The 72,089-nt window shown below is 39.9% G+C and overlaps 3 protein-coding genes across 3 annotated transcripts in view; 2 read left to right on the top strand and 1 right to left on the bottom strand.

The window, feature by feature from the left end:
* The window catches only part of tent4b (terminal nucleotidyltransferase 4B), a 25,975-nt gene extending 18,740 nt beyond the window's left edge, over positions 1-7,235 (top strand). The window contains exons 4-12 of the mRNA XM_083900439.1: positions 1-91; positions 989-1,096; positions 1,195-1,323; positions 1,538-1,751; positions 1,836-1,962; positions 2,526-2,629; positions 3,209-3,420; positions 4,260-4,406; positions 5,027-7,235. The exon at positions 1-91 is cut by the window's left edge and continues 30 nt beyond it. Of these exons, the coding sequence (XP_083756565.1) occupies positions 1-91; positions 989-1,096; positions 1,195-1,323; positions 1,538-1,751; positions 1,836-1,962; positions 2,526-2,629; positions 3,209-3,420; positions 4,260-4,406; positions 5,027-5,185 (1,291 nt within the window). The 3' untranslated portion in view covers positions 5,186-7,235. The remainder of the gene's footprint in view (positions 92-988; positions 1,097-1,194; positions 1,324-1,537; positions 1,752-1,835; positions 1,963-2,525; positions 2,630-3,208; positions 3,421-4,259; positions 4,407-5,026) is intronic.
* Positions 7,236-33,311: 26,076 nt separating this feature from the next.
* On the top strand, positions 33,312-61,859 carry adcy7 (adenylate cyclase 7). The gene is made up of 25 exons (XM_083901081.1): positions 33,312-33,881; positions 39,496-39,693; positions 40,350-40,514; positions 40,704-40,853; positions 42,736-42,896; positions 44,340-44,451; positions 44,600-44,727; positions 45,418-45,576; positions 45,688-45,820; positions 46,368-46,556; positions 47,220-47,263; positions 50,983-51,060; positions 51,815-51,884; positions 52,125-52,222; positions 52,396-52,480; positions 53,688-53,825; positions 53,964-54,050; positions 55,519-55,715; positions 55,829-55,940; positions 56,140-56,298; positions 56,825-56,971; positions 57,083-57,190; positions 58,865-58,979; positions 59,637-59,761; positions 60,747-61,859. Exons 1-25 carry the CDS (start codon positions 33,717-33,719, stop codon positions 60,891-60,893), a joined length of 3,270 nt encoding a protein of 1,089 aa, XP_083757207.1. The 5' UTR covers positions 33,312-33,716; the 3' UTR covers positions 60,894-61,859.
* Positions 61,860-62,016: 157 nt separating this feature from the next.
* Positions 62,017-70,763, bottom strand: brd7 (bromodomain containing 7). Its single transcript, XM_083900901.1, has 17 exons — positions 70,682-70,763; positions 69,815-70,008; positions 69,623-69,716; positions 69,484-69,541; positions 69,226-69,370; positions 68,947-69,057; positions 68,362-68,528; positions 67,440-67,554; positions 67,098-67,173; positions 66,872-66,979; positions 66,643-66,778; positions 65,573-65,684; positions 65,433-65,477; positions 64,664-64,754; positions 63,959-64,102; positions 62,658-62,798; positions 62,017-62,140 (listed from the first exon to the last, which is right to left on the bottom strand). The coding sequence occupies exons 1-17, from the start codon at positions 70,728-70,730 to the stop codon at positions 62,073-62,075; spliced, it is 1,854 nt and encodes a 617-aa protein (XP_083757027.1). The 5' UTR covers positions 70,731-70,763; the 3' UTR covers positions 62,017-62,072.
* Between the last annotated feature and the right edge of the window lie 1,326 nt (positions 70,764-72,089).

Here is a 72,089-nt window from a genome sequence, read left to right as displayed (position 1 = left end):
GGAGATGCTGCCGTTGTGGACTTTGGAAGAAGCTCTGCGGAAAAGAAATATTGCAGATGAGAACTCCATTAAAGTTTTGGACAAAGCAACGGTAAGACTGTTCTCACCTGTTTGTCCTGTGTTGCAAATATGTCATTAAACAAGCTGAAATACAAAAATATTAATACATTTCTATGGGGTGACGTAGAAATGCCACTGCTATGAACACATAATCATTTAATTGTCAGATTAAGTGTATATTCATACCCGTAGTTGAGTTATTTTGTTTGGCAATGATTCAGTGCAATGCCGTGTGAATTTCTAGATTTCTGAGGTATAGCCTTGTGCCCGACCTGCAAAAACATGCCCTTAATATAAGACACACACCCAACCTGACAGGTTTTCCTGTTTCTTAACGTGATTTTCTCCTCTTTTTGACAACAGTAGTACTATTAAATTAAAAGTTGGCTCTGTTTTTGTAGCTTATTTCTAACATGGTGCTTCACAACAGGCTGTGCTATCAATCAACTATATTTACCACCCACATTATGTGCATTGGTATTAAAGTATGCCACCTATTCTTATGTAGACATTGAATTTCTTTGCTCTTTGCTTTGGATCTTGTATGTCTCGCTGCTCATGTTTTATATCTATTCACACCGTCAGTGGCTGTTTAAAATCTTTTCAAATGTTCTTTCGAGACTGAAAAGATCTGAACAAAGCTTTATGTTTGTGCTGCGAGTTTTGTATTTGTTATGGATTTTGCATTAGGTTTTTATTCAAGGATCATATAGTGGAATTATGAGATCAGTGAACATGGGGTTGTAAAATGTAGAAATACATTGTAGAAATAGAAATGTTGTTTTTTATTCATTTATTATTAAATAAATAATTATTATTCTTTTACAAATACTTTTTCGCATGGTGTCAGGAGTTTTGAGTGGGCAGTGTGGTCATTACTTGTTTTTCTCTGACAGTGTGATGTGTGTGTGTGTGTGTTCTCTCCAAGGTTCCCATCATTAAACTGACTGACTCTTTCACTGAGGTCAAAGTTGACATCAGCTTCAATGTGAAGAGTGGAGTTAAAGCCGCCCGCCTCATCAAGGAGTTCAAAGAGGTACGGTTCTAAATACAGACTCATTATTGCTGTAGTTTCAAGAGCATGTGCAACTTCACTTATATTAAACTTATATGAAATTGTGTTTCATCTTGCAGAAATACCCCGTGCTGCCTTACCTGGTCCTGGTGCTGAAGCACTTCCTTCTGCAGAGGGACCTCAATGAGGTTTTTACCGGTGGAATTGGCTCCTACAGCCTTTTTCTCATGGCTGTCAGCTTCCTGCAGGTCAGATTCTGCCTCTTAACTCGATAACAACGGACATGTTTCCCTAGCAGAAAATTCCCTTACGGTTTTGTTCTGGTTGAGATTATTTTTTAAAAGACGTGTGATGTAATAATTCATGAAAATATCCACGCTGCTGTATATAAAAATCTGTTGGAGAGACGCAGTGTAAATCACGTTTGTATTGATGCACTACAATGCTCAATCTCTTTTCCAGCTTCACTACAGGGAAGACGTCTCCAGCCCCAACATCAACATCGGTGTCCTGCTTATCGAATTCTTTGAGCTCTATGGTCGCCACTTCAACTACCTGAAGACGGGCATCAGGATAAAAGACGGGGGTTGCTATGTTGCCAAAGACGAGGTTCAGAAGAGCATGATGGATGGTTATAGGCCCTCCATGCTCTACATTGAGGATCCGCTGCAGCCAGGTAGGAACAGTGAATACAGTCTGCAAACGTTTGGAAGTTTTAATACAGGTCCTCATATTTACACACTTGTCTTCTGTTCAACAGACAACGACGTTGGTCGGAGTTCATATGGTGTCATGCAGGTGAAGCAGGGATTCGACTACGCCTATGTGGTGCTCAGTCATGCTGTGTCACCCATCGCCAAGTACTACCCCAACAATGATACTGAGAGGTGAGCAGCTGTCTCATCAGTGAGGAGAGATTTACTTTAGTGCTGTGCAATACGTTAACGCACGACACGTTTCCTTGACGACTGACCGGAAAAAGATGCGCATGACGTCATGTTTACGTGCCACGACACCGGAGTCCAGGCACCGTTTACCAGTTAGCTCCGTTAGCGTCATTAGCTCCTTTTAGCGCCGTTAGCGCGCCTACAGTCAAACTGGACCGGTCTGTTTATTAAACGAAAAGAGCAGCGCTACAAATAACCTGCGTACCTGTGTACTGCGTATGTGTGCCTCTGTTTTTAAAGTTAAGAGTTACTTTAAAGACTCATTTTAACAATGCGGCGTCATGTAAACACGACGTCACGCACGTCTTTTTCCAGTCAGTCGTCATAGAAACGCGACCCACGTTAACATGCTTTAACGTTGACGCCGCTATACGCCGTTGACGCGTTAACGTTTGACAGAACTAATTTACGTGTATGGTCCTTCTTGGACATTCTTTCATTTTGTTGCTGCTGTATAAACACAAATGTAATAGGTTAACCTGTGTTTGTATGTCATCTCACAGCATACTTGGCAGAATAATCCGGGTGACACAGGAAGTGGATGAATATAGGGAATGGATCCGAAAGAACTGGGGCAGCCAACCGCAGAATGATTTACCACTGAACAGTGAGTTCAAACACCTGCAGTGCTGTGCCAAAGTCTCAGGTCACCTCCGGCTTTGTTGTTTCTGTGTCTGTCCAATTCTGTGATCATTGGCATTTGGATTAGAGTGATGTGACGGAAAGTTGGTCTTTTCTGTCAATGTGTACGTAATGCTACCTTTTTTTTGGCATAATAGACCCTTTTCACAGCAGATATTTGTCAACAATAGTAGAACAAACACATGCTTTACCAATAGGGTTCTACTCCAAGAAAGCCAGAGTCGTCAGGTGCATGGTCACTCACGCTAGGGTTAGAGTTAGGTATGCTAACCCTAACCTTACCGCTTGACAGTTAAACCTGTAGAAACAGTAGCATCACTATAGCATTGCTAATACAACAAATCCAATTGTGGCCGAAGACTTTTGCACTGTACTGTACATGTTTTTTTTTCTTTTGATTGTTGAAATTTTACTAAAAGAAACAAAGGTGAGATAAAAATCAGCAGTACTGGGTCGTCTCAATCTGACCTCGTGTTGGCTGGATGCTAGCAGAGCTCGAAAAGCTGACCTGACCTTTACGTCTGTGTTTGTTCTTCGTCTATAGGGAACGACGTCACGCTGTTTGAGACCCAGCAGCTGGACGAGTGCAACAACAACGTTCCAGATGACGACGAATACGGCGTGGTTCTACCGTTGACTTCCCACAGCAAAACCTCATCAACCTCCTCTTCTCCATTCCCTTCGCTGCGCTCTTCTCCTTCCTCCTCTCTGCTGTCGCCCTCTTCGACGACGACGACCTCCAGCTCTAGCGATGCGGTCTGTATCACATGCACACATTTGAAATGTTGCTTCTCTAGCATGTTGTCATTATTATTTGTACATTGATTCAAGGCACTTTACGGCAGGGATCTTATAATCGGGGCTGCTCCACTGCTCCAACTGTCAACAAGCTGCAATGCTTCAGTTTTAAAGCCAATTCAATTATTAATAATAATAATTTAAATTATCACTTAATTGTTTCAGTCCTATTTATACTATAACAGTTCACAGAATGAGCAAGCAAGGTACAACAATTACTCTATTAATCGATTACAAAATGAATAGTCAACTATTTTGATAATCAGTTTGAGGTTGTTTTCATTATTAATACAAGTTTTCCGTTTTTTTTTTTAGCATCTTAAATGTAAATATGCTCTGGTTTCTTTGCTCCATACAAAAAAAGAAACGGAATAATTTTGGTTTGTGGACAAAACAAGACATTTGAGAACATCGTAGTTTACATTTTCTAAACCTCAGATGAATTGATTATGAAATAATCATTATTGCAACTGTACAAATAGCCAGAATAGCAGATTAATTCTAGAGAATGTGTACTAGCACATTGACAAGTATGCCATATGTTGTTTAACTGAAATCGGAAAGAAGTAACCAGCACAGATTATTAGACTATTATTGCACATATTTGTTAACTGTATATTTCACAGAACCAACGTACTGTACCTTATCGTCGTGTTTGGCTGAGGCGATATCAGAGTTCAGCAGGTTTATGCCACTTGGGAGATAACTATTCATGAAGCTAGACAAGAAAAAAAATGTTGCTGACAAATTGCTTTTCAAAGACTGATTAGTCCTTCTTTGTCTTTGTTGTTTTCCAGGACTCTGATGGCACACCATGTAAGACAGCCAAGCAGCAGTCAGGCCGGGGCTCCGGCGTCCACCGGGAGAAGACAGCTGCTGTTAGCAATCACCGAACACAGAGCCACACTACCTGCACTCCATCTGGAAGCAACAAGGGAGGAAAGGTGCCCTCAGCCTTACTTTGTACATAATGCATGTAACACAAAAACTTGCTAATCTCAGTCAAAAACAAGATATGGTCTACACTACCGGTCAAAAGTTTAAAAGGTCAATTTTTGTGTTTTCCATTAAAAGTCACACTTTTATCCATCAAAAGAGTTGCAAGATGAATAGAAAATATAGTCGACACGTTGACAAGATTAGAAATAATGATTCTTATTCCAAATAATAATTTTGCCCTTCAAACTCTGCCTTCGTCAAAGAACCAGCAAAACTGTTTTCAGCTGTGCGAACATCATTGCACACCAGTTTTCAAGGGTTTTTCAATCATCCAATAGCCTTTTAACGCGATTAGCAAACATAAAAGGGGCCTCTACACCTATGTACAGTGTATTTCTGATTCATTTAATGTTATATTCATTGGAAAAATTGGTTTTTCCTTCAGAAATAAGGATGTTTCTAAGTGAGCCAAAACTTTTTACCGGTAGTGTATACAACAAATCTCCATGAATCATCATTCTTGAAGATCTGGAGATAAAATATGAACATTTCTCACTCCAACCAACACAATATTCTAAGACACTGATCTTGTATTTTTGCTCTGACCACCCCCCCCCCCCCCCAGGCCAGGATGTCTCGTTCCCATCAAAAGAGTGGACACCACGGGCAGCAGAGCTCCTCATCCAGCACCAAAAATCACCCGGGCAACAAGCCACACCACCAGGTCAACAGCAAGAAGAGGAAAAATGTACGGGACTCTACACAAGAGGATCTCTGCAGATAGGGGTGACCTCATCTGCCCTACCAAGTCCCCCCGTCCTTGTCTGCAACTGACTGCCTGTCACGTCCCACTTCTGCTGCCAGACTCCAGCCTCAGGAGGTTGTTAGTAGTATGAAAACACCTGCAGTGTCCGTCTCTTCGTCAAGCTTCTTGGGATGACAAGCAACTATTTCGAGCAGGACAAGTAATTAAAGGTTATAGGAAATGGGGATTAATTTCTTGGACCTACACTGAAATCACAAAGGATGAATGCTCATTTGCTTCTTAACAGCTTCTACAAAGGGAGCAGTTTCCTTACCACAGCCAGCACCGACACAACATGCCTCTTGCGCCTCCTGCTGTTCAGGAGTAGGCAGATTGAATGTCTGGAATCTTACTCTGGAGCATTACCCGGAGCTGCTGGCTGGAAAATAAAGGAACAAAAATTTTATCAAAAAAAAAAAGGAAAATGGCAAATGGCTTAAAATGTATAAAAACAAAAAAATGTTATGTTTAACAGCAGAAAAATATGTATACAGATTTTTTAAAAGATGGTAACTTACAAATGCAATCAATGAGAGTGGGACATAACTTATGCATGAGGTTTCTTTTTGTTGGTTGATTTTCCTGTTGGTTTAATCTGTTTTATTATGTCTGAACAGGTTATATGACAATTTGTATTAAAAAAATGCACCAGAAAAAAAGTTAAAAACATGAGAGAGAAGGGATTGTTTCATATGACATTTTTACAAGATATACTGGTTGAGGACATGTAAACATGCACATCTTATGCCCACAGCTGTTTTGGTTAAAGCCAAGAGCTGTTTGGGGTTCTCATTGCCAACATAAATCATCATCAGCAGCATCCACTTTTACCTTTCGGTTGCTCTATGTGAGTGTGCTATAGTGTTAAAGTTTAGATTGAGCCTTGATTGAGCCAGCGCTCACATGCAGCCTAATAGATGACTGAGGGATGATCATCTTGTCTCGGTAGCACAGTCACACCAGTGTAGAGGCTTGAGGGCGACAGGTTTAAATCACTAAATAAGGAGTGATAATGGTTTTTATTGAAAAATCCTACGCTTGAAAAAAAATATTTTTTTTGTGTTTAAAATATAACTGTGGGTGATGATCTGTACCTTCGGTAGTTTGCCGACTGACAAAATCATTTCTATTTGTTAAATGTATTTATTTTTTTATTAATTATATGAGCATAGTAAGGATAAATGTATTATTAACATTGTGGGCTGAAAACAGGTATATTTAGGTACAGTAAAAATTACCACCTTTATTATTTAATTGTTGGTTTTTTTTGTTTTTTTTTTCCAGTGACAGTTGAGTGACCAAGTTATTTTGAAAAGCTTGAGAGAGACCACTGAACAAGTTACAGTGATCATTTTTAATCTATGGCTGGTCTACTTACTTTAAAAGGGATTTTTATTCCTTAAAACACACCCTCTGTCATTGCAGTACAAAAACTAGCCGTTAGATGGAGCCATTGCGCTGAGTCTTAATCCATATGGAGACTGGGCTTGTATACTGCATTTGGACGGTTAATTGCGGCATCATTTAATTTTTTTTTTTTGGGTGACTGACTGATCCACACCCTGTTATTTAAATTGGCAGCTGCACATTGTTGGAGGAAGTAAGACACCAAAGCACAGTGCAAACCCCCTACCTTCTCATCTGACCCAAATGTGACCAGTTTCATTCACAGTGAAAACTTAGCAGCCAGCAATAACTACCACCCTCCATCCCAAACATCACTACAATCAACAACTGTCATCACCCGTGTTGAAGACAGTGAAGCACATTTTGAATCTGTGCACTAACTTCCCATCCCATAAGAGAATGGTTTAATGCCCCCCTTTCACCACCACCACCACCAACCCTTAGTGCTACACCTGTGGCTTAAATACAGTATACAAACTCTGGTCTTGTGGCAGACAGGAACAAGGAGAAATGTGAACAAAGTTTACTAAAAAAAACAAAACAACTTTTGTCGTGCCATCTGAATGTCCGCCGACCCTGTTTTTGTTACTGCAGGAAGGCTTCAAATCCAGCTGTGCTCATCTGAAACGTCTCTGCAGCTTTTACAATCCATGCAATAAAAAAACAGTACAATTCACCTGAGTGAGTCAACTTCTTCTTGCTTTGCCTTCCAGCGCTGTGTTCCGTCTTCTATCTCTGTCATAATGTTAATGCATCAGTAGTAAGTACCCATTAAGCACTGTGGGGTAATTCGATAGGCTGTGGAAAGGGCCATGGGGGGCTGAGTGCTTTAGTGCATTATAATGACAAATTTCTAAGAAGCATTTTAAAGTCTAGGCTGTGTACAAGGGATCTCCCAATGACACTACAAAGCTGCCAGAAGCATCGTTATAGCAGAGCATCAACACATGACTTATGGAGTCAAAAAAGAAAATGGAGGCAAAGGGGGAGGAAAGAATGAGTATAAAGTTGTTATATATATATATATATATATATATATATATACATACATACATATATATTGGCATATATATGTATATATATATGTATATGTGTATATATATGTATATGTGTATATATATATGTGTTTATATATATATATGTATGTATATAATGTATATGTATATGTATATGTGTATATATATATGTATGTATATATATGTATATGTGTATATATATATGTATGTATATATATATATATGTGTATATATATATGTGTTTATATATATATATGTATGTATATAATGTATATATATATGTGTGTGTATATATGTATATATGTATGTGTGTGTATATATGTATATATGTATGTGTGTGTATATATGTATATATGTATGTGTGTGTATATATGTATATACATATGTGTGTGTATGTGTGTGTATGTGTGAATATATGTGTGTGTGTGTATATATGTATATATGTATGTGTGTGTATGTGTATATACATGTGTGTGTATGTGTGTGTATGTGTGAATATATGTGTGTGTAATGTATAGAAAAGACTGCAGCCAAACTATCACCTCAGTAATCTAGCATGAGGATGGTTTGTCAAACCTCACAGACATCCTGTTAATTCAGCCTACATGCGTTTATTTGTTCTTTTTTATAAAGTACTATTACTTATTTATATCCATTCAATAACACCCACATAAAAGGAAGGAGATTGATTTATCTAGGCCCAGCACCACAAGGGGGATTCAGGGGGCTTTACCCACTTGTGTTGTATTTCCTGCCCCCACATTGAGGTGTTATGCTGTCATAAAACTATCCACAAAAACAAAATGAATGGACAAAATACATGATTTTTGTGCAGTTTCCTGCTCACTTTTTGTGGTTGTAAAACAAAGGACAGACGGAGTGAGAGATATGCGAGAATTAAAATGAATGAACAGAAATGACAGTCAAAACCGTCATATACAAAAGTTATATCATGCTCAATGTTGCTCTTGTAAAGATTTATATTGTGAATTTCAGACAGTCAAAGCACAACCTCACAAACCCTGACACAGGATTCAAAGATGGCTGCCACTGTTTATTATATATTTAGTATGAAAGTTATGATTCATCCATGTTTTTTCCCCGACTTCTTAACTGGAACGTTATCAACTCGTGGCTAACGTCACTCCCAGCTGCCAATTAAAAAGGAACACTATTAGTTTCACACTGTTTTAGGAATTAGCAACAGCTGTTTCTGTGTACCTCCTATGCTCATTTTGGCTAAAATTAATATTTAGCGATGTGGTATGTTTATGTTCTTTTCTACAGTTATTGTGTATTTAGCTTGGAAACTGTGGTCAAATGTTGAATGAAATGAAGCTATTATTTGTTTAAATCCTTGAATTTTATTGTATAAAGTTGTCCCCTCAGTCATTTCATTCTGGTGTTTTTGCCCCTAAACTCTCTTGAAACGCCTCTGACAGCAGCACACCAGCCCGCCCGCGCGCGTGCTCGTGCGCGTGTGAACACTGGTGGAGGCGGGGCCTTCTCGCGCAGCACAGAGAGCGGCTGGCGCGCGCGGGGACTGTAGTGGAGATGAGCACGGGGACCACAGTGCGCTCCGTCAGCCCGCACGTTCAAACCGTTCCGCTGCATCTCCGTGCGGGACGCCGCTGAAACCTGCCAGGTAAGGACACTCCTAGCCTAAATTTGACAGAAAAATAAGTGCGAGTCGTTATAAGGCTTTGATTTTGAAACTCATGTGGTAGTCGCTCCTCTGTTCAGGAGAACATTAATTGTTGCTGAGCGGAAACAACTGTGTTTTTTCAGGTGAAAAGTTTTCAGCCGTTGGAAGAGCTTCAGCTTAACTCAAAAGTGTGTAGCAAAAAGTGTGAGGTTCCACCTGGCCGCTCTCGCTCTACAGCGGGGTTTCCTCCTGTGGTTTGTAGATGCTGCCTTCAGGTTAACGTCAAAGCTGTGCTGTGCTGTGCTGTGACATTTTTTTGGTTAAGTTTAGCTGAAAGCGGTCCGCTCTAACTGTAGTCAGGTATTCAAAACGAACATACCCCAGTAAATGTGTTACTTCCCTCGTGTAGTGACATTGTCTGAAGTCTCCTGCAGCTTCCTGTGTATGCATTATAAGAGACATGACTGAGCAGAAGATGTCAGGTTTGCTATATTTTTGTTCCACTGTGTCTGTATCTATCTATCTATCTATCTATCTATCTATCTATCTATCTATCTATCTATCTATCTATCTATCTATCTATCTTTCTATCTATCTATCTATCTCGTGCATTGGTTCTCAAAGTGCGGCCCACGAGCCAATGGCGGCCCGCAGAAACATTTCTGGCGACCCGCAATGAATTACAGTTGATAGTCCAATGTTGGGTTCCTAAATTGGTCCTCAGGTATCAAAACTTTGAGAACCTCTGAGCTAGTGTATGTACACACCTACCGACCAGTCGTCTTGGGTATATCATTTTTACTATCTTGCTCTTCCAAAAAAGGCTAAAGCCAAAAATATTTAGTGAACAAAGTCTTTGTATTGCTGTATAAAGCTAAAATCAGACTTTTGTTTTTGGCATCAGTCGGCTTCAAAAATGTGGTCATTTTATCCCACGGTGTGCTATTGTGAATGACAGTCAATGCCACATTAGGGGTGCTTCACACTCTTTATTTTCTGCTGTTTGCGATGTGTCCTGTCAGGTCGGTGACGTTGACCAATTGGAGTTGGTTCAGGCAGTGGAATGTCACGTTTTCTTTTTATTATTATTAGATGTGGGTCAAAGGATCTATTTGGTAATATATCGTCTTGCAATACGATAATCGATGCGCCAGGGCAACAAAATAAGGCACTCTAAGGTAAACAGTCCCTGACGAGGGAGTTTACAGCGGGATAATGGTGGAGATAGCTATGTTAAGTGATTCCCCATTCATGTTCAATACGTAGACAATGCACTTTGTTCTCTATGTTGTAAATAGAGAAAAACTGCACTGCACAGTTTGACAGGTATAGTGAATATATTGATTATCACAGAATCGTTGTGTCGTGATTTCATTGGTATCATGGACCATGTATTGCGCATCATATCGCGAGGTACCCCTGTGATTCCCTACACGACGTGGCACGTTGTCATACACAATACTTCAGATGCTGTTGTTTGTTTACAGCCGTCTTTCCAGGTGTTGTCTATAGCCCAGGCTGTCTTCCTTCCATCGTTATCGTCTTGAGATTTGTCTGTCAAGTCATGGCACAGATCTATGGCTCTGTGTTCACCTAATCTGACACAGTGACCATTGTAACAGACAATGATATTGTGTAGTGTGACTTTAAGAAGTTTCACTTCTTAGCTCCGTCTGCAGTTTTCTTCTCACGGGACTTGCAGGACAAACACTTCTGCCCATGTGCCTGCACTCTGTCACACTTGTACAGTCAGATCCATGAATATTGGGACATCGACACAACTATCTTCTTTTTGGCTCTAAACACCACTACAAGGATTTGAAATAAAATTAACAAGATGTGCTTTAACTGGACACTTTCAGCTTTAATTTGAGGGTATTTACATCCAAATCAAGTGCATGAACGGTAAAGGTAATACAACACTTTCTACTGTATATGTGCCTCCCACTTTTTAGGGGACCAAAAGTAATGGGACAATCTAAACAATCCTAAATCAAACTTTCATTGTTTAATACTTGGTTGCAAATCCTCCTGGAATCAACTCCAGAACTTTTACCTGCATAATTGAATATGACATAATGAGGGAATAGCCCACACCTGTCCATGAGTGAGTGGGAGGCACATATAGAAAGTATAGTATTGTAATTCCTAGTACACTGTTCACTTGATTTAGAAATACCAAATATACCCTCAAATTAAAGCTGCAAGTGTGCAGTTATTTTAATTTCACGTTTTATTTCAAATTCATTGTAGTGGTGTATAGAGCTAAAAATGTGGCACATTGGAAAAAACAATTGTGAACAAATGCTGTATTATATGAGATGCATTTGGTGCATGACCCCTCTGTCCTTGAACTAGAAATGTTTAAATGTCTTTATTGTTTTACTGAACGCAATCATACAAAGTATTGCCTTGAATGTGCCATTCAAATAGTCATTCATCTCCAGTATTCATTTACTGACACGTTTATACCACAAAGCTGTTGCTTTTTTCTTTAAAAAAACCTTTAAACTTTTTTTTAATTTAGTTAACATGTCATTAATTACTGGCTCATCCATTAAAAAGTAATCAATACATCGCACATACATGGCTGGTTGGATTGTTTTGTTTTTGTTTCCCTCGCAGATTCCTATACCACAAGCCCAGTATAACTTGAATGAACTGAATTTTGTTTGTGGCGTTCATTGCATTAAATGAATCTGGGTAACTACTTCCTTACAGAAAAAAAAGTCCATGATGAATTAACACTGTCAGTTGCTTCACAACAATACATCACAATGCCTACAGATAACCATAGTCTTTATAGCTTGGAGATAAATGTATCAAGGACTGATTGTGTGTCTTGTGTTACTTGTCAACACAGCTGTTTTCTACATGGACAACATGAGCACCTGAAGTCACTGTCAGCCACCATTGTTTATTTTCCATGCTTGTAATGCTGCAGGAAAAGTGATGTGATCCTTGTGAATGCAGGAGTCCACATAACAATTAATTGGTTTTGTTTATGTGCTAAAAGACCATTCATCTATGGCTATGCTCACATTACCACCCACAATGTTCAGTTCTGATTTAATATAAATCTGATTTGACGGTTCCATTGTTGTTTGGCTTTGCCGTGCAGGTTGATGATGACAATGCTATGTTCAAGTGTAAGCAAAAAGAAAATCACTGCAGGCATTCTGTTATAACCATTCCCATACATGTTGCATGGCCACATATTGGATATACAGTATATACTATGTAGGACGACATAGTGAAGTGACACAAATCGGATATGAGTCACTTCAGTCTTAAGTCTGAAAAAAAAAATGGTAATGTGAACATGGCTAAATGCAACACATCTTTACATATGCCTAATTGTAAGTGATGAAATTTCAGGTCAACAACACGGTAACGTCATAATGTTCAGCAAAGACGCATTTCTATGTTTACATTTAGCGTCGTAACACAGGTACCTTGGAGAAGATCGTTGACCTGAAACGTGAATTGTTGGCAGATGTGAACACAAGCATGTCGTGTTTTGGATATAAAGTGACAGCCCTACTTTGCACTATAATACAGTGAGCATAGATGTATTTATATGGAGCAAACATATGGTGTGTTTCCACTATACAGTTATAGCACTACTTGGCTCAACTCTACACAATTTGAGTACAATCAGTAAATAAAAAATATTAGTTCAGTATGTCATGAATGACCGTAGCACAGACTCCATCTGACACAGTTAACTAAAATACAGTGGAAGGGTTCGGGATTCGACTCACGATCGCCTGCTTTGTCAGTGCTGTTGCTAAATACACCAGACCCCTCTGTTAAATATTGAGATTTTGTGGAAAAGTGCCAATAGCGTGACCATCTGCATGGGGATGATAGAAATGGCATGTGTGAGGGTAGTGTAACATTTGGATGATTGCATCAATAATCCCATACTCCATTCTGTCTTAAATTGGTCTAGCAGTAGCTGGTCTTCTGTGTTGACATGTGTATATGTAGATGTATAAATAAATAGAAATGAAAGAGATAGATATAGAGATATGAAAGAAGGAAAATATTGCATCACACATACGTATTATGCAAGAAATCCAGAGGGTTAAAAATCAATTGAGAGAGCAAACACTTTTATCTTAAGGTATGGAGCTCATTTGTGTGAGTATAATGGGTATATAAGAGCAGTAGGCTGGGGTTAAATTCTTCGTCATGGATCGGTGGATCAATAGAGCGCTGCAGTGCCCAGGCATTCTCATATAACTACTGTAATTTAAATGGTGACCCCATACATTGGCATTTGCCATTGGTGTGCCATTATTCTTTGTGTGGCTGTGATGCATCTCATTCTGACATGATGGAAGCTTGTTGTGATTGTGCATGTTAATGGACTGATTTTACAGTTCGATGGAGATGGACAGGGGCCGTCTGTTGAAGGCTGTGCCGCATCGACACAAACACATGCTCACACAAACAAAAAAAGCCACAAATAGATCTGCGATGTCCACGGTGATGACAGAGTCTATTATCCCCATCACTGTTTTGTGACCAGTGTCTTTATAACTGGTGGTGGAGTTGTGTGTGTGCGCGATTTTCCTCCGTCATGCAGCCTGAGCTGATGAACAATGTGCACTGCAGTGAGGTCTGTACCTTCACTGATCTTCCTGTAAAACAGTGGTCAGCAATTGGTGGCCTTTGATCTAAAATGATTTGCTTATATTCGCTTTTATTCTTCAAAACTTCTTCAAATAGATTTTGTTGCTAGAACCTAACTATCACCTAACTATAAAAACACTGCTGTTGTCATGGACAGCCAGGTTTGGGGAGTAAATGTCCGTAAAATAACCACTTGCATATGTTAGGCTAAAAGAAGAAACAGTATTTCTTAAACACAACATCCACATTATTGTTAGATTAAGGCAGGAAACGTGGGTTTTTGTTTCTGACTGAAGGCGTTTGAAGGCACTTTGCCTGATGAAGATAGGATGTTTTGGCCCAATATTCAATTGCTTAGAAAAATGGAATGGCTGTAAAACTATTTATTTTACACAAGATACACAAGACTATAACAAGACATTTGAGAACACCATTTGGTTTGGATTTTATGGACCAAACAAGTTAGCGATTAATGAAGAAAGCAATCGACAGTTAGTCAATTACGAAAATAATCATTAGTTGCAGCCCTAGTCCCTTCCCTATGTTTTTCAGTAAATGGTTATAGTACATACTACTTACTGTTATGTCCCATTCATAGCAACAGACAGTGATGCATTAAGAGTCTTTTGGACAAATCAGTTCATTTGGGTTTTTGTTGACGATTGTGTAGAATTAGGAATTATCATCAGTGAGTCTTCTTAGTCGTATTTTGTTATGAGAACAAGCATTGGTTCTTAAGTACGTGCTGCTCGCTTTTGATAAAAAAAAAAAAACTGTTTGGCAGAGTAACACTTTACAGGCATTATCACAGATGCTAAAGGATAAGTTGCAGACTTGTCACCTACTTGAACACGCTCGAATGAATCTACAGACGCACTTGCATTCAGTACATGGACCGTCTCGGTCTGACAATGACGGTGACCTTCACAGGAAGTATAGAGAGCTTCTACAGGAAATGTGAGAGAAACTTTGTGTTGGTTTTCTATAGAAAGAGGGATGATACTGTCTGTTGAGCAAATAGAAACTGGAGCTCTTTTCTTGAATTGATTTTAGTCTTTCATTTAATAAGCTTTAATATTACCCTTTTCTTTGAGTTTGTTGACCTGAGAGTGAGAAATGGCAAAACATAAAGAACTTTAACATCATTGAAGCATCAGATTTACGTGTGTGTATTTTTTAGGCAAAATACCTCCTTCTAATCATTCATCCTCACATTGTGTCATCCTCTTTAGAGCAGGCTCTGTGCTCTCTGCTCTCCTCCTCCTCGGGCCTGAAATGAGAAGGGTTCTCTTAGTGGACAGTGTGCTAATCCCTGAACACACACTGTGGACTAATCTGACTCATTAACTCTTGACTGTGGTGATTCCAAGCTGGAGATCAGCACTAATCCCTCTTAACTACTGCCTTTCAGATGCACACTTCAATTGCTCTTTCTCTTCTAAATTGATCATGGCAAAAAACTCATTACCTTTTACATTAATTACTTTGAGATTTTGGTAGTTGTGCTTGTATATTGTTATTTGGTTAAGCAAGACACAAGGGTCCACTTTTAGCTCAAGATGACTCCTGACACACTGCATTCAGCGTGTATTTTTGACAGCACGCACCGTTAAACATGGCAAAGACGTACATCTAGGTATGAAGACAAAACAAAAACACTGGTCATCAGCTCACTGGTCGGTGACTCAGGCTACTTACCTACTGCTGAAGTCACTGTAACCACCAAACTCTCTGGTTTGCGTTTGTACTGATGAGGCTCGTTTGATCTATTCATAGTGAACACAACTTCATCTCCTGTATATAGTACTTACTGCTTTATCTGTGTGAGGGTGGAGTGTTTGGGTGGACATGACCTTTACATGGGTGATGCCCCCTCGCCATTTCTCACTCTCAGGATTTCCTACATATTGTGAGACTGTTGGAAACTTCCCACTGTAGAGAAATAGTGAACACAAGCAGGATGCCACTGGGACCTGCCTCTCTAAAATCACTCAAGGCTCTATCACTGACATCATCATATCTGCGGGAGATTCTTGTTTCACTTTTTGAACTTTCCACTGGAATCTATGAGAAAACAAATGTATATAATGGAAGAATTGGACCTACTGCCTCCAACAAGTTCTGTAGTGTACACTCTTAGAAATAAGGGTTCCAAAAGGGTCCTTCTACAAGGGCTGAGGTTCTAACTGGAACCATTTGCTTCTGAAAAACCTATAGGATAACCGTCTCTCTTGTATCCGAAATCCACCCAATTTTACGAATAAAATTGACTCTACGACTTAGCACTTCACTAGCGTCTCCGGGAAATCACAACAACAACGCGACCACGGTTGCTATGCGGAAGTTCCATTGTGCACGTGGCCTATTACTTACAATATGTTGACATTTTCCTGATTGACAGTATCCTTTTACAGATCTAGCACTTGGTTTTCAGTCACATGGTGACATCACTGTCTCTGTATCAGTGCCTGGAACTTGGGCTGCGGGCTTTGATCTGCAAAACAATCAGAATTAGACATCCTGATCTTAGAGTCACTAAAATACTGTTGACTCATGAGTAATGGAATATTTTGTAGATTTTGAGACAGTCAGGTCAGCCCTAATCTAAATATACATGAAAAAAATTGATTGATTGAATAATGTCCTTAACTATTAACCAACATAAGTCGAATCGAGATAATTTGTTTGGTATCAAGGTGTGATAAGTGGTTTTTAAATTAAACACACCGACGTCTGGAAGGCTGGAAAACAATCAGAGCTTTACAAGTTAATTTAAAAGCACATTAGTGAAATGAAGCATAAAGCCACTGAATATTCCTATGGCCGCCACAGTGACTAAGTGGTTCGCTTTGACTTGTCAGGCTGAGGGTGTTTTCTGTGTGCAGTGTGGATCCTTTTCTCATGTCTCATTTTTTTTTACCTGCCTTTGGCTCTATGTAAACTGGGATTAGCGCCAGTGGCCCTCCACAAACATCACATTAGTTATTAGTTATTATTAACAACATTAGTTTAGGTTGAAGCAATCGGCAAATCACAAGTTGTGCATCATTACTTTCTGTAATGTGGTGACCTTCAGCCTTTTTTCCCCAGTCTACTTTGTACGTCTGGCAGCTTGTTAGTGCTCATGTATATTTATGCATCTCTGCACATCTTGGACACATTTCACAATATTGTATCTGTGCATCATCATGTTTGGGAGAACTCTTCTATTATGTCTTTTATCACTGTTAGATAGCGGAGAGATGACAGGAACTCATTGCTGAAGACGACAACTCAAATCCCTGGTTGTTAAACGTGGGTTGCAACTTAATCCATAGACCACCAGGGTTTCCAGAAAAGACTGCTTTTGAGGAGATCCCACTCTTGTTTATGTGTAAGCCGTGCATGTTCATGCCTGTCACTGTGTTGGCATCCGTGCTTTGATCCACAAAAAGTGATGCATCATAGCATGCCGTGCCAGAGCACATCGCATTGTGACCAGCACTTACCTTTAAGTGAACCCTTACACCACAGCATTATGTAGACCTACATCCGGCAAGCTACACTGTCGGTGCAGATCTTTGTTTCTATGGTGACAATAAAAGTACTCTGACGATTCATTCATGTCTGACAATGCTCTGACAGTTCATGTTCATGCGCAGTGTCTCTGTCCACAAATTACAGCAAAGTTTTGCTGATCTGCAGTGACATTTTTCGGGCATGTGTTATGAAATGTGCTACTCGTGCTTTTTTAAATGCTAGGCCAGCATTATGTTTCTACATATTGTTATATAAATATTCTAGTAACTAGGGGTGGGGAAAAAAATACATCATGTTTTTTTTGTTTTTTTTTCTGACAATTGCTTCCATAATCATGATATTTTTACTAGCTTGACAAAAAAAGACAGTTTAAAGAAGCTGTTGCCAATTTACTTTAACCCTAAAAAACATTTGATGTTCTGCTTATCAGGGGTTTTGAAAGGACATTTTTCAGTTTAATTTGAAGCATATTAGTTTGAAGGCATCCTGTTTTGAGAGGCTCTATTCATTTTGGATCAGCAGCATTTTATCTTATTTTGTTCTTGCACTAGCTCAGTGAACATTGAGTAGTCAAAGCTGAAAATACTTTATTTTCCATTTGGCCTGATTGTATATATGTTATATTATTAGCAGGGGCAGATGCATGTAGAAGTTAACTTAAGATTATTATGTTGTACATGCTATGTGCATCTTAACCGTTCAATTTAGATAAATGTCAGACAGACTGACTGACATGTGATGTGATGTGCTTTTATTTAGGAAATATGACTTGTGGGTTATTGTGTTAAGAAATGTATCATTCAAATTTGGTTTCAGGATGAAAATTAAAATGCAGTTATATATAATATTGAATTGTAATATGTGTAGAATTGCAAATCAAATTGGCACCCACTGTAAGTATTGTGATACAGTTGAACCAGTATTTACATATAACCTCTAATTTTAATCTGGATTTATTGAAAACTTCTACTAAATGTCTCAGGACGAGAGCTCTTCAGGGGCAACAAAGGGCTGTGCCCATTTTACTGCTGTTTGGAGGAGATCAATGCTGCTTCCATGGGAAGTTTTGGAGTGCCTTTTAGAGAAATGCCTTTTGTCTGTTAAATCGTTCCATTTTCTGAGCACCTTCTTTGCCTAAAATCCCTTTTGTGAACATACTAATTACAACCTGTGTTCAGCAGTTTAGCGATAAAGTGTATTTCAAAGGCAGCACATACTCAAAGTGAATCATTTATTTATAACCATAAAGATGCAATCAATTATACATTCAGAATCCTGTACCTTGCAAGCATATGCGGGAGGTAATGTATTGACTCTCCATCCATCCACTATAGATTTGTATGAAATAACCTTGTATATAACGTCCTGGAATGTCATGTAAAATGTTGAACTACCCTGCAGCTAACATGAGCCATACATGGTTCTTGCAAATGCTCTCTCTTTTTTTTACATGGATGGTGCTGATGTGTGGGTGTCTTGCCCTCTCTATCTTTTTCCTCTTCCCATTTTAATTTCACTTTTTTTTTTCCCTGCGCGCTTTCTCTGGTTCAAGGACATTATGTAAGGCTTATGAGAGCACTGCATCCGGAGAAGTGCCATTGCAATGCTAAGTTTGCACAACTCACTTCAGAACTAAAAAGCAGCTCACATGAAAGATATTTGTCATGGAGGACAGTAAATGAAAAGAGGTTTCTGTCGTGCTGCAGATAAACAGCTCTTAGGCTGGCACAAAATACATTTCTTATATTTCGATCATCCATCTTTGAATCACCTATTTAGTTATTTATTTTTGAAGGATCATAATTTTTTTTTAATGTATTTGAAGATATTGCTGATATTACCCATTTTTGTCTTTGTAAATCTCAAAAGATCGGGTTTTAATGCGCACCTTAACAAACACAGAGGTCTGCTATTGGTTAATGTGATGTTGTATAAGGATGTGTATTCTTTCAGAATTGTGTGATCTTTACATGCCACAGGGAGGTTTGCTGGTTCAACAAGCCATTCATTGTGCTCAGCTGGTTAATGAGTGATCAGCCAGGGTTGGCTCTCTGTTCAAAGTGGGAGATGATTGATCAACTGAATCGAGTGTGGACAATAAGAAACAAAAAAATGAGGGAGATGGAAAGATATACAATGGAAAAATAGGCTGTCTTGTTGTTTGCTGCTCACTTCAAACGTCACTATGCACCAGATAAGACCCATTTTTCACAAGTGATTTGTGAATTAATATTGTGGAAATTCTTGAAGGTTGTTGTTTCACTCTATTGTCAGTCCAATCAGTGCAAATGCTTAAATGGTTCTTAAATGGCAGGATTTGCTGCTTTTCTTCATTCTTCTGAGGGTTTCTTGACTTGTATTGCTACACCGATAGCTATATGATATGATGATGATATTGTGTGATGAAAAGAAAATGCCTATTGTTTGAGATGAGTTTTAGGAGTGCCATTCCATCAATTCAATTCAATATATTATCTCAAGGCTCTTCAACCCAACATCCTTTTAACAGGAAGAAAATCTAGCAGAACCAGACTCAAAGATGTGCTGTCATCTATCTCAGCCGGTCATGGTGAGGTGGAGACGACAGGTTTAGTCAGGATGGTTCGGAAGCAGTTGTGATTTGTTTATCGTATTATAATATAATTTTATACTGCAATAGTATAAATTGTTGAAAAAAGATTTGTACTGTTATCAATTATAATCATAGTATAATAATGATAGCAATTCTACTGCTACAACTACTATTAATAATAGCGTCGCAACTGGATCTCGATCCTTCAGCCCCTGAGTCACAGGTACATGAATGTAACTTTTTTGGGATCAGAAAATCTCTTTCTTAACCAAGCAAAATTTAAATGTCTCTAAATCGATCAATATTGCATTGATTCAATAATCGATTCATTTATTAATAATTGCAGCCCTTATTTAGAAAAAGCAGCACTCACAAATGAGAGAAATAAGAACGATTATTAGAAGGTGATTGGCGCTTCTTTTTGACATTAATCAATTTAGTATCATTCTATTTTTAATCATAACCTTTACTATTAATGAAATTAGTTGGTTTATATTTTCATAATCACAATCGAGGACAGTGAGAATAAATATTTTAGCTTTATGTGTGTATACTGTGTCACTGCGTCCTTTGTCAGGATGTCACTTGGGCCATTCATGTCACCATTTGGTCTGCAGTGATCCGATGGAGCATTCTGAAGCTTTCAGCTCAGATGTCGCATAGAGACAGACTCTAATCATACTCCATTAATGATGTGTTTTTAACGTTGTTATCCTGTGGCAGTATCACCCTGTCTACTGATGAAAACACAGTTAAGTTTTTGCTGGGCAAAATGATCTGTGACTGTGTCTCTCATTCCTTATCATGTGATTAAGCAATTTCACTCTTTACTTTTATGGTTTTATCTTTTAGTACTCCAATTGCAATCTATTTTTAGGTTGAAGCATGTGGTTTTTGAACCGAGTGTACTGCAGCTAAGGTCAGCTTAGGCTTACTGCATGAACATGGTTATTAAATAACCTGGAAAGTCTAATCAAATCAGGTTTATACACCGAATTGCCACAAACATCATGTCAAGGCATCTTACATAGTGAAACAGAGTTCTTCCAACACATACAGGAGGATCAAATCTATCAACCAAAATAAAGGCGTACACACAAGACATACAGTACAAACTATGGGGAAAAAAAACCTGAATCTCGCCAATGACCGTTGTATTGGCCTTTTCACATTTGTCTCTTGAATACAAGCCTTTCATTATAGTTCAGTTTGTTGATCCTTAAAAATTCTGTCACACTTTGAATTCAGTGGTTGTTTTCATAATGAAGTGTTTCTAATTCTGAAGTGGCTGCAGGTTCCCTTTTTATGAAGTCGTCCTTGCACTGTTGTTAGGGAAATGAGTCATAGTTGCCAAGGAAGTGAGATGGTGTGCGGTCCACTGTATGTCACAGCATACGACGGGCCTTCGCTCAAGTGAGCTGTCGCAGCATTGAAAACCCGCTTGCTGTGCTTGTTTGCTGTTTGAGCTCTTCTGCAGAGGTGCATTCAGATTTGGAGGGAAATGAAGAGTGGAAAACAGAGAGAGAGAGAGGAAGGTAGAGAGGTGAAGGGTTCAAAAAGAGTGGGAGGGATAAAAATCGTAGGATTTGTTGAAAAATTGGTGTCGACAGGTTTGCCAGAGCTGCTTTGACATGCTGAAGTCTACGTCGTAAGATTTTGTTGAGGTGACAGTGTAAACTGGAACATTTTGGAGTGGAAAGGAAAAGTCAAGATTTCTAACAGCTATCAGTCAATTGAAATAAGGTTCTCTCTGTTCCTCCTTCATAAGAAATCTGTGTGATGCAAGAAAGTGTGTTTGTGTGTGTGTGTGTGTATAGGGGTGGGGGTGGGGCAGAGGGGGTATAGAGAGAAAGAGAGGGGTTTCCCTTTTCTCATTACAGGTGCTCCGTAATGTTATGAGTCATGCTTTTGACGTTTTTTAGTAAATGAGAAAGTTCCACTGTCCCCCAAGCTGAGACTGGCCACTGTGTCCTCATTTTTCCTCAGTTTTAATTTAAATTAAAAGCAGGTGATGGTGATCTGAGTTATCTGTGTGTAAACCATTTTTCTTAGTTGTGATTGATGCTACAAATGTGGGTCCAATAGAATTGATGCCAAGTCATACAAAAACAATAATTCTGTGATAAAATTTGGCTTTGCTCACCCTGCAACTGATGTCCATATACCCATCAAACGATGGTGTGTGGTGCGCACCAAATGCTGTAGGTGTGAAAGCCCCCTATTGTTTCTGAAAATAGTATCTGATTTAATGGCTGATGTGAAAATCAATATGTTGGAAACACAAATTACTGTCTCGACCAGATTGGTGATTAGCCAAGATTGGACTGGGACCACTTGATAGGGACCTCACAAGCATAATTCCATTGTCTAGATGTTTTAGGATGTTTTTTATCCTTTTTCACCACCTACATTGTTATGTAACTCTTTCCATGGCAGCACATGAAAATAACCAATAGTTTACTCTTTTGGAACAAACAATATCTGTCTGTTGTCTCTGTTTAATATGCAGACAAAATCATGTTTTTCATTGCTTTTTTGTTGGGGTTCATAAACATGAGTTCTCCGCACCTGGATGAATCTGTCTAAATGCAGCACAGAGTGAGACGGTGACTCATCTGGGAAGGGCTGTAGTGAAACTCCAGTCATCTTAAGCCAGTCCTTTTGAGAAATCCGGCACAGCAGACAGATGCTCAGTGGGAGTAACCTTGCCTTCACCCAGCTCAGCCAAAAACTCAACAACTTTTCTTCCCACTCTGCTGCAGAAACCCCAGGAGGGGTGCTGCTGCCTGTAGACAGTCCTGACCGTGTGGCTGTTCAGCAGCGATGCTTTCATGCACATTCCTTGGCAAAACATAAAGGGGTGGCTTTTTACAAAACCTTGTAACTCTAGCCACTTTTAGGCTGCCACAGACAATGCTTCTATTGAGAGTCAGAGAGAGTAATGTGACAACACAGGGCCAATGTAAAGACTACCTTGAAGTGGAGGCTTTATAAAGACTGGATGTCGGTTGCCTCTAAAATATGGTGCAGGGACAAAATATGATTGCAGCAATGCTAATGAAGACATGCAATAAAGAGGCGAATATGCTAGTTGTTAAATCCCCCACAGGCTCTCTCCCTCTGGCTATCCATAGCTCCAAGGTGGAATTTGAGGTAATGAGATCCCTCTGTGCTCCTTATGCGTCACTCCCATCGTCTGACCTGTCGGTGCTGCACAGCTGTAATTGAAGGCTTAGCACAATTTGCCTTGCCACACAGTGCTTAAAACACATACAGTCAGCATCTCTTTACCTTGCTGCATGTGTTTATTTTTTTGTTTTGGGCACAGCCTTTCATGCACTTCTACACATCAGTGAGTCAGTATCAACCTTGTGGTGAAGCAGGGTTCATAGTAATAAACCATCCCAAAGTTTTCATTAGTGGCAATAGGCTACATCCTGTGGCTCAGAGTGAGCTCTTCCTGCACCTCATCATTTGACACCATGTTGATCGAAGTTAAATCTATTTTTTGCCAACCAAATTTTATACGTTTGTCTCTTTCCATTCTGTACTCACTAAAAGGATATATAGATATGTATGCAGAAATTCACCTGCACATAGTAGCGATTAAACAAGTATGAACATACAAACTACAGGTGTATTGAATTTTTTTTTTAAATATACATAAATAGGAAATAAGTGTAACATTAAATAATATGAACTCTGTAATATAGATAATGATAATGTTGTATCCAAAAAAGAAGGTTTGAAATCCAAGTATGTCGATAAATCTGGCTTCATGGTGCTTTTGATAAGAAAGCAACCAATCATGTAGGAGAAACTCAGAGTAACAGCTGATGTCAGATGAGGTCACGCCAGCGCAACACCGCTAATTGTGGCAAGAGTTGGGTGCAGTTAAACAAATTGGGCACAAATTAAACAAATATTTAACTTATTGTACGGCGCCATACAGCAGTCAACAAAAAGCAAGGCACTGGAGGTGGAGACCAAAGCCTTGGAATAAACTTATCCAGGTCAGCTTTTTCTGATAAACTCATTCACACATCAAATTCACACGAGTCGGAAATAATTCAAAATATACACCAACAACCAACCTCTATCTAAACAAAGGACACTTGTCTTCTTCCAGACCTTTAACAACAGCAACACAGACTCTCAACCACAGCTGCACCAGGTGCACCTCAATCTTCAGGGACAGAGGTTGAATTAGACTAGTAATTTAAGCCATATAATTATTCGGTAGTATGGGTGGAACTACTTTGATGACATAGTTTTGCTATTTAAGTGAAGTGTTCTGGAGCCTTAATTGAACCTCTCAGTATAGAACATTGTTTTGGTCAAAATAGGATAATTTTAAAGTCACACTACAATGGTGCTGTATTTTTGCTGTAGTGTTCACACTGCTGTCAATCGACAACCTGCTGTGAATCACAGATTAAAGTCTTTTAATTGTCACCCTTGAGAACCTCTGCTGGGGCCCTCAGGGTTTAATTGTTTGGCTGAAGGGCAGGTTATCAGTTATCAACACCCTTTCACCTCAACCCTCCTCCCCTCTTGTTATGCCACTATTGGAAGCCTTGAATACAGATTTGACTTAGGGCAGGAACTTGGACCAGAGCAAGGTAACGTTTACTGTTAATGCCGCTGCAAGGAGCATTTCGTTATTTACTCATATTCAAAAGAAAAGATGATTTTACAGAGGGCATTACCATTTCACTCCTACAACTCTTGGATCCCATCCTTCCCTGCACCATCCTGTTTGGCTTTCCACCCACAACCACTGCATAAGCGGTTGTTCTGCTGTGGTGAAAAACAGTTTGTAAGAACATTTTAATTTACTAGGATATTGCCGCGTTAAACCCACACACATTACTGTCAAAATGTCTGCAGCAGCTGTTGTAAATAAGACGAGACTAATTGAAGGGCCAATTGCTCACGTCACACGAGCAGGGAGCATGTTCAGACTGGCTGCTGCTGACCACAGAGTTGGAGAACAAGTTCATTCAAGTCACAGGCAGCATTAGCATTCTGTGGAAGTTAATTGAATGTTTTGTACACCCAAGTGTTCGCTTTATACCCCACTACTGAATAAGGTAGGATTTATCACCTAGTGTGAATGAATCTTATTTAAAGTGTGACTAGTATTTATGTTTGAGAATGTAATTATAGTTGGCTGCACCTAAGTAGGTAGAGCAACTATCTTTTTAGTGGAAGGTCAGCATTGTGATTCCTCAACTTCTCTGGTTTACATGCTGTTGTGTCTCTGACTAACCCACATAACCCCAAGTTGCTCCTGTGGCTGTGTCAGCAGCTGGTGAGTGGGTGTGAATGTTGTGTGCTTGATAAAGTGCTGCATAGCCACCCACCAACCACTTTATTAGGCACAGCAGTTCAACTGCTTCTCAACGTAAATGTCATTCCAATATCCGAGCGTGACTGAGCATTAGAAAAGGGGTAGATGGTTGTTAGTGCTAGACGGGTGTGTCAGAGTATTTCAGAAACTGCTGATCTACTGGAACAACCATCTCAAGGATTTACAGAGAATGGTCTGAAAAACAGAAAATATCCAGTTGTCTGCCTTGGAAAAAAGCCAAACTGGTTCAAGATCATAGAAAAGAAACAGTAATTGTAAATACACTAACCATATGTTACAACCAAGGTATGCAGAATACCATTTCAGTGTCGAAAACTGTTGTGTAAAGCCCATTAAAAACTAAAACAAAGAAACAAATACTGTATTTGGCCCAGTATTTCAATTAATGATGGCTAAAACATTATATATGATTCATTCACCAGTGTTATCACCAGACGACCCCTTTCAAGAATAGTGTTGTATTAGGCGCAAAAACTTTTATAAGATTTTCACGTACAGAATTTTTAAAAAATATGGTTATTATAGTGATTTGGGCATAGAGCCAGCCAAATGACAACAAAAGAATCAACAATAAGAAAAATGTTGGATCCTGTCAACTTTTAACTTAAAAGCTTGTCTGGGAGTCCTTCTATAATTTCCAGACAATTTACAGTGATATCATTTTGGTGATAGATGCCAAAAGTTCTTTTGTAAATTAAATATTTTCAAAATTAAAACAAAATGACAGATGAAGTACTTCATAGATGTGAGCAAACCTTCAGACTGATGTGATAACTTCCCTTTTTGAGAGATATTATGTAATTAAATTATCAATGTAATTGACCTTCATATGCTTTTAATGCTGTAAAAACATTTGTATATAAGCAGAGTGAAATATATTCCCAGGCACAGTGAATTATTGACATACAGTGTAATTTAACAGATTTTCTGTACGTCTAGTCAACTAGGTTAGAAATAACCTAAAGAAAGAACCTATATTTCTGTCCCTTATTTCCCAGGGGGAAACAAGAAAAGGGGAACAAAAGGGGTACATCTTTCTTGTTTCCATTAAAAAGTTGCATTTGTTTTGACTGTCCATTGTACAGGATGCATGATAGACATTGCAGTTGACAGATGAGGGTGTGGTGAATTGGCTCATCTCTTGCACTAGCACACGCATGCACGTACACAAGAAAATCAGTTTTGCAGGTCAAGTATCATCAGATTTTCCTGTAGCCCTGGGAGCACTGCCCAGTCCCAGTGTAGTTTCGCCTGTGGTGTGTCCTTCCCAAAGATAACTGAGAATGCATTTATTGAGGATGATTGTCATGGAATATGTTTCACGTTTCACATCTTTGGAGGAATTTTATCCTAATTGGTTAACAACTTGCCACTTATGTTGAAAGTTATGCCCTGTATTAACATTTGCGTGTTCATTAGGGCTACACAAGTAGTTGTAACACAAAATTGCAATTGTCCAATCGAAAGACATAACAATTATTTGAAGGGAAAATTAAATATGTACCAAATCAGTTAGACATGGATGAATCAAACAGGGTTAAAATAATGTAAATTGCGAAGACCGTGCTTTTTGGTAGCTGTGAAAATGAATGTCATCGGGCATCTAGAACTGTCTCCTGTGTTTGTTGCAGCAGCTCTGCATTATAACCACCCAAGGTTTTGTTTGGCTGTGGCGTCCACTCTGATGCATGCAGATGTTAAGGTTTTCTCTTTGAATAGCAGTGCTGTGAGTAAGCTGGCTGGCATACTGAGAGATAATTATTGTTTTCTTATTGGTGGTGATTGCGATAGAAGGGGCCCTACCACTCCACAGATACAGGATGGAGTTGGGTCCAGTTATGAAATCTGAAATGGGGATTGTGGCCGACTGCAGCAGCTGGAAACAATGGTCCGTCTCCCGCTGCAGTGCATTCTTTCCACCCTGTTTTTCTTCTCAAGTTTTTTCCAAATGATGAAAAAAAATCAAAGAAGAAGGAACAAAAGATTCCATGTGTCGCATCTCCTGGTGTGCATGAGTGTATCTTAGTATATATTACATATATAAAAGTCATAGCACAAACAAAGTAGCGTGTGATTGAGCTCACTGGTTCCTGTAACACATATCCTTTAGAATTCATACTATGTGTATTCTGAACATTTGGGAATGTGGGAATGTGAAGTGTAATTAAACCCCTTTTTTTTTAAGGTGAAAGCCAGTATGGGTATCTAATAATGTTATGTGTTGATTCAGGTGCAAATCTTCACAGTTATGTGAAAAGTATTGACATTATACACACATTATAACATTTTGATTTTGCCATTGGCTGTTTTAGTTCATGCTTGTATCACTAGTTCATAGCGCTCTTGTCTAATCAGTGCAAGGCTCATTGTCGCTGACTCCCCCCCCCCCTTTTTTTTTTAAACGATGGTGCTGTTGCTCTATCGCTTTTCTCTTTCCACCATGTGAAGCACGGTGTGAGCAGCACCTTGTCAGACAGGCTGCAACCTGGTGTCAGATTTCACGACCAGACCATGCCCCCTCACTGCTCTCTCCTCCTCTCTAACACTCAGGTCTCGGCCCACTTCTTTGGCATTTTTCAAAATCAGACATTGCGTGGATTTAGCTTCAAATGAGGGGACCAAATTATAATCTGCATTCACTAATGTGTCAAGTTATTCCTGAGTTGGATGTTTATTGGCTTTAATTCCAAGACCTGGGTGAACACGCTAGAGGGTAAAGCTTTAAAGGGGATCTTGACTATCTTAAAACATACCAGCCTCAATCTTTTTCCTTAGCTATGGGTATATTTTTCAAAGAGATGGGGTTGTTTTTTTTGTTCAGAACTTTGCAAGGTCTCTTAATTTCAAATGATTAATTTCAGCACAACTGGTTTCACTGAATAAGGCAGACCTCTTACCTCTTTTCATGATTGGCATTTCCCTTTTGTGAGTAAGCAGGTGTTTTCAAATGCAAACAGTCAATGTCAAGGAAATAGCGTTGACTAATTTAATTAGTGCCATTTTCTTCTCTAGGTTTTTCCGTGGCTGATGTGTTTAAATCGAAATTCCACATATTTTTCAAATCACTCTTTATTTTGTGTTGTGCTGTGACTTGATGGCTTCACTTACGATGGTGCGACTGTGCTTCAGTTTGTGGAAGTAAATGTGAAACACTTGAGCAGTAACGGCCAAGTACGTGGCGCTCTTTCTTGCACTTCCTGTATTTATTATGGGCAATGGCATTTGAAGCTTAAATCAGCGCTGAGGTAGCATCCTGTTAATATTGTTAGGTTTCAGCAGCTCCTTCTGGTGAATGCTGCTAATTCAATACCAGAAGACAGTACTTGCAGGAGAGAAGGGGAGATGGGGAAGGACAAGAGGCTTAATCTAATCTGTCTGGCGCATTGCTGTACATACATCAGTCTTCTGTTTATGGAAACACTGTGTAAGAGCAAGCTATGCACGATTATGGAGCTAGTTTACCGCCAACCCAGATCTGAAAGTCATACACACTGAAAAAGCACAGGTCAGTTTATTCTACCAAAGTATTCATATTTTTAATATGATATACTTGTATTGAATAGAATTAAAACAAGTTTTGTGATTTTTCAGTTTCTTAAATGTAAATATTTGCTGGCGTCTTTGCAAAATATAACAAGGAAATCATTAAAATTGAATATTTTTGGTTTGTGGACAAAACAAGATATTTGAGAACATTATCATTTCCAACATACACAAATTTATTTGTTAGTTTTTTTCCTATTTCACGAGCAAATACTCTACGTAGCTAATACACAGAACTGGGGTTGATTCAGTCTCACTGAACTTTATCCCTTTCTGTGCAGCATGAGCTGAGAAAATGTTGTCCTTTCTTTTCTTAAGGAGAGGTCATCCTTTTTTGTCCAACGTATTGAATGCCAACACAAAGACGACCATAAAAAAACCGGTGGTTTGCTTCGGAGAGAGACCTGCCTATTTGCTCTCCATGAAAAGGCTTTGAGTTGGGTATAGGTTTGTCGAAGCCTGACCAGATCTTAAGATAAGATTGGTTTATTACCAATGAGGTGATTACTTAGCAGAAAGGGAAAGGACTGACGTTTCCCAGGCAGTATTCATTCAGAAAATTTCTTGAACAAATCACCATCTAAATTGAAGATCTTTCCAAAATAAAATGCTCTGACCTTCAGTCAGACCGACAATGAAGAAAAGCAATTAAGTCATGATAAATAGCAACCCTTCACCTGATCGTTGGCAACCTCTTTTTAAAACTAATAGGCTAAAGCACAGAGCCACAACAATGGAGAATATCTCACTGTTTGAACACTGAGGGACTGCACTGTATGACGCTGCATGACAAACCTACAAAAGCTTGTTCTCAGGCTGCAGCTTTATTCTCTGGGGGGATGATTAAAGCATAAATTGCAATCATAAGGCCCCATGTAGTGTAGATTCTCAAGTCAATACAGAAGTAGTAGTGGATGCAGTGAGCAGATTAATTTTCCATATTTTTTTCTCTGGGTAAAGGGTATTTATTTATAGTATGATTCTTTTCCAGTATGTCATGTCCTTGTCAGAGGGAAAAACAAAAAAACAACAAAAAAAAACTTCTATGATTGTTGTTGTTTTCACCATCTCTTTACTTCCTTTTTGACATGGGGCCCTTAATGTTCCTGCATCTCAGCAGTGGGTGCCCAGTGACGTTAGTTGGTTTTTGTAAAGCTTCTGTTCCAAGATTCAGTGACGCCACTTTACAAGGCTGCTATGTGATACTCTCAATTGCCGGGCTTTCACAGTGAAAGGCCTGGAAGTCAATGCAGTGCACTTTCAGGCATTCATCCCCACTCGCTGAGAGGCCCGGCCCCATTGGAGCCTGATCCTGTCTGTTGTCCCTGCTAAGGCTTACAGCAAAACCACAGCTCTGATGCCGCTACATGCCTGCAATGGTTTTGTTTAAAGTTCAAGTCTAAAATGCACCAGTGGGGAAACGGACGTGTGGTGAATGAGAAATCTCTAATGTTAGCTGTTTTAAGACTAGATAACAGCCTTAAATACTTACTTGTGACTTTGATCATCCCTTTAATGTTGTTCTATTAGCAGGGTTGTGCTTTAAGGTGCAGTATATGCTGCCACTGGTCCATGGTTGTACAGAAACGTGTCTCAGTAGGTGATTGATCAGAAATTCTAGTACAATTATTGGCATTTGTTCTCTGGAAAGGTGGGCTGCAAAAATTAATTGATTATTCTTTTTTTCCCTTCTAATTTCTAAATGAATGGATTAATTGGTTTGAGTGTTTTATTTAGATCATTTCTGACTTTTAAGCTTCTAATATGTAAATATTTTCTGGTTTATTTGCTCCATGTGATAAAGAAATCATTAAAACTCAATCATTTCGATTTGTGGACAAAACAAGACATTTGAAAACATCATCATTTCAAGGTTTGGGAAATGCTGATCAACATTTTTCAAAGTGTCCTGACATTTTATGGACCAAACAACAGATCCAGAAAATATTCATCAATTATGAAAATAACTGTTAGCTGCAGCTCTAGTGGAAACTAACAGCATTGACAGGAAAAAAACAGCTGGATGAAGATGAGAGACATCATGCGGAGGGAGATAGCTGATGGGTTTATTTGTGTATGGTTTCTTTTAAGGGGGAATGCAGATAAAAAGGAGAAACGCTATCCAGTCGTTAGCCGATAAGTAGTTCCCTTGAGAACTGCTGTAAGTATCATACTTCTCTCAGGCATGCACTGTCTGGATTGTTTCTGTTGCGTTCCCTTTGCACTTCCCATGTTCTTTTATCTAGTGCATTACTTTTCAAAGGATCACTCTCAAATGAGTTCACACAGTGTTGATTTTGCAGTACTGAAATAAACACAACCAATAATTTCATTTGGACTGCATGGAATTAATAACTGCTGTACCTAACTGCATACCGTGTGCACCTTATGTGATATTTGTATCTAACCTGTTTTAGTTTGCAACAAGCCAGAGAGGCCGGAAATGCAGAAGTTGAGATGATCGCCAGATGTTAGCGAGCGAGTCACAGAAAAGTAGAGAAAAGAGAAAGTGCAACTGAAATTTCTTCTTCAGTTACAAAGACCTCCAGTGTTTTGATTGCATCTGTAGCTTACCATTGATGGCTTTTCCAGACTCACAGAACCTAGCTTAAACTGAACATTCCAATGCTTTTTTTTTTAATCATAAAAACTATAAATGACTGACACATCCACCCCTGCTTCATCTGCCATTCATGATGATATTTATGGTAATATATTCAAGACCCTAGACATGGCATTTAGTCGTTAAGTGGTGTAAATGATTCCTCCAGTGTAAACAGCAAGTAAACATGTACTCGGGATCCTCCACTCAGACCAGCTGGTTCTTATTGATGCAAGACGAGGACATGATCCCCCCCCCACCACCACCACAGTGAGCTTTGTTTTACCTCCCTGCTCTTTCTTTAACTTTTACTGCCCTTAGCCTGCGGGTGGTTTGTTGTCTGGTGCAGGGGAGAGCTGGTTGGATGCTGTTCTATCCAGCAGCAGCAATGAAAAGGGAGAATGTGGCTGTAAACTACCACTGGGCCAAGTCAGTCATTGCAGAGCTTAATGTGGAAATGCATTTGATCAGGACAAAGATTGAAGGCTGATGCTTCACTTGCACATTATAACAGGTGTGTGTGTGTATGTGTGTTTTGCTGTTCCCTCTCTTTATGGCACATAGCATCTGTCACAGTTGCTATGTGAGGCACAAACATAAAGACGGGCATTACTCTCACGGCACACCAGGACAGTGATGTTATCAGCTGGAGGAAATGGGGTTTCTATTGACAGTGGTGCGACGTTCACATTGTTTCTATTGACCTTCAAGCCAGAGTCTCCTCTTCTCTCTCCCAAGTGACTATATATATTAGATTTTTCATAAGCTACTACTGGACAGTCACAGTTTAATATCTACTCTAATTTTCATTCTCTTCAATTTCAGGAGAATTCGAATGGGATGTATTTATCAACATTTGTCGTTCTTTGGCACAGCCAAAAGTAATAGTGTGAAGAGATTAGGACAATCGACTGTACATGTGATAATAAGATGGACACCTGATGGAATTGCAGCTTTTATTTAATTGATATTCCTAAAGGTGAAAATTACAGGAACTCAATTTTAACTAGTTCACACGCAGTGATGGCGTGATGGAAAACATAAATTCACACACCAAGTCCAGCCCATGATGTTTTTGCCTGTTTTCTAATGTTTCTGTAACCACAGCTTTGGATGTGTCTTAATTCAGCCAGGAGGGAGAGTAACAGTTGTGTTTGTGTGGTTTGTCGATGCGTAGCAGTTAATTCACCAGCATTCTATTGTTCAGTTAATGGCATCAAAGCAAGTAGCAACTGCTCTCTGTAGCAGTGTGGCCCTTCATTACAGCTGCCTTCTGTGATGTGACCGAAATGAGGCAGAGCCTTGAGGTAAACAGATGCAGGGTTTTCTGAATTGTGGAAATTACGGAGTTGTTTATACATAAGCATGTGCTCATCAAGTGATATGGACATTTTTTGCCTCAGTATTTCCAGTGAATCACATATGGTGACTGATGGCATTCAGCTTTTTTTAAATGTATGATAAAGCCCTAAATGTTGTTTTTAAAACAAATGAAGTCATGTTTGACATATCATGATTACCTATGAGAAATGTACTACAGTATTATAATGCATTTTCTATTCAACTAATTGGTAATATGTTTATAGTAAAACTTCTCATCTTTTCTTGCCCTCTCTGTTTGTTCCAGGTGCCTCCTGAGGAGTGGAGCTGTTCACCAGTCTGATGTATCCTGAATTGTGGTGGGGTCACCGATGATCTGCTGCCCACATCTACTCCCACTTTGCGCCTGCTCTTCCTCCTTAGCCCTCTCCTCCCCTTTCTTTAACTCCCCTCCCCTCATATTCTGTCTCTCCCAGCCCCAGCCTATTACTCGGAGCCAGTAAAGGGAGCAACACAGAAGCTGGCAAAGGATGAAACAGGACTGTCTGCCAACACCAGACAGAGGATAGAAGACACAAAAGGACCATCGAAGGGGAGGGCAAGTGAGAGACTGAGAGGACCACTCTTGTGGAGAGCCACCATATAGCTGTGAGAGATAACAACAACCCTCAAGATGCCTTGCCGAAGGAAAAACACAAGTTTCACTTGAGCATCATGAGCTAGCACGGTGCCTCCGAACGAAACAAAACTGTGGAGTTTTATTCAACAAACTTTGGACTCGCACACCTCAAAAAAAGTTGTGGAGCCACTCACTCTTTCTCTCTGGGGCGCCTTGTTAACACCTGCTATGCCTCTGTGAGAAGTCTGAACCATGCCAGCCAAGGGGAAGTACCTGCTGAATGACCAGGAGCTGAAAAATGAGGCACTGTACCGTAAATTCTCATGCATCAGCCAGTATCAGCCGCTGGTGCTCCTGCTGGGCCTCTCCATGCTCTCCTGTGCAATCCTCCTCATCCTCTTCTTTGCTCTTCAACTGGTGAGTCTACACATCCATAGGTTTAGATCAAGGTTCAAGGTTCAAGGTTTCTTTATTGGTAACCAAGGGTAAAATTATTTTGCAGACAGGAAATACAGCATTTCACAATTAGTCCCACATTTACCATGCAAATGCTGGAGTGGCATATGTAAACACTGAATAGCACTGAAGATTTAAAAGTGAATGGAAAAATGTGTCTCTGTGCAAGTAAATAGAAAACAGTAGGTGAAAGACTGGGACATTACACCACTGTAATTGAAATTGATCTGTGTTACTCTTAAAATCCTGCCCATTACTTGTATTGTTATTTTTTGCAAATAGACATTTAGCATTATTAATATGCAACATTTTAAACCTGCAAATTCTATAACTTTTTTGGAAATCTGTCTCCCGCTCCATTATTATTGACCTAATCAGTGTTGGAGCCGTTGAAAATATTTGCAAACCTCTTAAGAAATAATTTTAATGAATTTTTGAAATTCAGGAAATGATCCATTTGCCCTGATGCACTTTGACAGTGAGCTGACTTTAGTCCCAAAAACAAAAAGTATCTCAGAATGACTTGAAATTTACCATCATGATAGTCGGCATCGCCCTGAACAAATCGCCCTGAACAAACAAATATTTGCAAACCTCTTAAGGAATAATTTTAATGAATTTTTGAAATTCAGGAAATGTTCAAAATCGAGTATAACAAATCATATTAATGATGACTTGGTTCCGTGATGTGGCTCTCTTAGAGGTTCCACCCAGTTGATACATACAATAGCCAGTCTTTATGAATCATTATTGTTATTAATTATTCCTGTGCTTTTCCTGTTATGACATGTCACAATGTTTTCATTGTGACATGTCACCTCCCTTACATGTTCAGTCACAATCACTGCAACTAATTTCCCATAAGGTTTATTTTTATGTTTTTGTAATACAGTACACATTTTTGAATGTAGATGGGGACGACAAAAAAAATCACCAGAACCTGAACATGATGTGCTGCATGAATACAGATGTTATGGCTGTCGCACTGTTTTAAATTAGAATCCGAAGATGATATTAATTAAGTTATTGACTTGACATGCTAAAAGTAAAAATGTTTTTTGGAAAAAACAAACTTTAATGGTGTTTAATGAAACAGAATTTGACTCGCGTCTAGTCGCGTCTAGTTTGGTTGTGAAAATTTGAAAAAAATATTTAAGTAAAGCACTTAACTCCCCTTCACTCAGTAGCTGCCAAGGAGAGTGAAAGAGCCACTGTGTTTCACGGTTTCTGTCCCCGCATTAGATAAAAGGGCTCGGGTTAAGATTGCATTTATAAGACATTATTAAGTACTCATACAGTAATGCTCATCATGATGCGTCTCTATCAGGAAAATTATTTCCCTGTCTTCACAGAGAGGTCAGAGGTCGGGGACCTGATAGCAATTCAGTTTTGTTTGAAAACCTTTGGAAAACAGATTACAAAAGTGCGCTGCTATTGTGGGTCTATTCAGTGAGGTTTGTGCGTGGGTCTGCTCTGCTGCTTTCCGAATTAAAATCATCTTTAGAGGCTTGGTCTGAAAACTGAATAGAGGAAGAAAATGGTGTTTAATACAACTCGGGCTTGTGTAGTTTTTTTTGTTTTTTACCTCTGCCAAGGAGGTTATGTTTTTAATGGAGTTTTCGGTAGATGCTATCACTGGTTACAATACTAGCTGTCTGACCCAGGCGTGCCGGCAGGGTGTATTTTATAGGCACTGAGCTCTGCCTATAAGAGGTCTGCGCTCTCCAAGTGCTTTTCTAGTTTTTTTTATGATAATATACTTTTTTTATTTTGAGTTTCTACTTATTTCATGAACACAGACAGCTAAAAGCAGCAGTTGCTAATTTACCTCAATAAGCATTGGGAGTTCTGTTTGCCAGTAGGTTCAAAAGACATTATCCAGAATTATTTGATGCATGTTCATTTGAAGGCTCACATTTGTACTGTGTCCTGTTCACTAGTTCTATGTCCCATCTTATTATTAGCAGGGGCAGCTAAATGAAGCAGTTCATTTATAGAAATATTCTGTTGTACAATATCAGCCTGAGTAAATGACATGCGATATGCATTGATTTTGAAAATATGACACTAATTAATTATTGCGTCAAGAAATTATACTATCGCATAACAATTCTTGTAGAATTGTAATAAATCAGTATTGGCAATACACATGACCACCTAAGTACAGTGATACAATAGTGTAAAGAGTGTAATCATGGTTCTGACACTGAGGGGAAAGGACATAGAGTATTCACTGTCTTCTGCTGATCAGCAGCTTGCTGTTGATTTTGGCATGATGGAAGGTAGCAGAGCAGTCAGTCACCCTGGCTGTTCATATGATGAACTGACAGCTTCTGTCAGCTACAGATAATATTGCGTTCACAACCTTCCTTCTATTGTGTAGCTGCTGACTCTCTGTCTGACTCTTGAGTTTCTCTCATCATATATTCATAATATTTCACTCTGCACGGTCCTCCTGCACATACCGTGCACATATGCATACACATATGAACACACATCAGGCTGGACAATGAGGAGAAATTATAACTGCGACCTTTCTGACCGTTTGATTCAGGATATAATATTTTTAAAGTCAAGCTTCAGTGCAGTATTCATTGTGAAAGAGATGTAAAATGTGATGGAACATGGATATGAACTGCTTTCAGCTGGCAGATAGCACAGAATAAACAAAAATAGCACACACGCAGTGAAATTGTAAACCCAAAATAATTCTAAGAAGTGAATAATCGGATTTTCCTGCAAATAATCTCCAACATTGAAATTGGCAGATAAGAATTGTGCTGTTTTTAAAGTAGGATTTCTAAATCTTAAATGATTGATTGTCCAACCTTACACATAGACATACTCTTTCACTTTTCTCGCATAGTTACTTATATAAATTGTGGCATTAAAAATAAAAACTCAAACCATCTCTCACTCCTTCCACTCATCTGTCTTCTCAGCCGTCTCTGCCTCTCACACAGTTGCCGGGGGTACAGGGGAGTTAAGAGGAAAATGTGATGGAGCTTGTATAACACTGTTGTTAAACGTGAAGGAGGGGCAGGGTGCATGTTAGGAGGGAGGGGGCCTCCAGCGTCAGAAAGTTTCTGTCAACTTATGTAACTTCTCTCTGAATAATGATGCTGAGAGGAAAACTGTGAAGTGCTACTTACAACCTCTGGTCTCACGCCTTGATTGGTTGGAGGGTAGATATTAAGCAGGGCACATTAGTGCTCTTAAACCTTTATCTGAATACAATGGGTCTTCTTGTTTACAAAAGCTGTGGAGGTCGTACTGTATAATCACGTATGCGGTATGTCATGTTTAGGTAGAAAAATCTCCCTGGACTTGCATTAAACAGCTTCAATGGCTTCTTTTGATTATACTGTATACAGTACTGTCTTGAGCTGCCATTAGAGTTGTTGTTTCAGCAGTGCTATAATGACAATACAGTATAATTATCTCTCAATCACCTTATTGGAATACAACCAGAAAATACAGAAAACGTGTGCAGTTTTAGTATAACAACATTTTAGAGGAAATTGTGTCAAGTATTTAGTGTGACCTACCCTTACAACAGCATGGTCCCAGCTTTCTGAAAACTGGAGTGTGTTGTGAAATTAATTTTATTGGACAAACCTGTGTTTGTCCTACCGTTCAATATGGGAAGATAATGATCACAGAATAAGAGACATCAAAACAACAAAGCTGGTGGTGCCGTAAGACTTTTTCACAGTACTGTAAAACCAAAGTCAGAGAGAATGTATGTGCTATGTTGTTTTAAATGATATATTTTCCCTTTACTCGAGGCTTTTTAAAAAATATATAATTATTACTATTAACATTACCAATTACAAAGTACTTATTTGTTCACATTCACACATATTTGTTCTGACAAACTTACATTTTTTCATCCAAAAAGTGTGTGAGACAAATATTAAGATTTTGATTACCTGTTTTACCTGTTGTCCTTTGCATGTATTTAATATTTATTTATTTAGCGCATTAAATAAGTGTACTATAGTACGTCACTAAATGCAGGTTGGAGAGACAGACCATAAGTGTTCAACACATTTTTATTTAAGTTAAACAAATTTGTGTTTGTTATTAAACCATTGTACTGTAAAAAAATAAATAAATAGGGCATGCATTGGTTCAACTATAAAAAGGTTGGCACTGACCATCGAAAAACCTAGAATTCTTGATTTTTTGTGGAACCCGGAAAGAATAGCTGCTTGTGTAAGCTAACTGGAATAAAACTGGAAAAAAAATAAAAACGTTAATGCAGAAATATATTTTACAAGCTTGAATGGGATCGATTGTACTTTTCTGTATAAATGACATACATATAGTGCAGCACATTATAAACACTCATTATACTGTAGTAGTTAAAATAAATAAACATTTCTGTAGACGTGAAGTTTACAGCGATGAACGTGCCAGGTGTTGAACATTATAACTCCATCTGCTCCTATTCCTACAGAGCAGTTGTTGCTGTTCTACCTACAAAAAAGGTTTTTTCAAGACTCAGGAGTAGAAAGTGCTGTATTAGAGATCTGGCTTTTTCCACTGCTGCCATGGTAACCAGAAAGCTCAAAATACAATGCAGCGATGGCCTTCTCCGTGGAGAGATCTATTAACACTGACTTTGTGTGTCTGTCTCACTCTTGAGCACTCATTTAACCCCTTGTTTTCTCTCGTCCTCTCCCCCTCACACCCACACACTCTCTCCCACTTACACTAGGACAAGTTGCACACAGGCGCATACTTTGGCTAAATCTCATTTCACCCCTTGTCCCTACCACTTGGCTCTACCCCTTTCGTTTTGCAGGTTGTTGTGTAGGCATAGTGTGTCCTGATTTGTGTTGAGGTAGAGGTGTAGAGTGAAGTGGAAGGGCTAACTAGCACTTCAAACAGAGATGCAGTACGTTTGAGTGTTGTTTTATTGTATGTGTCGTGCACTATATTTAATTGTAACTGGTGAGTAGTCTTGGCCAGATCTCCCTTGGAAAATAGATCTCTATCTCAAGGGACCTGTTTAAAAAAAGAATCCCAGATTAACTGAATCCAAATAAACTAATGGCACTTGTGTACAGTCTCTTGTACAATCGCAATGGCAATTAAAAACAGCAAACAAAATTCCTCCTCTGTCTTTCTTATCCTTGTAAATTAGTAGTGATGGTGACCTTGAGCAAAAGAGATAGAGAGACGGAGATCAGTGCTCAGCCTGAATACCACTGGTTCTCTGTGAGGCATCTTATTCTAATTGTTTGTGATTACAAACTGACCAGTGAAGAATTCTGGTTAATATATGTAAAAATGTATGGGTTTTTAAGGCTGCAGTTGGTGGTTTTCCTTCAAACTGACACACAGTTCCTATTTTAAAAGCAACATAACTGATTTTTATTTTATAAGGTTTAATTTGAGTGTGAACCGCTGTTAAAGAAAGGTGCTACATAAATAAAGGTTATTATTATTATGTAATAGCACTGAGTTGCCTTCACTGAAAGTGTGCATAACCTGTTGTCTAAACTCCTAGAAGAGTTTGTATTAAATAACTGTTTATTTTTCTCTTCCTCCCTGGCTGCCGGAGCAGAGTGCAAGAGAACACTGTGCCTTTGTGAGCGTGGTGAGCGGCAGCCTGTGCGTGTTCTTGGCTGTATTTGTGCTGGTGTGCACGGAGATACTCTCGCAGCGATGGAGACGTTTACTGGGCCTGATTGTCTGGGCCACGCACCTCACCATGGGCTACACATTCATCTTCTGCAGCCCCATCATACTGCCTTGGGACCAGGTAACCTGGAGAACAGGGTTTGAATTGTACCTTTGGCAAGATTTGTCTGTTGGTTTATTGTCAGCATAGCTCATAAAATAAAACAGGTTTTGATCAAATTTTCTGAGGATGTAGGTAATGCTGTAGATTAGGTTTCAGTTGGGGCTGAACAATTAATCAAAATGTTATCGGAATCGCAATATGAAATATGCCCTTTCATGAAACATAAAAATGAGAATAATGATGTAAAAAATACCATTCTCTCTGATATCGCGAATCAAAATAATCCCAATTAGATATTTTGTTCAAAATCGTTCAACCCTAGTTTCAATGGTGATCCGGATACTGATCTAGATTCTAGAAGTAAAAAAACATACAAACTAACAAAAAGATTGGGGAGTGGATTGACACTGTGGGAAAGTGAGCGACTTTGGCAGAGGTATGCTCTCACTGAGTGCTTTCTATAGTAGGTTATAGTACACTTGAGGCCTGTAGAAAAAGCTTTGGTATTGATTTTGTTGGGGATTCTGCAACAGTCGATACAGCATGTGAGATGTCAATAACTCCAGTATCTTCTTTTTTCCTATGATCACTATGACAATGCTTCTAAGATGAGAGATAATGCAAAATAATTGAATGAGCGCAGTCGATGACCACATGAACACCTTTGCTTTCAGGTGCCTTTCTTCCTCTTCATCATCTTCACCGTGTATACCATGCTGCCGTTCCAACTGTGGTACGCTGTGGTGCTGAGCATCATCTCCTCCATGTCCCACATTATAGCCCTCACAGTGCGCCTCACCATTTACAGCAATCAGCCCAACCCTTACATTGCACACCAGGTAAAGTCTCATTATATCTACTATTATGTTATACTGTAGAACTAATAGGTCTGTTTGCAGCTGTTGCTAGTATGACGTATTGTGTCGAGGGCTTCATGTCACGATACTGTAGGTTATTCAAGGTCAAAGTTGTGCTGCTAAGTAATTACATTTCAGCTCTAACCTTGTCTTTGTTGTCTGTTCCTGTAGCTTCTGTCCAATGTAGTGGTGTTTCTGTGTGGCAGTGTGGTTGGAGCCTTCCACAAGGTTCTTATGGAGAAAACACTGAGGCAGACCTTCCAAGACACCCTGAGGTGCCTGAGCATGCGGATGAAGCTGGAGATAGAAAAAAGACAACAGGTTAGTAGAATATGCCAGCCTTCAGAGAACAGCTATACATTTTTAGTGTAAGAGTTGTGTAAGAATCCTAAAAATATTTAAAAAAATATGGGTTCTTGTGAAAATGTGTGTAACAAAGGCCCCTTGACTCACTATCACTATGAAATGATGTTTCCATTCCACCACTTAATTTGAGTGAACGTGTATGATATATTCTTAACTAATTATGACGAACAGTTTATTTTTTAATGAAATACATGACTTGAAACAAACATTCAAAGCAAATGATGAGTAGTGCTCAACAGTAATAATTTGTGTGTTTTATAATTAAATTTAATCTGTATGTGTTGCCTTTGGCCGCCCTCATGTTGACTCTCGTGGAATGTTTTCATTGTGACTAACTTATCCTTCTCAATTTAGATTCTTCTTTGATGCCTTTCAAATTCAGACGCATCTGCGCTTCCTTGCCTCAACTTCAGAGGCCATTTTTAAAACTTTTGTTCTTGTTTTTTTTTCATTTGTTGTGACTATTACTTAGTATGGGTGGTGCTGACGGGAAAGCAGCCGCATTGCCGAGCAGGACAGAAAGGAATGATCCAGTCGTTAACATTTAAACCTGTTGTATTTGACTGAAAAAAGACAGTCTGGTGCACAGAGTTGGCCAAAGAGAGCAGAACTGGGCAACCAACTTGTGTTCTCACTTTAATCTCTCCCTGACTAAAATGCTTTATAACAGAGAGCAAAGGACGTCAGAAACTGAATTTATTAAAACAGTTAATGCTCCTGTTTATAGCCAACACTAATGAAATTGTCTGAAACTAATGTTTTTCTTTCCCATGACTAGTGTCATGGTGTCATAGTGACATAGTAAATACTTGAGACATGATGAAAAAGGTAATCGAAAAAAAAAATATATATTATTTTATTAGCAAAAATGTGTCATTTGTAATAAACCTAACCCTGAGATTAATGAATAATAATCGACACAATAAATCACTCCAAGCGGTTAACTGGTAAACTTCTACAGTGTACACAAACATCTCACCAGTTGAGGTATTTGGATTTCCATCACCTTTTGGCTTGCAGAAGAAAATAGATGGATCATGATTACGGTCAAGACACTGGAAATTCTTTTGGAGTTATTTTTTATCATATCAGATTGGAAATGAAATCTGAACAATGAGCAGAGTATACAGCCAACTGAATGCTGGAATGGCTTGAAAACAACATTCTGAAAGTCCTTAAGTGGACAAGCTGGAGCCCAGATCTAAATCCTTTCTCACATGCACTCCTTCTTTCACCTGACCCATCTTGAGCTAATACTAAATAAAGAGTAAACGATACAGACAGACACGAGTGTACACTTGAATATCTGCTTTTAATGAGAGATTTATAATTATTTTTCCAAGGATGGCTGTAAAACAAGATAAACGTGTCTCTGTTTCTCATAAATAAACAGTGTTGGTGCAGAACATATACTTATCATATCTCATGCCATCATCTCTGTTCATGTTCACTAATACTTGGCAAGGGGTTCTTTTCTAGTGACTGATGTTTGAAAAAGCATTTGTCTTTGCTAAGCTGGCTTGAATGGTTTGAAAAGGGATTAATCATTTCTTTAAATGTTGCCTCTTCAGATTTATGTCTTAATCAAGGTTCATCTGCCGGTAACTAGGTTTGAGAAACTGCTCAGGTGAACTGTACACTGATCAGAAAGGTGGATATTAAAAAAAAGTGACTTGTTAATGAGGTTTGGGGTTGTTATTGTGTGCGTATACTCTGTGTTATGGTTCTACCACTTACTGCTGCATAGTCAGTGCAACAATCAAATAACCTTAATATCTTGGCTCACCTAAATTACAGTTATGCAACTAACTCTGTGCGTGTGTGTGTGTGTTTGTAGGAGAACCTGCTGCAGTCCGTGTTGCCGGTGTACATCTCCATGAAGATGAAGCTGGCCATCATGGAGCGATTGCAAGACTGTAAAGACAAAGCAGAGCAACAGCGGCTCGTTAAAGATAATAACTTCCACAGCCTTTATGTCAAGAGGCACGAGAATGTCAGGTATTACCACCGTGATACTCTAGGGGAAAAAAAACACACACATCACCTTATTGTGGTATACTTCATTTATTGGTCAAAATCTTAGGTCCAAGTGGTTAAAAGCACAAAAGGCACATTTTCGTGACAATTTGTCATAAGGATGGAGATTTATGAGCCGGTTTGTTTTAAAAGCGTTGACCCACTTTAGCAAGCACTGACATAGATGTTGTCAGCTTAATGTGACGTTTGGCAGATGGCGTCTTGTTTTTAGGTTAAGAGTAGACACAACACAGCATCTGGTTTACCACATTAACTTAACTAAATTATTGTGAACAAATACAGTGGAAAAATTGTTTTATTTCTACATTTTTCAGAATTATCACACTTGATTTTAAAAACGCAGTTTTCAGTCCTGCATGAATTGATTTGACTGGTGATATCTATGTTCTGATTATTAAAATACTGAGTGCGTGTATCGGTCATGTGTGCTGCCATGTTTATTTAAGGTCAACAGTGGAGATGGTGTTGAATGACAGGCTGCATTTCTGACCTATGCCTATAATCACCATGGTTGGACCATCATTAGCCAAGTTGTCTGGCTCATGGAGCACCTGGCTGGTTTCAGTTTGACAGGGGAAGAGGTTATGTGCAGTGTCTCCTTTTTTAAGTTTGTGCTCTGTGGTTAACTACGTCATGCACAGGTGGGTATTTATGGTAGATTTTCTTTTTTAGTTTGTTTTGAAAGTCTGAAATATTGAGAACCTTGGGTGTTATGTAGGATTTTCATGTAATTGCAGTCAAATTAACGTGTCTGTGCTCCAGTGAAAAGAGCAGGTTGTTCCCGTAGTCAATAAGGTTTGGATTTCAGCTCCCATTGTGGAGAGCCATGCAAAGGCCTGGTGCTGTGCCAACCTTTTTTCCATGTGGTGTCACGTCAGGTTCTTTCTGAGGGTACATGAGATCTCATTGATATCATTGTTGGTCTGTGGTTTGCTGAATGACGGCTTCATAAGCTATGGCTGAGCACTGAACCGGACAGGCGCCAATTTAGTCTGCTGGAGGTTAATATGCGGTTATGCAGTATTTTTTTTTTCCTCAAACATACTGCCCACTTCAAAAGCATTAACGGTCATAATCTGTTAGAAAGGGTCGACACATCTGAAAAGCAGACAAAATATTGCGGACACAAATGGGGTGGCCCTCATTGCCTAATCAGTTTGGAGTAGAGTTGCATGCATCTAATGTATTTTTTGCTACAGCTGTCATTTGGTTAGACATCATAATTGTGAGGTCTCTGTGAGGGTAAAATTAAGAGCTAAATAATCCCATAGCTCACTTTGGTTTGTGTAAAGTGTTTTCTGATTGCGGCAGTTAACTGTGGTCATCTTTTACATTCAAAATGGAAGCTTTATGACAGTCGATGTTAAAAGATTATTGTTGATTATCATTCTCCTTGTATTCCAGTATTCTGTACGCTGACATTGTTGGCTTCACCCGGTTGGCCAGTGACTGTTCTCCTAAGGAGCTGGTCATCATGCTCAATGAACTGTTTGGAAAATTTGACCAAATTGCTAAGGTGAGTTGTTTAGAATTTCTTTCTGTCATCATTACTGATCTGGCATGACTGAGGCATTTTTCAATGTCAGCAGTTCAATACTGTGGATAAGAATAAGTGTGTGCTTTCTCCTCCCGGTCAACGTCCCTTCATTCTTGTTCCTTTGTAGGAGAATGAATGCATGAGAATCAAAATCCTTGGAGATTGCTATTACTGTGTGTCAGGACTGCCGGTCTCTCTGCCTAATCACGCCAAGAACTGTGTCAAAATGGGCCTCGACATGTGTGAAGCTATTAAGTGAGTTTTTGTACATTTTTGAGCAGTATGAAAAATCAAATGTTGAGCCTTATATGTGCAGAAAAAAATTTGTTTGGTTTATTTGCTCCTCCATGACACTAAACAGAATAGCTTTGGTTTGTGGACAAAACAGAACATTTGAAGAATTTAGAATTTACTAATGTTTTAACCATTTTATGGATGCACCAGTTAATCAAATATTGGAGAAAACAACTATCAGATTAAAAATAATCCACTTACAGTCCTAGCCTCCAGTAAAAACAGATCTGGAGTTGAACATGTTGAAAGGGACTTATAATGTTTATAGTGTTTTACTTACAAAAGGTAAAGTAAAGGTACTGTATGTAAAACCCAGTGATCAAGGGATCAAATCCAGAATTAAATAATGTTTAAATGTTTAATGTGTAAATATTTTATTTTAAATTTCTGCTAAGACAAAGTAATTTCACATACATTTTATACACTGGACCTTTAAACATGGAAAAAAAAACGACATAATAGTCTTGTGTAGTGTTAAATTCATTGACCAGATGGTAAGCTGTTGACACACTGAGACTAACAACATGTTGGAGCGTATTATAATGTGGCCTCAGACTGTTTATGTGCTTCGAAGGTCTCAGTCAACATATAGAAACAAACGATCTGCCAAAATGAATGGTCTCATCAAGTGTTTCTGTGAAACTCCTTCAGGCAGGTGCGCGAGGCCACAGGAGTGGATATTAACATGAGAGTGGGCGTGCATTCTGGCAACGTGCTCTGCGGCGTGATAGGTCTTCGCAAATGGCAGTTTGATGTGTGGTCGCATGACGTCACTCTGGCCAATTACATGGAGTCCGGAGGCCTTCCAGGGTAGGTGCTACAGAATCGCCTCTCAATCAAATTCATTTCATAAAGGTGAGTTTGCGTAAGGTTTTTGACGTATGATGCTAATGACGAGTGTCTTCGTTGTTTCGCCTGTAGACGAGTCCACATCACAGAGGCCACTCTGAAGCACCTAAACAAGGCGTACGAAGTGGAAGAGGGCAACGGTAACACCAGGGATCCCTACCTGAAAGAGCTCAACGTCCTCACCTACCTGGTCATCGATCCACGAGTGAGTTTTCTGTCCAGCTTCCCTGAAAAAAACACTTTGTGGGTGAAAGAGTGAGAAAAATACGGTACTGTAGCACACCTGCTATTATCAGTATTAACAGATATGATGTTGGAATTTTAGTCATAATTATTAGATTACGACTTATTTTAAGTGCATGCTAAATTGTGTTTTTGGTTTTATGTATTATTTATTTATAATTTATTAATGACTAGGTCAAAAAGCCATGTTTTCTTTTGTTAATATTCACAAATGATGCACTACTACTACTTTTAACCTAGGAAAACACTTGTTATTTTGTTACACCTTGGAATTGATTTTTTCCAATGTTTGATACCAAATTGATGTTGGCATAGCCTGTTTTAATTGGCAAAATTCCAGTTTTTGTGCATTTGCTTCCAAATGACCCTCACACATATGTGGTCTGCTGGTTGGCAGTCTGCCAAGATTGCACTGTAACATATTCACAGAGTTCTGCTTTTTTAGAGGTTCAGCTGAATGGCTGCAGTGTGTGGTAAATGCTATAAGGTTTTTATTTGTGTGCTTTAAGTCTAAGGACCCATCACTGAACACCCGGAGCGCACCGAAGCCGAGAGTGAACGATGGTCTGAAGATGCGGGCATCTGTGCGTATGACCCGTTACCTGGAATCCTGGGGTGCCGTTAAACCATTCGCCCACCTTCAGAGCCCAGAGGGCTTCAACCCAGACACCGGTATCAATGGCAAGCCACACTGCAAGGTGAGGGAATACTGTTCTTATTGTTTATGTATGAGGTAATCCAGTTATCATGTTAGTCATTATAATGTGGCTGTTTTATACTACTGCATGTGTTAATAAAATGCTGCTGCTTTAGTTGTCATCTCTGAGCTGTTGAATGTTGGATTATCTGAGCCTCCACTTGTTTTGATTTGTGTTCTCGACACATCCAACATTTTTTTTCTTAGTCGTATATGTACCAGATGCAAGCTGTTAAACTTATGACCCTTTCCGATAAAAAGTGGTTTGCGCTGTGCTGGCTGCTGAGTTCAGTACAAATTACCTAGAGTTTTTGTAAAACATTCATCAGGAACTACCTCTCTTTCTCTACTTTGTCTTTTACTGTCATTTGTTTTTAACCTCACCTCCTGTTAATTCAGGACAGACATAATAAACCCGTAAAAAATCTAAGCAATGTTTAATCTTTTAAAACACATCCCATATGCCGACTTGACTGGAAATGTGTTTCTCGGTACATGTGTAAAATCAGTCATATAATTAAATGGTATCAAGATGGTAAAGATGGCTCTAATTTTAACTAGTATAGTTTGTGCTGCTTAATAATCATTTATTTATTAATTATTTAATTTTGTATTAATAATGTCATTCTGCACTAGCACCTACTGTTGTATTTGTCTGTACCAGGACATTCCCCTGCGATCAGCTCCTGTATCCAAACCCCTTGACAGGTAAGACTTTTCTCATTTGCTACTCTACCAACACAGTAAATTCACATGTTAAGTCTCGCTTTGGTGACTGTTTTAATAGCCTCTGAAGTGACTCTGAAAGTTGGATCAGAGAGACAAAGTGTGCTCGCACATAATCACTGACTCTGGAAGAGGGCCAACTCTCATGCTCAACAGCAGCATCTTGATGATCATTGCTTACGAGCGTCTTCCATCGTTTCACCCTGCCAAGAATATTCCATGTGTTCTTATAATCTGAACTGATCGTCTTACTTATCGAACCGTTTAATTTAATTGGTGCTCTTGTTGTCAGTACTTTCCTGCCAATTGTCAAGCTATTCTCACAGAGATTATAGTCATATTCATTTCCTGGCAGATAGACTGATGTCACCGCATGATGAGCTTCATGATGGTAATCAGGGTTAAGAATATTGTTAGAAAACGTGTCACAGATCTTTCTTCTGATTTTCTCACACCTTTTTATTTATTTATTTATTTATTTATTTATTTATTTATTTATGTATTTATTTATTATTATGGATCTATCTACATTAACTAACTTTTATTAGGTGTGTGTATGTCTGAGGTGGTAAATGTAAATAGCAGGCCCTGGAGAAGAGAAAGTCTGTGTGGTGTGGATACTTCACCTTATTCTTGCTTCTTCATCTGCTTATTCATGCAGTTATTCAAATTAGCCAAACATGTGATAGCAGTGTAGTGCATCAAATCTCATAGATGGATCAGGACTACCACTTAACCAGGATGAGGGAAAAACTGATCTCTCTGACCGGGACATAATTGTTGGTGGCGAATTCTCAAAATCTCTTCTCTTGGGATATACATGGCTAAAATACATTGGTGTTACATGATAACTAGGAAAGCATCAGACTACACAACATGTTGAACTTTGAGGTGAATGAAAACCATGTCAAAAAACTGTCAGCCAAGAACAGAAACCAGAGGCTACACTGGACACAGAGTCGCCAACAAACAGCTGAACCATGACACCTCCTCACCTGTTGAGTCTGGATTTCTGTTGAGGCAGCAGATGGCAATTAGAATTTGATGTTTGGTTGTATGAGTCCACGGACTCAATCTACCTTGTATCAACAGTCCAGTTTGATAGTGATTGTGTAGTTCCTGACACATGATTGTCATATGCCAGCCACACCCTGAATATTGTTGATCAGGACTATGACTTTATGACCACGGTTTACGATCTTCTAATGGCTACATCAAGCATGATAATGCTCCCTGTCACAAAGCAAAGGTCAGCTCAAACTGGTTTGATGATAATGACAAAGTACATGGGTTCAGTGGCCTCCCCTGCCAAGATTGGCATCATGAATCTGCAGAAATTATTTGCTGCAGTCAACATGGAGCAGAAGCTTGGGGTGTTTTTTGGGGGGGTTATTAATAATGCTTCCAGCTTAATGTGTCCGAGTCATTATTAAGCAGCAAACACACACACAAAAACATAATTGTGGATGTGAATGTTAAAACTCTATTCAAACATGAAAAGTAGAGAAAGCAGAGAGCACAAACCTCGAAAAGGCCGATGAATTTTCTAATTTTGCAAGGTTATCAGTTGGTATTTAAAAAGGAATTGAAATCATTTCTTCTCTGGGCCATAACCTACATCCCTGGAAAATTCAATAAAAATCCGTCTGTTACTTGCTGCTCAGTGGTGGAGCGAGTTGTCGTTTAACTGGAAGGGTGTGGGTTCATTTCCCGGCTCCGCTAGTCTACATGCCAATGTGTCCTTGGGTAAGACACTTAACCCCATGCTGCTCCACAGCTGGCAGTGTGTGTGAATGGGTATGAAAGATGCGTGATAGAAAATGTGCTGCATGAATGTGTGAGTGGCAAAACTGCAGTGCAAAGCAGCTGTGAGTGGTCATCAAGCCTAGAAAAGTGCTATATAAATACAAACCATTTACCATGTTAATGGTTAAAACCATGACTAAAACTAGCAATCCTGTATAACACTCTCATTACTAATCACTAAAGGACTGCTTAGCAGCGCTGCACTCATTCTTGTCATTCCAGCAGAGTTGGTGAGTGCACTTGGCTATATGACGAGCACATCCATAGGCTTCAAATAATGCACAGGCAGACTGATGATGCTTATTGCCTTTAATAGTGAATTCTCTTTGTCTGGATTGTACTTAGCGATTAGTGGGAACGGACTTACTGACACAAACAGTGTGGGCTGTGGTAATGTTATCAGAAAAGATAGGCGGGGGCCTTAAAGAACAAGTGTTCCACCCCTGGAGAATGGAGGTTTGTTTTTTATCTTGGATATTATTAATTTTATTCACTGTAGTAGAAGGCAGCAGCTGGGGAAAGCTGGAGTGACTGTGAAATGAGTCGCACCCACTAAGGAGTGTGTTAACCCTAAATCCAGCTGTTGGTAATAGTTTTAGAAAAAAAAGTCTTCATTTATATGTGATCACTGGCCCTGTGTTAATTTTGACTTTATAATGAATTTGTGTTGTGTCTTGCTGTTGGGCCCTCACAGCTTTGATGAGTCTCTAGAGGAACCGTTCTCCTTGCCTACACATCCATTGAGCAGCCATAAGTGAGTGGGGCCTTCATGGCCTGCAAAGTCTTTCAAGAGTGCAGTAATTCTCAAAATTTGGCTTATGACCCACTGAGTGAAGCAACATGTGCTCGCTCATAGTAAATGTCAATACAAAAATATTAATTTGCACCCCGTGACTCTTCAAACCCCCAAAATATGGTTGTGGTGTTGTTTCCCGCTGGTGAGAACTACTGCCTTAGTGAAGTGCCTTGCTGTCCCAACACTAACCTGAGTGAGCAGTGTTCTAATACTGTTCTTTTCTCTCTGGCTACATCCAAATTACTCCATTTTCATTTAAAAAGGGCATAAATTCTATTCTGGATACGTCTCCCATCCAGATTGCCATAGTGAAAAGTCTGGGCCTGTTTTAGTCTGGAAGGGCAGACACAGAGATCTTTGGACACACAGTTACCCAACTTTACTCTGTGATTGGTTCTTTTCAGCCACAACTTGAGTATCAGCTGTGAAGGAAAAGCATAACATAACACTTTATTTCAGTTTCACCTCATCATCAGTCTGGTTACCTGAATGGTCATGTGATGTACATTTTCTGCTGCTGTAGAATGAATGACTCCAGATCACTTCTAAGACAGAGCTGAAACGCTCATCGGGATGCAGATAGTTTTGTCTGAAAATGCCGTTTTCAAATGAAAAACTTGTAGTATGGATGTAGCATTTTTTGAATGAGCCCCAACATGTGATTTCTCATACAGAGACCCTGTAACTATAGTCGGCTGACATGCTCCCATTAACACTGATCACTGACTGGGGCTTGTGTGTATCTGGGCCTGTGCATCTGTGGTGAGTGTTTCCTTCCTGATAGAGTCGGGGGGTTTCCAAGCAGAAGCATTGCAGAAACACTCCCACTCAATCCCACAGAGATCATCTAACACACAGAGCTGTGCATCGGACACACTCCCTCTATATACATACTCTCACGGGCACAAACATGACTCACTTTTCACACTAATGCTCAGAATGGCATTAACCGAGTTGCCTCCAAGCACAACTAAATGGGACCCGACTGAGTAACCTGCATGACCTGATCTGGTTTTCTAGCATCTGCTCCAATCAGCCTGCATGTCTCTGTGTCAGTCTGTCTTCCTCTTCCTGATTGTCTGTGTCCTTTCTGCTACAGGAACAAATCCCAGAAGAGCAAGTTTGATGAGGAGCTGCACAATGAGATGACCACGACCATAGATGAGCTCAGTAGCAAGTAGGTCAAATTTCACAGTAAAGGTTGCACTTTGAGTATAAATCAGTGTTGGATAATGGAAAACACAGCAGGCGATTGCAACATCCTTCTACATTTAGGCTATTTTAAGATCTTCAAATGTGATTCACTGTGCATCTGCCCTCTCAAACGACACTTAAGGTCATCAAGCATGCATCGACAACAACAGAAAATGCCATATTTGTGAGACCCCTTGGTATTTAAGTGGGAGATGTGTAAGATAAGCTCTATTTTCATTGATTCCCCCGGTGGGGAAATTGAGAAATGTGGGTTTTGACAGCAAATGCGAGTGAGATTTAGCTCTAGAGATTGAGTGACTCCTCCATTGTTGTTTGATTTTGCCTCACTTCTGTGGAGCAGGTCGATGACGTCAAAGCTCGGCACATGCACGTCGGCAAAAAGCCTTGTGATATTCTGATATGATCATTCTCATTTATGTCATATGGCCTCAAATGGGATATATAGTATATCTGATCTTGGACCACATACTGATGTGACACAGATCTGATTTGCAAATTGCAATTGGCGATTGGATTTCTACATGTCTACACAGTCCTGAGAAAAATCACATCTGAGTCACTTCGGCCTGATAATTTCAACGTATCATTAGAGATGATGATATTCATGTCTGGTAATGATGCTGGTGAGATGATTTTCTATTTAGCATCATTATTGGGTCGTTTGTTCTGTTTTTCTCTTTCCTTATTACCTTCCTTCCCCTTTCCATCTCTCTCAGGCAGTGGTCTAAGTCTGAAGAGAGTGTCCGATTAGCTCTGTGGTTTCCTAAGAAAGATCTAGAGAAACAGGTTAGTTTAACACAATGCTTTCTGACCAATAGATGATTGATGGCATTTACACTCTCGACTGCAGTTATTTGGACAGACTTGCCCAAATTAAAGCTGAGTCATGGCACATCCATTTTCCGCAGAGTGCAAAAAACAAAAATGCACGACTGTCCAAATACTTGTGGCCTTAACTGTATATTTCTGTGGTGTTGTATGTTTGGTTGCAGAGGTTCAGTTATGTTCTGTGTTTCTTCCTCTAAGTACCGTGCACTGGATTTGCCGATGTTCAAACACTACGTCGGCTGTGCCACCTTCATCTTCTTGTGCATTTTTGTAATCCAGATGTTTGTCACAAAGGAGTGAGTAAGACCAACTTCTACTGTGTAATATTAAAATCTGTGAGTCATGTGGGGAAGAACAGACAATTCAAAAACACACTACTGTATGTAGGTTAAGCTGTGGTGATGTATGGCTAAAGGAAAGACTGATTTTATACTGATTTTTCGCACACTCTGATTTCTGTCTCCGTCAGTCGACAGATGCTGGGAATATCTTTCGGCGTGTTGGTTTGTGTGCTGCTGCCGTCTCTGGCCATCTGTTACGCAGGTCACTTACAGGTCAGTGTGTTAAGTCTAACTCACTGTTTGGATATTTTGGTATTTGGGTTTGTTGGCAGCGGAAAAAGAGCGGTGAAAAAAAGTCTTACCCAGTCAAAACTACCCATTCAAAGCCCCTTACAGGAAGCTCTCCAGCCGTGCTGGATGCAGGTCAAATGTCAGTGTGACAGGTTTGGCCTTTCCTCCATGCAGCACTTGCAGCAGTCATGCTGGCTCAGTCCTGACCTGTAATTCATGTCCTGTGCTTTACTTACTTTAATTTATTTTCTTTAAATTTGGCAAGGTGAAATTAAATGTGATGTGTTTTGTCTACAGTAGCTATAAATATTTGACATAGTCTTGTAGTGTGAATGCCACACGGAAGTCCTTTCTCGACATCCGCACAGATAAGATAAAAGCAAATGACTCTTTGGCACACTTTGTGGTCACATGTCTGCTTCTGATGTCAAGAATTAACCAAATATATGTATATATATATGTATGTATGTATGTATATGTGTGTATATATATATATATGCATATGTATGTATGTATCTATCTATATGTATATGCATGTATGTATCTATGTATATATGTATATGCATATATACGTATGTATGTATGTATATATGCATATATGTATGTAAGAATAGACATCTTTGGTAAAACAGAACACATTATACAAGGTTAAAAGTGGCAGTTGTGACACAGGTGGTAGAGCTGCTCATCCACTAAACACTGGGTTGGAGGTTCAACCCCGGCTCCTTCTCTGCCTCCTGTCCACCCAGTTACTCTCAGTGACCTTGCTCCACTGGCACTGGTGTACTGTATGTGTGCGTGTTTCACATATTGTTCAAGTGCTTTTTGAACCACTAAGGTAAAAAGGCACTAAACTGTTAGTACATAGTAGCTGTAGAGTAAAGGTGAAGGTGATAATTAGTATCAGTAAACCGGCATGTGAATGGAAACACGTCATAGAAGCTTTCCTCTGCCCTCACAGTGCTGAAGCTTTTTTTTATGGCTAACACACTGGCTTGACGGCTGTCACTTGACATGCAGTCCTTGAGGTGGTGTTTTCCCCACCCAGACAGATTCCTGTACTGTAAATAGCCACTCTCACAAACATGTGTCATCATGACTTAAGATGGATGGACTCTGTAAATGTCACATGCTCCCTGTAGCTGTTTTGATCCCATCTTTCTCCTAATTTTTTCTTTGCCCTGTACAGCTCCTGTTTCCAGAGAAGCTGTCAAGTTGCCAGTGGCTGCCAGCTGTTTCAGAGGCGGTGGTGAAGCGGCCGTGTGTGCGCCTCCCTCTGGCCACAATCACTACAATGGTCATTATTATCTTGGCAGTGTTCAACCTGGTAAGACTGCACTCACGTGGCGACCATTAAATACTCCTGTTCTTGCTGTGCTACACTTGATAGCCACCATGTCACACTTGAGTGCACACTGTCCAGTGTTTGATTGTCAGTAAGTTTTTTTTTTTAATCCTCTTACAGTGCTTCATTATGACAGATGATATTTCTGACCTATGTCGTAATTCGCCTGAGCAGGGATTAGACGACGGAGGCCTCTTCTACCTGCCGGTGAGTGATTGAGTGACTGGTTAACCACAGACAATTTGAATATGTTTTTTTTTTGTTTTTTTGTTTTTTCTTACTATTGGACATGAATAAATATTTGCAAATAGACCTGGAATGTATTTAAAGGGGACATATTATGCAAAATCAACTTTTTAATCATTTAAATCCTTATTTGGGACCCTGGAGGCCCTACCATTCGCCAAAGTGTGAAAAAAGATGGTTCGCTCGTGTTTTTGTGGTACAGTACAGGAGATAAAACATGCAATTTAGACCTCCGCACTCATTGGGACGTCGCAATGCGCTAAATTCCTGAAATCGTTGTTTGCGGAGCTCCGCTTTGTCCGTAAAACATGCGAGTGTGCTGCCGTATCCACAGTATCCAAAAACCGGAAGTCCGTGAAAAGTTCTATTCTTGTCTCCACAGTGCAGCACAGAGTTCTACACAAACTTCCAGCCTCAGAGGATTTATCTGTCCAGTGGATACATGTTATATATGACGGCAATGTGCCTGCTAGAGCCTGCAAATGATCACTTATCCAAATGCTAAGTGCTGTTAGCTCCCAGTAGCCTCTGTGGCTGATGTCATTTCCTGTCCCTTAAGTTTTGTTTTACTTTACTTTTATTTTTTTATTTTAAAGAGATACTACTAAACAGAGCGTTCTGAACAGGGCTGTTTTGGCAGGGTAATTGAACTGCTGTGGTGCTTCATCCTTATGGTATTTTGACCAAAGCACGTCACAGACATGTTCATTAGGACACCAGGGAACTAGGTTAACTTGGAGAAATACGGAAATACTCCTTTAATGAAGTGCAAGAAGACACGATGAGGATTTTTGCAACAAAACATCCACAATTACTGTCTCCTAGTGATTTTGAAAAAGTCTTGTATAACAACCGGCTCCAACTAGAACTAAAACCCAAGAAATATGACCACATTTCTCTCAACTCCTCCTTGGCTGTCTGTTATGTTCTTGCATGGACTTCAACATTTCTACTCATCACATGATTTATAGCAAATACAGCCTTTGTTCAGAATACATCATAAATACATCAAACCCCAGACCGACTAGACATACTCTCACATCAGTGGTCAGAGCGCTTTTCTCATTATTCCCAGGTCATGACTGATGACTAAGCATGATTGGGCTTAATGCTGTTGGAGCGAACTGTGGAATAATTTATGTACTGAGATCAGACAGGCTACATCTATCCTTAAGAAAACCTTTTTTTTTTTTTTTACATTGGAAATCAACAATTATTATTCTGCTGTTTTATATTTATTTTTTATTTTTGAATCAGTTGCTTTTCATTACTTCTCATTGCTTTCTGTTAAACACTTTGTAACCTTGGTAAGAACGTGGTATGTAAATAAATGTCAGTATTATTCGATGGACTTTGTCTGATCCTGTGACGAGGAAAGTTTCTCCTGAAATTTGACCTCCTCTCTTAATTCCCTCTCCGCTCTGTTCAGTACTCCGTGTACTGCTGCATCCTCTCCCTCATCGCGTGTGGAGTCTTCCTGCGGGTGAGCTTTGAGCTCAAAGTGTTCTTCCTCACCCTGGCGTCTACAGTGTACTACATCATCATCCTCAGCACCAACAGGGAAATCTTTTTGGTCTATGGAAATGTCCTCTACGCTCAGACCAACACCAGCTGGAACTGCAGCAGGTGGGACTGAGTATGAAAAGACAATCGGCTGATTGAACTGAATGCTTCATATATTTCACAGAAAGAATTTATTGATTAAGTCTTGGCACAAATGTTCTTCCTTTGTTCTACAGCAGAGAAGATGATTCCATCCTGAAATGGATCGGTCTGGTGAAACACCCACAGGTGATGAGCTGCATATACATCAGCCTCTTCCTGGTGACTATGCTCATCATCTCACAACAGGTAGGGACGCTTTCTGCCTGTTTCTTCTCCATGACATCATCTACATGTCTATTATAATGTCTGTCCCTGCTGTCTGCCAATCACTGAAACAAATCAATGCCACTGCAAGAAGTCCTGCGAGTTCCCCCTCATTAAAGCTGTTGACGTTAACGGTTCTCTTTATTGTCCGCCGTGAAACGTCCCCCCCCCCCACCCTCAGAATGAGTCCTGCTTCCGCCAGGATTTTCTACTGAAGTACAAGAACCACACGGAGCAGGACGAGATTGAGACCAGGGAGAACCTGAACCGGCTGCTGCTGGAGAACGTGCTACCGGCTCATGTGGCGACGCTGTTTGTCGGGGAGAACAAAAAGAATGAGGTGAGAAGACACCCAGCGTGTCTCTTTCCAGGGATTTACAAATGGAAGGACAACAAAAACCCAAAAACATTAGTCATGACTCATAGTTGGTTGTGTGTTTACTCGTATTTATATCAATTTAAAATAGATTATGAAAGGACATTAGGTCAGGCTGTGTTAAGGGTTTACTCACGAGGTTCCCATCACAGTATTTCTGTGCTCCGATACCTTGCAGTGTCAAAATTATCACTTATTCATTCATCTTCTATTGATTTATGCCCCACATGAGGGTTGTGGGGGGTTGCTGATGCCAATCTTAGCTGACAAAGGGTGAAAGGCCAGGTCACCAGTCCATCACACGTCCAATATAGACAAACAACCATCCACTCTCACACTCACACCTATTTGACTAATACACAAATCTGCATGTTTTTGGACTGAGGAGTCATAATTATCTGTGCTAATTAATTTGTGATTATTATATGAACTGTGAGTTGTACACGTTCTCCCTTTTGGCAAATCTGTCGATTTTTTTCTTACCTGACAGGACCTCTACTACAAGTCATATGACTGTGTGTGTGTGATGTTCGCCTCCGTGCCAGACTTCAAAGAATTTTACACGGAGTGCGATATCAACAAGGAGGGCCTGGAGTGTCTGAGGCTGCTCAATGAGATCATCGCCGACTTTGACGAGGTCAGAGAACTTAATACTTTCCTGCGCGCCACGTGGACCCTGCCGTGGAGGACGTTATTGAGACGTTTGGTGCACAGCTCACTCATTTTGATTTCCCTCTCACCCCGACAGCTGCTGTCCAAGCCAAAGTTCAGCGGTGTGGAGAAGATCAAGACAATTGGCAGCACTTACATGGCTGCTGCCGGCCTCAGTGGGGCACAGGGTCAGGAGAACAATCAGGTGGAGTAGCTGCGGCTTTTGGACCTGAGTCAGGACAAACCTGGGTCAGATTGACCCTGTTAAAACTGTAGTGTGTAACTTTTAAAGGTCCCATATTATGCACAATCAACTTTTTAATCATTTAAATCCTTATATTTGGGACTCTGGAGGTCCTACCAGTCGGCGTGGAAAAAAAGATGACTCACTCATGTTTTTGTGACCTTTTGTGGTCAGTCTAAGTACAGGAGATAAAACACGCGATGTTGACTTCCGCGCTCATTGGGACGTCACAATGCGCTAAATTCCTGGAATTGTTGTCTCGCGGAGCTCTGCTTTGTCCGTAAAACACGCAAGAGTGCTGGCGAGGGCAACAGTATCCGAAAACCTGAAAGTCCGCAAAGTCTGCGAAAAGTTGTATTCTTGGCTCCACAGTGCAGCACAGAGTTCTACACAAACTTCCAGCCTCAGAGGATTTATCTGTCCAGTGGATACATGTTATATATGACGGCAATGTGCCTGCTAGAGCCTGCAAATTATCACTTTTCCAAATGCTAACTGCTGTTAGCTCCCAGCAGCCTCTGTGGCTGATGTCATTTCCTGTCCCTTAAGTTTTGTTTTCCTTTTTTTTAAAGGTGGACCTAAAGAGATACTACTAAACAGAGCGTTCTGAACAGGGCTGTTTTGGCAGGGTGATTGAACTGCTGTGGTGCTTCATCCTTATGGTATTTTGACCAAAGCATGTCACAGACACGAGACATGAGTTCACACTTTTTCTTGAGTCACTCGAGCTCTAAATGAGTCACACAGGAAGTGACACACAAGAAGCACCCACAGAAAGTTTTTAGAAGTGAATCGAACGGTAACCAAATTCTGCAGCAAAATATATGATGAATTATTAATTATTATTAAAAATTAATTATAATCACTTTCTCTCTCAAGAAATTAAAATTTGAGAGAAATTCAGAAAAGTGGAAAATGTACATCTCTTCCATTTTCTATCCAAAACGTATTATTTTCATGTGTTTGTAGAACCCCCTGTTTTTTTCCTTATATTTATTAATTTTAATGAAGCCTTAAAAAACAAAACAACCCTCCCTGTGTTCTATAATTACACTGCTTTTAGAAAACTCGAATCCCTGTGAAGAATTGTTCTAAAATGGCAATTTTTATTGTTGTTAAATAAAATATATATATCGTTAATTAGAATTAAGTTATTTCCTTCATAAACTGTTAATACGTGCTTAATATTTACTAATAAATATACTAATAAAGGGCTTGTATGCTACTTATATGAATGTTAGTAAGCACCAAGTTAATGAATATATTGAATATGTGTACCCTAATCTAAAATGTTACCAAGAAGGAACTAAACTGCTCTAACATTTTTTTAATTCTGTAGTTTGTCAGGATAAATGCCCGCCCCTGCACTACTGCTGTATACACACAAATGCTCCCTGAGTCAGGTCTGATAGTTGTGTCTGTTTTCGGACACACACACACACAAAATATGAACATACTTGTTCTTCAGGAAAACTAAACACAGGCCGAATAACGACATCAACAACAAAAAGGACACGCTCTGCAGCTTCGAGTGTTTCTCTGCAGGCCGTGAACCTTATCATTAAAACCCCCATAAAAGTTAAATCTGTCGTGCAGAGCTGTGGAGTGACTCGGCTCCAAATGTCGTTCTTTCAGGACCGAGAGAAGCAGCAGGCCCAGATCGGAAACATGGTGGAGTTTGCCATCGCTTTGATTGGCAAGTTGGACGGCATCAACAGACATTCCTTCAACAGCTTCAGGCTTCGTGTGGGTGAGTGTGCTCAGCTCCAGAGTCCTGCCCTGTGTCCACCACGTCTGTGAGGTTTGACACAATAACACAACGGGTTTCCCTTGGTTACACGCAGCGTGATTGCATTCCTGAAACAAGAGACACTGTATTTGATAAGCCTCAGGTCTCTGAAAGTTCAGCCATGTTATGAGGGATCTTTATGATCTGGGGAGGAACTGACAGTGGAAGCACTGAGAACATCAACTAATATAAAATATATATATACACACGAGGGTTTGTTGTGTCTGCAGTCGTGACAGTTTTCCCCAGACAGTTGATTCTGAGCTTACTTACATGACGCAAAAACACTGGGTGAAGTAAACCCTTGATATCAGCAGCTGTGTCTAAGCGACACAGACTTTTACTCATAAAATGGCATTTCCCTTTAAACAATGACAGCACATGCACTAAATTCAGTGAATCTGACAACTTCAGCTTCAAAAACTGCTAAAAAGTCAAACACTTTCTGTAATATTCAGTATGCTAAATCTGTAAATCATTCTCATTTATCTTTTTATCTACACGTCGTCCCACTTTCTTGAAAAAAAATCCTACATGTGTGTACGCGACATCAGCGATCACAACATCCAGATTTAAACTGAGAACTGCCACTTCCCGGCCTCTGTGGTTTTTCCGCAGGCATCAATCACGGTCCAGTGATCGCAGGAGTGATCGGGGCGAGAAAACCTCAGTACGACATCTGGGGCAACACGGTGAACGTGGCGAGCAGGATGGAGAGCACCGGGGAGCTCGGAAAGATCCAGGTACGGTGTGCGTCCACCTTGCTTCAGTCCAACGGAAGCAAACGGCGATGTTTCATTTGGCGTTGTCACAGCTGGATTTGCAATGATCTAGTTTCAGATTGTGACCCACATCTGTTCAGTTTTATCTCAATGGTGGAGATGAGATGAATATTCTGTGTAACGCTGTCACAGTGAAGTTATGAAGTGATAAGTGGTCCAATTGGGACCAATTAAATAATGGCAGATTTTTGCCTCTTTTCATTAATTTAGAGGTGCATTCTATTTATTTTGGAAATCAGAACTGGGAATAACGTCGCCTCTGAGTTAAAAAGCCGTTAAAAGCGGTACAAACAGTCCATGGATAAATAATTTAACAGGATTATGTGTACGATTTACTTAATGTGAAACAAATAAGACTCAAGTGCAGATAACGAATCATGTGTTAGGGTTCCTGAGGTTGGACTTCTGTCCAAGTTGTAAATCCAAAACTTGAAGGGACGTTCCAGTTCAAACTTCCGACGAAGTAATTCAGGAATCCCAACGTCCGACTTCAACAGGACAACCATATATTTAAGAAGTGCTACTAAAGCAGGTGCTGCAATTCAAATAAAAAGTATTGGAAAGCATAGTCTGCCCGCTCGTCCACAGAGACTCCAGGTTGCCAGATGGTTTGAGGATTCAGCTGGAAGCAATTTACGAGGAACTGCACTTAAACCTCTTTTCCACATCATGAATTGTATCTGCAGGCTGCAAATGACATTACAAGTTGTGAAAGTACTGCCTTAGCATCCTTAATTCCTTCCTTAATGATCATACATCTCCATTAGTATTTAGTTTATACATTGGGTGTTGTTCAATAAGTGTTTAGTACATTTTGTATATCATTATTAAATTGTAAAATTCAGTTGAAGGTAAATAAAAGATATACATCAGCCGTCAGCTGCAAATGTATACATGTGCTTTTGTAGGCGCAGTCGTGAATTATAGCTTGATTTGTGTTTCCCAGGTAACGGAGGAAACGTCCTGCGTGCTGCAGAAGCTGGGATACTCGTGCGAGTGTCGAGGATTTATCAACGTCAAGGGGAAAGGTGAGCTCAAAACTTTCTTCCTGTGCACCGACATGAGCAAGCAGCAAGGCATGGGGCTGAGCTGAGGGTCGGGGGCCGCCGCGGCTGACAGACTCACACACACCAAGTCAAAAGAGTTTACAAACTGTTGTGCGCTCCCACAAGTGTTGACACAGACGTGTTCCCTGTGACCACGCTGAATGGAAAAATACAGAGGACTGAAAAGGAACTGCTGCTGCGACGTGCGATGGATGTGACATTGAACTCTCTTCACTTTTGGGACATTTTTGCCCGATCAGGAAGTGGGAGTCGAGCCGGGGAGTTTGTCACGATGTACAATCAAAATCTAGTTTCTATTCACGAATGCATTCACATTCAGTTGTCAGTCACTTTTGTATCCTTTTGTCTTTAACTTGAATGTTTGAGAGAGAAAAATAGAGGAGAAACAGCTTGAGCATTTTTGAAGATCATATTTGGATCATATTGTTATTGGAGTTTGGATCATATTGTTCGACCCACATAGTTTTCCAGTTCGAGAAGGGAAAGACACTGCTGTTACTGTGTAATGAGCAAGACATGCATCGATAGACGTCCTTATGCTCTTATATCTTCAGCATCTTTGATTATTAACCCAGACGTTTAGACACGTTGTCATGTTCGGTTCCAAGTGTGCTAACCTATGAAAAGATAATTGCCGTTTCAAGAGGATTAAGCCGAATAAATCCATGTGATATGTGTGAGGCATCCATCCGTCAGTGTGTACTCAGCTGGAATAAGAAATCTGTTTTCACTCACTGTTGTCGGCCTGAATGTGCTGCATCGCGGGAAACCCGTGTCTCTCTGCACCGGCGTCATCAGTAAATATGACCCAGCACCTCAAACTCCTGCCTTGCTGTGAATGTTTACCCGATGGTCACCTGACCCGAAATGGAACACTCTGTGCCTCTTGAAAACTAATTTGTCTTGTGGCCTTGTCTTTTCAGACCATCATTTAGTCTGTCATTGTGGTTACATAATAATAATAATAATAATAATAACGTATTGGCCTTAATGTGAACAAATGTGACATTGGATTTTGTACAGTTACAGAATGTAATAAATGTTTTCCTAACTGTCTGACTTGTTGTCGTGTATTTTAATTTCAACTGGCAGAGTTTTGTCATTAAAAAAACAAGTTTATTAAAGTGAAATGCATACAAACATCACAAGAGCACCTTTCTATTACAAAGCTTAAGTTACTAAACTAAATGAAGGAGGCTGAAGTTCTATTTCACAGCCACGACCTGAACCCCGTCCTGACAGGTGGTCTCCATCGGTTCAGACATCTCCTCCACTAAAAACACAAGAGGGGGCACGTTAGAGATGCTACGTGACAGCTGAGATGGATATTAAAAGGGAAAGTTGATATTTTCTGAAGAACAATTGTGTAAAATATTGATATATTATAAACACTGGCCTCACTAAAGCATTTTTGTGCACTTGCCTGGAGGCCAAACACTGGCTCTCACTGTTAACATGGCAGCAGGTTTTAGTCACTAAACAAAACATTGATTGAGGAGTGAGCAGTTTACAATTCCAGCTAGAAAAGGCTGTTTAACAGCAATACAAAGCAAGATACTGTAGATATAAGCATTTTGATATGTGTCTAAAAGCATTTGTCCTTGATATGACAGCCATGTTGTCAGTGAGAGTGAGTGTGCGGCTCATTGGCAAGTCAGAGGAAAAGGTGTCTCGCTTTGTCATGGTGAGGATTTACTTAAAAAAAAGCTATCCATTTGACTTAAACTGTGTTTTCTAGTCTGCATCTCCCATGTGTCACACATGTGCAGGAGTGGGTGGGGTTTGTTTACCTGTGGTGAGGTCTGTGAAGGGTTCGGATAGACCTGGAGGAACAGTGATGCCCATGGCCTTTCTGATGCCATAGACACTGCTGACGTCACAGGGAGCCACTTGCCCAGTGAGCTTGGCCAGATTCGCCGTCACCTTCTCAGCTGTGAGGACAAAAGGAGCGACAATGACAACGGAGCAGGGACGTTTACAAAGATGAAAATACTTTTTTTATGGTCTTTGATGTTTTTATTGCTATTGATTGGCCAGAAAACAGGAAGCTGTATGTTATTTTAAAGGAATATTTTTGACTGATAAATGATTCACTTCTCCTTAGGAACCTGGGGCCTGTTGCATGGATTAGGCCAGGATATTTCAGTTATCCTGGCTGAACTCGGTATGCAGGAAAGCAGGGGCCCACAAGTTACCATGGCGATTAATATAACAAGGATTTGCTAATCCTACTGGTACTCTGAGGGCCGATGTTCATATAACTTTTTTTACAACTGTTTTTATGGACAATAATATAAAACACCCATCCCTGTGAAATGTGTTTGTCACAAAATTGTGACATCGTTTTGGGGCAATGTTTTAAATGATGAAGCTCTGATACTTGGACGTGTGTTTCAGGACAGGTCAGTGTTTCCTGAATAATATCTGTATGAGATGTATTGATTATCTGGTTTCCAAAATTCAGTGACCACAGAGCGGTGAAATCACCACCAGATGATCTGACAGGGACTATGATTTTTTTTGCAAGCAGCATTTTCGTATGTTCAAATTGAAATGTTTGAACTGCATGCGATCGAGTCATGTGTCCGGTCACTGGACTGCACACAGATCCACATCAAACGCCTCCTGGACTTCTTAATTCCCCTTTTGTGCAACAGCCCCCAGGTTACTTAGTTTAGCTTAACCTCGCATTAAGAATGAAAATGGAGAACACAAGCCTGGATCTGCCCAGAAATGAAAAGTAAACAGTAAAAAAGTTGTAGTTTTACAGGGGTCAAAGGCTAAGCAATCTTGCTCTCTTTACATGGTTTCTGTAGTCAGATATTGACATGACGAGAGTTCTGGGGTTGCAGTCTAAAGGAAGTGACAAAAAACAGCAGTGCAGAGATTCCAAAACACAAAGCCTTCAGTTAATCACATCTGTGAGCACGAGGTCAATGTCAATGTCTGAACTTGTCTGCAGCTAAGAAACAAAGCACATCTGTGTGCAGGATGGAATATGAACAGGTTAAAGGTGAGGTGTGTTACTCAGGTCAACAGCTGGATGCTTGAGTGGAGGCATACAGAGAGACTTTCAGTGAGCAGCACTTACACAGCTCCAGCTCCTTGGCAGTCGGTGCCAGCACGTAGATCATGTTCGGTGGCTGCTTGGCGCTCAGTCGCTCTCTCTGTGCTTCCTGCAACTTGAGGAGCAGCTTTGTTGTCTCGTCCAATTTCTGCTGGAAGTGCATGGCTTCTGTGACAGAAACGGATAAACATATAACACTTAATAAATGAGCCGTGTTACTCTTGGTTACCTTATGCTCACCCTGAAACTCTGAACCCTGCTGTGGACCCTTCAGTCTGACAGTTAGCTGCTTTACGTGAGGTCTGGTAAATTTACATTTGATGGAAGAGATCCCTTACTGACATAATTACAATGTAATAGTTCAGAGTCGAAAAGTTTGTGGTTTTATTGCTGCTCATCACAAAAAAGTGGTTTTATGGAAAACTAATTTGTTTTTCAGAGAAGAAGTCACCCATTGAATTCAGCTATTGCCAGACTGCTGATGCCTCATATTAGTTTCAGCTGAGCCTCAGATTCTGACACAGAGTGAGGACTGTGTGCTGGAGACCGAAATCGATTCACTTTAAGGCGTTTATGTGCAGAGGGGACAAACGGGGTCCAGTTCAAGTTTACATATAAAATTGGAATTATTCAAAAATCTGTTTGAATAATGAATTTATCTTATACTGAAAATGGTAACTTGCGACCCTAACTTTACCTAACAAACTAAGTGAGTTGGTAATGTTTTACCCCCAGAGAGCTGCTCCACCATCTGCAGGCCTTCAGCAGAGCACAAGGAGTCAGGCCTGCTGCTGCTGCTTGAAGCTTCAGTTTCAGATACCTGCGAGTGAGAGAAAGAGGAAACATCAGATTCGAAAACATCCAGGTTTTTAGAAGCCTGTTAAGTTATGCTGCTTCTATGCTCAAACAAAATGCTGGCATATCCGAGCAGATGATGAGTGTAGCCGAGAACAGCAAACAGCGAGGACAGAGGGCGCTGTGTGCCTGATGGAGGTGCCTGATGGAGGTGCCTGTGATTTGGTTTCCTACACTGCTCTGAGGAGCGATTCAGCCGTGCAGCCAGCGGACATTTAAAAGAAAATATGGGCCTCTCCAAATTGTCCACCAGCGGGCTGTTAGCGAGTAGCACCGCTGTGTTTCGAAGGGGGAAATGTTTTTCCCATGCATGGATGGATCAAAGCTAAAAGGCAGGCCCCTGCTATGTTGACACAGCTGGTTGACGCGGCAACCATCTGCAAAGGCCATCTATACGGACAAAATGAAATCAAGCATCCCCACACGAGGCGTTACGCAACAACACGTGCTTTGCGACGATGGACAGCGGCTCAGCGGGAGCTGTTCTTCCGAACGCCGGCGCTGATATTAATCATTATGAACTCCGTGTCTGTTTCCATTTGTAGTGTGCAAGCGGAGCAGAGCGTGTACAGAAGCTGTTCATCACACAACAAGAACACAACAGGTGTTTTTCGTCTGGGATCCAGCCGCACATTTGTCTCACCTTGCTGTTGTGCTTGTTTTCCTGCGTACTCTCCGGCTGCAGCACCTGCGCGAGAGGAAGAGACGACACAATCATTGAACAGATTGTTCTTGACGTCTCACACTGTGCTGTCACAACTCTGTTGTGATGAAATCGCTTACTGGCTTTGGCTCCACCAGGGTTTTTGAATGTTCTCCGTTCGTCATGGCATCCAGGAGATTATCGGCCATTTTGTACACGTACTCGTCCGATTTGGTCAGGAAGTCTGACAAGCTGACGCACACGAAAACAAACAGATAAACAAACAAAACCCACTTGTTTTCTAATCAACAGTGCGCTGCAATATTGAGAAGTTGATATTGACATCACTGACGTTGACACACACTTAAAGACCTGCAAATTGAGATATTTTCATGAGAAAACAACGTGGTCGTGTGCTTCTTTTAAGAGAAGAGGAGAAACAAAGGACTGTGATGGAGCAGTGACAGTTTCTGTCAAAATGACTCGACAAACACAAAGCAAACAGCAGCATCTTCTAAACCCATGCATATTAATTGACAGCCACACAAAAAAATGACACACCACATGCATTAAAAAACTATAGTAAAGATAAAAGCAACATTATAAACAACCCACTTAACACTATTTCAACTTTTCTCAGAGCCAATGTTAAAATAATTGATTGGGTTAGTCCCACCTCACGTGAGGAAAAACAGTTCAGTAAGCAGCTAGCTGTGTTTTTATTTAACGTTTTAGTCATATTAATACAGATAATATCACTGTGAGGTCATGTGTATGTCTGAAGAGAGACAAATATAACCCTAACCCATACAAACAGACCCATCATTTAAGTAAAAGTACTTCTTAAAAGCTAACTGACACACGCTGGCTAAATTTGGTGACAGATTTGGATTTTGCTGGCATACGTGTGTTAGGGAGCGTGCGAGAAAGGCGGTGACAACACCAGCCGTGGACAGTGAGATATGCAGTAAAAGATTAGGTTTATTGTGACATAACAGATGTTACAGTCGCTCAGCAGGTGTCCTGTGACATGGAGGCGCAGAAAACATCACGCAACCAACAGGAATAAGCTGATGCAGACGTATAACACATGGAAGTCGAGATGAGGTTTAGTGACGGCTCATCTCCTTTAGACCGGGTAAGCTTTGTGAAAAACTGAAACATCTGGATTGTACGAGTTTGAGTGCATTCGTGGTCAGACTGTTCATACCTGTCTGAGCCCTGCAGACTGGACTCCTCTCCGTAGAGCGAGTAGATGAGGTCGGACTCGTCCTTGCTGACGTTCGAGAAGCTGGAGTCGTACGTGGGCGCGTAAGAGGTAAAAGGCCCATAGTTCATGTAAGTCACTGTGAGAAGACAGTCCATCATCATCAGCGGTGCACTCAAAGAGGAGTCAAGTTAGAGCTCATAATACATGTGACGTTATCACAGTAGAGTACCTGGAGTAATCCTGTTCCTCTTGTCCTCCCTGAAGATTTGCAAGGTGTTCACACCGCTCTGCAGCCGCATGGACATCATGCCAAGTTTCACGGGACAGTAACCAGCTTCTGCAACGGGAATCATTCATGTTTAGCTAATTTCAAATGTGTTAAAAGACATTATTTAACTATTTTACCAATGATGGTCTCAATAACTGATTCAGAACATCTAAAAAGGTGGACTCACCTCCTACTGACGGATCTGCTGGGTTGAGAATAGCCAAAGTGGTGGAACCATCAGTCTTCTGCCTCGCAAACTCCAACTAAAACAAAAATCAATTTTGTTGGCAATCAATGATTGTAAACACCAATGACAAAATACTTGAGATTGAACATTTGTGATGAACATGAGGCAAATATCTCAACCATCACTGATCGACTTAAACCTCACATTCAGAGGTAAAGTTGTCTAAAAAAATATCACCTATGAAACGAAAATACAACTACAGAATGTTTTTTTTCCTCTAATAAAAATCACATTTTATAGACGAATATGTGCAGTTTCAAAGGTTTAACCGTGCTTCCTCACTTCACACTGCAGCAATCTGTTGGACAGCTTTCCTCCAGACTCCCGAATGACCTTGCGAATTTCCTCCAACTCTTTCTCTGCCTTTGCTGCTTCGTCTTTGGAGTCCTTGTCCTGTCTGCAGATGAAACACAAATTCAACAAAGACAGATGAGACAATTTGACCCTGAAGATTTTTTGTGTGTATCAAGGAAAAAATAAATAAAAGAAAACATCCACATAGCAGCAACAAAATACTGTAGGGAGGAAATATTTCTGATTGATTAGAATCCTTTGTTGGCCTTTCATTCCTTTCATTTTATTGGCGTCAATTAGCACCGTCAATATTTGACAATATATCTCTATTTTGCGAGATAAAAACGACAGCAAGTGTCTGAAGGAAAACCAGCAGTTTCTTAGGCTGCTCCTCTGACGGCAAGTCACAAGCAGCATATGATGATTTTTACTGCCAGGTTCTGCTACATCGCTGAGCAACAACACTCTGATTACACAGATGCACAACTATGAGAGAATACAAGACCCAGCATGCTACGAGGCATTCTTCACATTCTCCACCTCCAGCTACACAGTGGAAAACCATTTTTTTTACCCTTCAAAAGAAAACATGCTCACAGTAACTGAACATTGCAGTCTTAACTTTTGCCTGATTCAATATTTAAGCTCGCTGTGTGTTGTTGACTTTTCTAACTATGTAAGCTTTGATTTTCTGTTAAAATTCCCAGGAATGAGGCAGTGGCTGAATCAGATTTTCAGAGTCACTCAGGGACATTTCCAACATCTGACACATATTTTAAACTTTGGAAATATGTCAAATAATAACAATTTCACATTGTAACCTGGGCTCTCTACGCTTGAGGGCAGCTATGCTGGATAGAGATTTATGGGAGCAAGTGTGGTATATATAAAGTCAGCTTGGTTAAAGGACCTGGGTGTGCTAGGCGTTTGCGACCTCTCACTGTCTGTTGCCATGGATCCCTCTCTGGTCTGGTCCAGGCTGGTGCCTACTTGTTCCTCAGACTTTCCTGGTTGTTTGGCAGAAGGATCTATGCCTGACATGAATGCAATGCTCTGCTTCAGGCTCTCCAGCCTCTCCTGTACAAAAGTAAAACAAACAAAAAAATGTATGTAGTAACATGAAGGGAAGTTGAGTAATTAGAGAAAGACAATATGCCCAGTAAATCTATCGGTACTATCAATGGTGTAATATAAATTCATCTGTGGATAATGAAGGTATTTGCTGCCCCCATCTGTTGTATCACTGAAAATGCAAGGTCACTTTTCTTGTTCCAGGACTCCATGTGACGTTGAAATCAAACATAACTACATTTTGAGTGCAAAAATAAAATAATGACATATTGAGTCAAATCAATGGATACTTAAAAAATACAGTGACTCTGGGTTTAAAGCGGTAAATATTTCATACAACCCTTAGTTTTTGACCCACAGGGAACAAATCAAACATGCACAAGCATAATTACAAGCAGCAGGTGTAAAACTTCCAGTTTCGTACCTGACTCAAGATCTTCATTCCAGAGTGTAACAGTTTGCGAGCAGCTTTATGGTAGATTGTCTCAGGTTTGTTGTAAATCATGGCGTTTTCACACATGATCCTGAAATCCACCTGCATGAAGAACACGCTACATGTGAGAAGACTTGACAACATGGTGAAATACGGCATTGGTAAACAAAACATATTTTAAGAAATGTATATCTATCATGTATCTACGGCTCTTCCAAGTCATAATTCATGTGTTGTATGGGTATATCTAGCATCTAATTGAAGGGATACCTTGAGTTCATCCAGAGAATGGTAGCACTCTTTCTTTACTTTGTCTTTCATTGAACTAAAGTCCATAGGACGCTTGATAATTGAGGAATAGCCTGGAGCAATGAGGTCTGTCACTGGAAATGAGAAGAATGCACTCGGGTCTTTCCTATAGAGAAAGGACACATAATTTTAATTTACAGCCCCAGGGAAGCTGAGGGGAAAAACACAGAGAAAGAGAGACAGATAGAGGTGCCATGTGATACTATAATCCCAACATACCTTTGGAGCTGCCTGATGAGCTGGTTCAAAGCTTCCTGAAGAGGAGTCTGTTCTTTCTCTGCAGGTCAAAAAGTTAAAAAAATAAGTCAAATATTACAGAAAAGTATTAAAGAACAAAAACTCTGCATTTGATACGAACCCTCCAGTTTATCCAGCTCTGAACGGATTGGAGTTCTGCATTGGTCCTTGTCTTCATCTCCATCTGCATCATGTCCTTTCTTCTTTTTTGTTATCTAAAGTCACAAAAACAAGCATCAACTGTAATGTAAGGACAACCATATAAAACACTCATGCAAGCATCCTTGAATCTCAGCTTCATTTTACACTTTACCTTTTTCTTCCCTCTGTCATCCTCTGGTGACCCAAAGCACTTCTCTTTATCCTTCTTCTTTTTCTTCTTCTTGTCCTTGGGTTTGTCATGGTCCCCGGACTGCTCATCGTAAAACGTATCCAGACTTGAGCTTCCAGCTGTCACTTCATTTCCAGACACTTTTAACACCAGCTTCAGTGGTCTCTCTCCATACTCTGCAAACATCACACCCACAAGGGTTTTGAATGGTAGCTTCTTCAATGACTTATTTAATATGTGTATATACATACTACACACTGTACCATACATGTGTTATTAGTCAATTAGCATTTTGTTTTGTCAATAATGTATTTTAACTATGATTGTTCCTTACTTGTATAATCTGATGTATATCATACTTCTAATATTATACTTCTTTACAATACGGTAGGCCGATATATGTATACATATGTATATATATATTTTTTTTTATCTGACACACACTATAAATTAACCGTAACGCTGGTTTTGCCCGGACCAATGTTGCGGCGAGGTTGATGTTTCTACCGGAGCGGTCACTGTGGCGTCGATGTGTATGTGTAAGTATAGAAGCAGTATAGTATAGAAGCAGCCAACAAATACTGAAAATATATTGTATGCCTTACAAAAAAACGCGACACGTACATGCAAGAATGATATCATGTTCTTAAACGTTAATCTTTTTATCCAGACAGAGTTTTATATACGCGGACAAAAACTAAACCAGTCGGTGAGTTAGCATGCTAACTATACATCTGGCTAATATTATGCTAACACGGCTGCGAAACAAGGTTTTAAGCCTTTACATTACACACCAAATACACACAAGGATATGTTTCATACGGGCCCGTATTGTATAAACGTACGTACCTTCATATCCGTGTTTTTCGGACTTGTGCTTTTTGTGTTTCTTGCCCATTGTTTGTATATTTTACCAAAGCATCGGCTACTGCCTGATCTCGCTGGTAGCGGAAGCACTGTGAGGGAAGCTGCGCTGTCCTACAGCGCCCCCTGCCGAGGTGGCGGTAGTACTGCGGAGTGAGCGGTCTATTCTTTTTACCAGCAGAGGGCAGAACAAGTCTGAGGATTGAAGTGTAAGGATTTTCCCCAGTGTCAGACCAAGCCCTGCATGAACATTTATCCTGTGATTAGTGTCCTTGTAAAAAAAACTGTTCAGAGGATTAGAAGAATCATTGCAGAGCTCCTCCTGCATGCATAATACACAAAAGCTAATATTTGGATTGAAGCAGCACGTTCAGTGTCCAACCACGGTGCTTTTGTGCAGGAGGAGTGGCTCACTATTAGTTTCTCTGTGCCAAGTTTGCTCCTAATTGTGCACCCGGTGCCACAACAGAATGAATATCCACACCCCCAGAATAGAGTTATGCTGCAGACAAATGTGGGTCAAATTAGCTAATTAGATGTGTTTACCTTTTTTTTCAAAATGTTTTGGCTTCAATTTTAAATATGGAAACTCCAGGACTAAGAAAACCGTGAAGACATGGTCTGTTTATTTTTTTTCAGGCCTGAGAAACCACCTTAGTTTGGATGAGCAAACTGAACTTGAAGTTATGAAGATTAGTGTTAATTTGTGTTTTCATGTCCACTTTGCATTTGCATTTAGTGTTTTTAAATACAGTAAGTTCATTTTTTTGCTTGCACTTTTTTTTTCGTCTTCAGTTCACAAATAAACAGAATCTTGTTAAAACGAGAGAAACCAATCAGAGCGCAAAAATCCTCTGCCAAGGCCACCTCGGTGACAATACACTGCCCTACCTCACAAGGTTGATTACCACCAAAATCTAATAATTTCTTCCTTGTTGGGCCATCACTGACATCCTCTGAGAATTCCAATCTAAATCAGTACTTTAATTTATGTTGCTCACAGACAAACAAAACAATCTGAAGGCTCCAAACATAATTGTGATGGTGGAGGTAATTGGGGAGACTTGACTTCCTAGAACACAGAACAGTCTGGAGATTCTCTGCTTTGCACAGTTGTTTCTATAAATTGGCACATATTTTACTGGCTGATGATTGACAGATGTTTGATTCAAAGAAGAAAGATACTGTTTATTCTTTGAAGCACATTCCAGGTTTTATGAAGAGGACAGGACGGGGGGAAGACAAGTTTGACAGGAATGAAGATAGATTCCAGAATCCAGCTTTTTCAGTCATTCCTGCCATCAGATAAAGATGTGATTCTGAAGTGTCTCGTTAAAAACCATCACAACACCAAACCAAAAATGAAGTCGTTCACATTTACGCTTGTATGAGC

Source organism: Microchirus variegatus, assembly GCF_963457635.1.
Source record: "Microchirus variegatus genome assembly, chromosome: 14".
Taxonomy (NCBI): Eukaryota; Metazoa; Chordata; class Actinopteri; order Pleuronectiformes; family Soleidae; genus Microchirus; species Microchirus variegatus.
The sequence above is the reverse complement of the archived record's forward strand: the minus strand, read 5'-3'. Positions and strand labels throughout refer to the sequence as shown.

Coding starts and splice junctions, on each gene's coding strand:
- brd7 (XM_083900901.1), bottom strand. CDS start 70,730: ATGGGCAAGAAACACAAAAAGCACAAGTCCGAAAAACACGGATATGAA. Junction 67,555..68,361: donor CAAACGCCTAGCACACCCAG/GTCCTTTAACCA, acceptor TTTCATCTGCAG/ACAGGACAAGGACTCCAAAG. Junction 62,799..63,958: donor TGCCAAGGAGCTGGAGCTGT/GTAAGTGCTGCT, acceptor TTGTCCTCACAG/CTGAGAAGGTGACGGCGAAT.
- adcy7 (XM_083901081.1), top strand. CDS start 33,717: ATGCCAGCCAAGGGGAAGTACCTGCTGAATGACCAGGAGCTGAAAAAT. Junction 39,694..40,349: donor TCATACTGCCTTGGGACCAG/GTAACCTGGAGA, acceptor CTTTGCTTTCAG/GTGCCTTTCTTCCTCTTCAT. Junction 52,223..52,395: donor CAGATGTTTGTCACAAAGGA/GTGAGTAAGACC, acceptor TGTCTCCGTCAG/TCGACAGATGCTGGGAATAT.